We start from the raw sequence: 72,089 nt of genomic DNA on the forward strand, positions 1-72,089 counted from the left end.
TTTATTTGAATACAGACATTGCATTATAACATAGTTTTCTAATAATCTGGTTTCATGTAATCTCTTTCTGTCCAATGTACCCGCAGAATCAGAAATGACATTCCTAGGCTTTGCAAAGCTCCCTTGATACACATACCCAGTTGTATCAATGAGCAAAAGAGAATATCTATCCTTAGAGATTCTCAAGTTCAAATAGTGAGAGTAAGAAGAAAATTTGGTTGTGAAACCTCAGAAAGAGTTCAGAGGCTAAAATTACTACATCATTGCAATTGAATATAGAAGCCCAGTCTGCAATACATATTGCAACAATGATTTCTTGGACACTGGCTTTTGGCTTGTTTTTAATTATCACTTTTATTCCATAGGAATATCTATAACAGTAAAGAAAGAGTTTTTGGAACTGGGTCAATCATATTTCTATAAAAGACTACTAAAGTACCTGTATGGTTTTAGAAATGCTGCTCTAATAATATTTATAAAAATGGACCAAATTTAATAAGCAAATTGTATTATGGGGCTATAGATGGGGTCACAAAATGCAGAAGTAAACAGAGGAAAGGAAAAAAAATGTGAACTGAAGCTTAGGTAGAGTAGATGTATGGAGAGTGAACTTACCCAAGAGCAAGTTTTTTGATAAATTACATAAATGGAAGGAAGTGATAGAATCTCACTTCAGGTTATAATCAGGTTGTTTTGATGATATTCTGCTAAGGTCAATATTACCAATTGTGTGGACTGAGGAGAGTCATAAAATACAATGATTTGTTAATTTCTTGGAATATTGTGTCAACTTACTCTTCTTATCATTCTTAATAAGTCTCATGAGGTTGCCAGTAAACCTCCTTGTGATCATTCCACAATTGACAAATTTCCTATAGCTGATTGTCTTGTTTCAAAGCCACATCCTGTTGATTGGCATGTCCCTAAACTACCATGACTAAAACCTAAACATAATAGTAAGGCATCATCTTTTTCCAATAAGAAAACTTTTAAATCTCTGGTTAAGCCTCCTCCCTCACTCTTACATTACAATTGTACTATTTCTTATCCTTCCAAATGCAAAACTGCTAATCATTATCTAATTCTCAATTGGAATCATTTTTAATAGAAATGATAGATTTTTCATATATTTAACTGTGAAATTAGGTACTTCAATATTTTACCTCATTTACACTTGTACATCAGTTGCATAACAAATGAAAATTTCATGTATCAATGAAAACATCAATAACAACATATTGGTAAAAATGATAAAGCTACTTTGTGAATGGTTAGGAAGATTCACAGGATCCAGTTTATCTCATTAAGAAGAATTAAATATTTCTTGCAGTTCTCAGTATAGATATCATATGTATTGTTATTTAGGTGGTATACTTTTCAAGGCAGAGTAACTGTAATAATGCCTGACTCTGAAGATGATGAAATAATTTCTATCTAGAAATTCACAAGTATGGTAGTTAAAACATGGCCTAAAGTTATTTGCAATTTGGCTTTCTTTGTGGAGATTAGAAACTTTAAAAATTATTATTTTCCTTGTTTAGAGGAACTAAACCATGAAGAGCAAGCTAAAACGTCCAACCCTTTTGATGTCAACATACAATAAGACCAATGTCCATCCATCAACCTTCGTTCTCATTGGCATTCCTGGGTTGGAGGCTGCTCACATCTGGATCTCCATTCCTTTTTGTTTGGTTTACCTTTTGGCCCTCCTGGGAAACTCTTCACTTCTGTTTATCATCAAGACAGATCCCAGCCTCCATGAGCCAATGTATCTCTTTCTTTGCATGTTGGCTGTCGCTGACCTTGTTGTGTGCACTACAGCTGTACCCAAACTTCTCAGCCTCTTTTGGTTCCATGATGGAGAGATTCCCTTTGAAGCCTGTCTCACTCAAGTATTCCTGATTCACTCTTGCTCCACCATGGAGTCTGGCTTTTTCCTGGCTATGGCTTTTGACCGCTATGTAGCCATTTGTAATCCACTAAGACACTCAGCTATTCTGACACACAGTGTAATAGGAGGAATAGGTCTAGCTATTGTCCTCCGGGGTACAACACTTCTCAGTCCTCACCCTTTTTTGCTTCGTTGGCTTCCCTACTGTAGAACCAACATAATTTCCCACACCTACTGTGAGTTCATGGCCCTCATCAAGATTGCCTGTGCTGAGACACGAATCCGCAGAGCCTACAGCCTCATTGTTGCCTTCCTTACTGGAGGAGTGGACTTCATACTGATCATTTGTTCTTATGTGCTCATCCTCCACACTGTCTTCCACCTCCCATCCAAGGATGCCAGACTCAAGACCCTGGGCACCTGTGTCTCCCATGTCTGTGTCATCTTAGTATCCTATACTCCAGCCTTCTTCTCTTTTCTCACCCACAGGTTTGGGCACCAGGTGGCTCCCCATGTCCACATATTTGTGGCTAATATCTATCTTCTCATCCCACCCATGGTGAACCCCATTATTTATGGAGTAAGGACCAAGAGAATACGAGACAGGTTCCTTAAATTGTTCAGTTTTCGAAAACAACTGAGTTGAATCCCTTTGTTGGTGGGAAAAATCTGAATAAAACATATTATCTAACTTGCAATGTGTGGTTTCTTCATTGAGATCCTATTTTTATGACCAGATGATTTTCTGTGGGAAGTAACTTATTCAAAGACAACTAATGTTTAACAAATAAAATTGCTGGTTTCTATTCATTGCAGTAAAATTTTTCAAACTATTATTGACTTTACTTTAAATTGAGAAGCTTATTATTCTACTCAAAGTTATCATTTTAATCTTTTCACTGTGACTGTCTTATATGTACACAATAGTCTTTATTATCATAAATACCTGAATATGGTCATTATGGAAAACATGAATTTTAACATGTTTGAAAATCATATTTATAAAAAATCAGGAAGCCATGAGAAAATATCACTTTGAACTGTCTTTTTCTGAGGCATTTTAACAATACTGTGTAGTTCTTTATGGGGTACTATGATTATTTTTCTGTTTATCTACATTATTGTCCCCTCCCACTTAAAAAAAATCTTTATGAAACTTTGTTGGTATTAATTAGTTATAAATGACAGTGGAATGCATTTATATACTTTGATATACATAAAATGAATAAAATTTCACATTTTTTTCTGATTGTACATGTTATAGAATCACCTCAGTCATGCAGTCATATATGTACATAAGGTAATAATGTCTGTTTCATTCTACTATCCTTGCTATCCCCATATTCCCTTCCTTCCTTTCACTCCCTTCTACCAAATCTAACATAACTCTATTCTTCCTTAGTGTCCCCACTTTTTATTGTGAATTAGCATCCACATATCAGAGCCTCCCACTTTTTTGAGAGAATCTTAATTATCATTTATTCTTTCTGATATATGAAGACAAACCAAATTTGCTTTATTTAGCTTTCATGTGAAAAAGCAAATGTTGTAATTTTTAACTGGTAATAAATATTACAGTATGCATCTCTAAATTCTCATGTTTGTAAAACATTTGAGGTCATTCAACTTTCCTGTAATGAAAAATATTCAAACAGATCTTATGTCCAATGGTATTTGTCCACTTAAATCCCGGTGTTTTCTTGAGATTTTCGAAAATGCATGTAGTATTTTGAGTACAGATGAATAAGAGATTATCAAAGTAAGAAATACTTTAACATATCTCCAGTTATCATTTATGCTGTTCATAATGTTCATTTCAATTTTCACAGCCTCTTTAGCTAAGGTGCATAAAAGCTGTTACAATCATTGCATTGAGACAGAAATATTACCAAGCAAAACTCTTTATCAAATGGTATTTCCTTAAAAACAAAGTAAACCAAACAAACAAACAGCTCATGGAAAATCACCTGAAACATAAAAAGAAAAAAAAATATTCTAAAACAACATGATACGTGGTAGCAGCTCTTTGCTGACCATTTAGAAAGTACCACCATATTTAAAAATTTCCTTTTGTTCACCACACTCCTTCCTTCTTGAGTAAATATCCTTTATCATCAGGTTTATAATTTATCACTTAATGAGAATTTATAAGTGTAACTTCTCTTTATTTATTTCTCTGAAGTTTTCTTTATTTTATCCTTATCCTTTAACAATAAATTTGTAGCTAAAAAATTCAATTTTCTAGTTATTACATTCCTTTAGATTTTGAAGTCATTATATTTCTTCTCTGAAATATATGATTTCTTTGAAGAAATCTGTTATTAGGCAAATTGTCATTAATTTTTAGGTGGTTTTTTTCCCCTGATTTTTATGAAACCCTTTACTTCTCTTTGGTGTTCTGTTGTGTCAGGTGGATAAACCTCATAGGTATTGTGTTAATGGATGAATGACACACACAAAAACCTACATTCTCCTTGATTTTGTACAAATTTTAACTCTGGAGAAGACACAGTAGTGAAAATAGGCTTCTATCACTCATGTTGTCAAATTTCCCAGGAGATTATAATAGACAGTTACAAATTGAGCTGCAGCTGTGAAAGTTGTGGACATTGTGAAAGCTAAACCAAAAGATCCAAGCATCTTAGGGATGGTCACTGTGGAGAGCCCCAAGTCAATGGTGGTCAACATGGCCAGGAAGTAGAACATGGGCTGGTGAAGGCTGCTCTCATCCCTGATCCCCAACAGGGTGGGGAAGTTCTCTATGAGTGCACTCAGTCACACAGCACAGAAAGGAAAACTGACCCAGATGTGAAGAGCACATAGGACTGAGATCACCAGAAAAAGGAAGGAGGAGTGGGACTGGTCACTGTGAAGGAACAGCCTGCTGAGAATCATTAAGTCTTTGGTATTTGTATGCCCATCCGTCTGCAGGGAACTGGAAAAGCTCTGCAGTGTTGAAAAATAAGAGCATCATACAATAATATGTATTATCAACTCCCTTCTGCAGTTGATTCCCATAATCACAAAATAAAGAAAAAATTTAAGAAGTAGATACTGAATGAGAAGGATGTGAAAGAAGTGCTATGCTGGACAGTAATAAAAAAAACCCTACAGGATATATTTTTCATCATTATTGCCTTTCTTCCCTATTAATTTGCAATGGTTTCCTCCTTCATATCATGCTCAGCTTTTGCCTGAACATCAACACCAGTAATTATGTAATCAGAACTAACACAATTTACTTTCAACTTTCACATACAGAGGGATCTTCCAGGACACATATGGTGAGATCTATTATTTCTTAAGGCTAAACATTAACATAGATGCATAGATGCTTCAACAAGCAGAAATTAAGTTGCCCAAGACCACTATTTAGTGACATATAACCTATAATATGAAAGCGGTATTATAGGACTTAAATTGACTCATTTATTAATAATTCATCATGGTAACTACAAAACAATTAGACAAATGTAGGGAAAAATAGCATCATTGAAAATTTATTTGGGTTCTGCCTACTGATTGATATGCTATATCATAATCTGTGCAAATCATATGTAATCTGTATAAACATCTGCTGGAGGACATAGTTAACTTTACAAATTAAATGAAACTCAAGTACTTTCAAAAGCCTCATCAGATTTTTAAAGCACATATAGTTATCAACATAAAAACCATGTAGAAAGAAAAGTAATAGAGATAATGCAAATAAGGAAAAGATAATTTATGTCTTAATTATAATATGTATAAAAGGTCCTATTCCCAAGCACAATATTCAAATACATAATCTCTTTAAAACTTGCCTCTATATGATTACAAGAATGCACCATCTCTATTTTAATTAAGAGGCAAATATGTTTTTAAGAGTATAAGAAGCATGGCAAATAAGTTGAAGAAAATATCAGGCAAAAAAAAACACAACATATTGTATGTGCTTAATTCCTAGAAGCCAAAAGAAATTGATCATTTGAAAAATCAACACTTCTAATAACATTTCTTGCACCTTATTTACAGCATTGTTAAGGGAGAATTTTCAAAGCACACATTCACTTATTATGCACAGTTGCTTTATGGTAAAAGTGCTCCCTTGATCATGCTGGGTCATTAGAGGATTCATAAGGGGCAATACTAATCATGACTATCTTTTCAGAAAGGCAATAGGGTGCTATCTTGGCAATAAGCTGAGATAGAAGCAATGTCAAGAAAAGGAGATCCATGGAAAACTTAGAATCTCCCAGGAGGAAACTGCAAGCACTTAAAAAGAAGCAGAGCCAAGAGCAAGAGAGATTATATATAGAATGTGCACTGTGAATTGCCCATAAGAATACATTTCATCTTATAAAATATCTTTGCTTTATAATGGAACAGTGAGTACTTTTAAAAAGTGTTGTGTGATGGGCAATTTAAAAAGTGAACATATGATTAAATCAGAGATACAAGAATTTTGGGATGTATCAGTGGAAGTGCCAATGGTGAGTTTATTATTAAATAAAATATTCTGTGTTTCAGAGTAACACCAGTGAGGTACAGAAACATAGGAGAAATTCTCTGAAAGCCATTGAATATTGTTTATTCTTGTTCAGCACATTCATATACAATAGATAGTCCATACATGAGGACATTTTTCAGGTGAAATGTGACCATATGATTGTTAAAGAAAAAAAAATAGGCATAGTTTCTTTTAATCGTGTGAGAAGAAAATATGAAATTACATTTAGTGTTTGCAAATAACAATTTTATTTGTGCATTTTAGCTCAAATAACTATTAAGTGCATGAATAGATATGAATACCAAGTAGAAATAAAGAAGGACATATACCACACAGTGAAATTGGATAGCTCTCTATCTTATGACACTGCCATTCAGTGCACTGAATAGCCAGAAATCTAAATCTCCTTCCCTTCCGCACCAATTAAATACTATTTACACTTCTCTAATATCATTAAATTCATTTCATTTTCTTCCATCCTAATGAAATATGAATCCTGATCATACCTTTGTTAATTACAGCACAATATTTTACAGTACTTAAAAGCATGAGCTCTTCAGTCATACTCATGTGCTGAAACCCTGCTGAGAGCCATAGCCGAGTCCCAATGATGCATGGCATTTTTGCCAGAATGGAGTGGTTGAGAGGTGATGCCAGCAAGCCATTGAGATGATAATGGTTATGTTAAGTTGTGTATATTAGACCCCTGCTGTCCGCCTCGGCCTGCTACTTTGGAGTTCTCGCGGGGATTCCCAGAGAATTCCCATTGGTTGGGGAAGTGCCGGAGGAGGGATTTCCGGTTGGTGGTTCCTGGAGGAGCCGCATGTGTGGCATTTGGGAGAGTTCCTGGGGAGCGTGTGTGGCGTGTGCTGGTTTTTGTTCTGTTTTTGTTTCATTCTGTTTTGGTTTTGTTTTGTGTTATCTTGTTGGGTTGCATTATCTTTATAGTAGATTAGAAATTAGTAAAAAACAAACTAAAAGAGTGTTAAGTAAATTGTTACAGGTTCAGACCATGGAGAAAGACATTTTAGATCAAGTAAAAGAGAAGGTCTCTCAAGCTAGTCAGATAGAGGAAGAAAATTTAAAGGAGGAAGAACTATCAGGGAAAAAGTTACAATAAGAGGCTGCTACTAACACCTTTCATCACCAGAGGGCGTAAGTGTCCAACCAACTGCTCCACGTATAGAGACAGCATATGCTATGGTGCCCCCAATCCCCGTAGATAGATAGGATCCTGAGACAGGATCTCAAAGATTAGCATGCCCTGTACTTGAGCAGGAAGGAGGGCAGCGAATTCACTGTGCTTTAGATTTCAAAACAGTGAAGCAGTTAAAGGAGGCTGTAACAACCTATGGTCCCCAAGCACCCTTCACTGTAAGCATGGTCAAATCCATTACCAACTGGGACATGACCCCAGCAGATTGGGCTAGCATGTGTAAAGCTGTGCTAAATGGAGGGCAATATTTGCTATGGAACGTAGCCAATGAGGAATTTTGCACGGAGACAGCTAGGCGATATGCAGCAGCTGGTTATCCTCAGAGAAATCTAGATATGTTGTTAGGAAAAGGACCTTATGAGGATCAGCAGCAACAAATTAGATATGATCCTGCTATATACTCACAAATTGCTACAGATGCAGTTAGGGCATGGAAGACTTTACAAGGACATGGAGATTTACAAGGTCAATTATCTAAGGTAATAAAGGGAGCTAATGAACCTTACGCTGAATTTGTAGATAGGCTTATTCAGACAGGTACCAGAGTTTTGGGGGATACAGAACAAGCAATGCCATTAATAAAACAACTGGCTTATGAGCAAGCAAATCGTTGGTGCAGAGAGGTCATTAGACCATGGAAACATGGAGATTTAAACACATATATTAAATTATGTAGAGACATTAATGAACAAGGGCAAGTCTTGGCAGCTGCAGTACAATAGGCTTTAGATGCCAGGCCAAAAACATGCTACAATTGTGAACAAACAGGACATTTTAAAAGGAATTGCCCCATAGGAAGAGGGTTTAACAAAGCTAGGTATCAAAGGAGTAGAATACCGGGTATTTGCCCACGATGCTGTAGAGGGAGACATTGGGCTAATGAATGCCATTCTGAAACCACCATAGAGGGTACTAGATTATCAAAAAACAGACAAGGACCAGGTGTTTACCCATGATATCGTGGAGAAAGGCATCGGGCTCCATTGCCAAAATACTGGCAGGGGGGCCCAATGCTCCGGGTCCATGACCACAAATATACGGGGCACTGGTGGAACCCAGAAACACCATGGAGGAACCCAGCAACACCATCAGGGTAGTGCCCAGGACACATTATCCATCAGATCTCTCATCAGGCGAACCAGAGGGAGCGCAGAGTTGGACATCTGCGCCTCCACCAGAGTAGTACTAACTCCAGAGATGGGAGTTCAAATTATTCCCACAGGAGTAAAAGGACCTCTTCCCCAAGGAACAGTAGGCTTATTGTTAGGAAGTAGTTCTTCTACTCTAAAAGGACTTATGATAAGTTCCGGGGTAATTGATTCCGATTATGAAGGTGAAATAAAAATTATAGCTAGTTCTCCAAAAGGTATATCAGTAATTTCACCAGGAGATAGAATAGCACAGTTATTAATAATACCCAGCCTACATGATAAATTTTCCAGTAGTACTATAGAAAGAGGTTCCAGGGGATTAGGCTCCACAGGTGTAGATTGGGCTATGCTGTCTTTAAATTTAGATTCTTGCCCAATGCTAAAACTAAATATTCAAGGACATGAATTTAATGGGCTACTGTATACAGGTGCAGACCTTAGCATCATCTCTCATCAAGAACGGCACAAACATTGGCCATTACAGCAAGCCACTCAAATGCTTCGAGGCCTAGGAGTGGCAACTAATCCCCATAGAAGTGCAATGGTATTAGATTGGAAGGATCCTGAAGGATGTGAAGGAACTATACAGCCATATGTATTGGATCATCTTCCCGTAAATTTATGGGGACGAGATGTCTTAGATCAATTGGGTTTGACATTAACAAATAACATCAACCAAAATGCACCTACTATTATGACTAGACAAGGTGTCAGGAAAGGAAAAAATTAGAAAAACAAGAACAAGGTATAGCAGCACTAATACAAATAGATCAAGGAACGGACAGACATGGGTTGGATTTTCAGAAAGGGCCACTGAGACAAGAAAAATTACTTGGAAATCAGAAAGACCAGTATGGGTTCCTCTGTGGCCCCTGACTAAAGAAAAGATACAAGCAGCCCATGACCTGGTCAAACAACAATTAGCGGAAGGACATATACAACCTTCTGTATCTCCCCATAATACTCCCATTTTTGTCATCAAAATGGAGATTATTGCAAGATTTAAGAGCCATTAATAATGAGATGGTTATTATGGGACCTGCTCAATCTGGGATTCCTCAATTGTCGGTTTTGCCAAAAACTTGGTATGTTTTAGTTATAGATATTAAGGATTGTTGTTTTTTTTTTCAATTCCAATTCATCCTGAGGATAGTCCAGGTTTTGCATTTACTATCCCTGCACTGAATCATGAAGGTCCTGATCAGAAATATGAATGGAAAGTACTCCCTCAAAGGATGGCTAACAGCCCAACTATGTGTCAAATTTATGTTAACAAAGTAATCCAGCCACTTAGAAATCAAAATCCTGAACTACAAATATTTCACTATATGGGTGATGTATTATTAGCAAAAAAAGATAAAAATACATTGCTAGAATGTTATGCCACACTTACAAACTTATTAAAAAATTATAATCTAGAGATAGCAATAGATAAAATACAATTAATTTTTCCAATTAATTATTTAGGAGTTCTATTATACTCAACTATGGTCCGTCCACCAAAAATTCAAATACGAGTAGATCAACTCAAATCACTTAATAACTGTCAAGTTATTAGGAGACATAAATTGGATAAGGCCTTATCTAGGCATACCAACAGGAGAGTTGGGACCTTTATTTGATATCCTAAAAGGTCCATCAGATCCAAATTCACCCCGAATGTTAACGCCTGAAACAAGAAAGGCATTAAAAATCATTGAAACATATATGGAAAATATGCATTTGATGTAAGTTTGCCTTTATTATTTATTGTACTACCAACAAAAAATATTCTTACAGGAGTATTTTGGCAAGAAGCTCCATTATTATGGATACATTTATCTTATTCTCCTAATACTATTCTTACTAGGTATCCTGAGGCTGTAGGACAATTAATACTCAAAGGAATAAAAGCAGCAAAGGGAGTGTTTGGAATTTCTCCCAATAAAATTATTACTCCATATACTATGGATCAAATTGATGAGTTAGCTAATGAGTTAAATACTTGGGCAATAATTATGTGTAAAGCTAATGTTTCATTTGATAACCACTTACCATCTAATCCTTTATTGTCATTTTGGTCTTCGCATCCTGTAGTATTTCCAAAAATGACAAGAAAAACACCTATCATAAATGCTCCAAATATATTCACTGATGGGTCAAATAATGGTACAGCAGCAGTAGTATACCCCTGATCAAAATTTTACATTTTTAGTACCCAAACAATCAGCTCAAATGGTAGAGCTTAATGCAGTCTTACAAGTTTTATGATGTTTAAAGATTCTGTACTTAATTTATTTTCTGATAGTCAGTATGTAGTTAATGCTATAGTATCCCTTGAAGATGCTGGTAGGATTTCCCCTTCCTCTACTGTTTTCTCTTTGTTTTCCACTATACAAAGTCTAATCTGGGACAGAAAAGATCCATTCTTTATAGGACATATCAGAGCACATATAGGATTGCCTGGAGCCCTTAGTTTGGGCAATGATTTAGCAGATAAAACTACACATGACATACATATTTTCTCTACACTACAAGAAGCTACAAATTTTCATAAAAGATTCCATGTCAGTGCTAATACTTTACAAAAGCATTTTAAAATAACTAAGGAACAAGCTAAACAAATAATAAAACAATGTCAAATTGTGTGACCTTTTTACCTCAAGTTAATCTTGGAGTCAATCCTAGAGGACTGATACCTGATCATATTTGGCAGATGGACGTCACACACTTGCCACAATTTGGAAAATTAAAATATTTGCATGTTATAGTTAATACTTCTTCTGGATTTTTGATGGGCTCCCTTCATGCCGGAGAAAAAACTAAAGATATTATAGCTCATTGCTTACAAAATTTTGCCACTGTGGGCATTCCAAAACAGTTAAAAACAGATAATCATCCTGGTTATACTTCTACCTCTTTTAAACAATTTTGCTCATCATTTGGCATTACTCACATAACAGGAATTCCGTACAATCCACAGGGATATGTCATAGTTGAAAGAGCTCATCAAACTATTAAAATGTACTTATTACAGCAAAAAGAGGGAATCGGAAAGGGGTATATATCCCCCAAAGATAAACTTAAAACAACCCTTTTTACTCTAAACTTTTTAAATTTGGATTCATCAGGGCTTAGTGCTGCGGAAAGGCATATGTATCCAAAAAATGTACATAAGCCTAAGGTACTTTGGAAGGATATTCTAACAGGACAATGGAAAGGTCCTGACCCAGTGATTGTCTAGAGTCGGGGTTCTGTTTGTGTGTTTCCACAGGGAGAACAGCAGCCGATTTGGATTCCAGAGAGACTAACCAAAGCGATTTCTACAGACCAAAAAGAAGATGATTTGACTCAAATCCATAACAGCTGATATTCAGAGCTCCAGCTTGGCTATTCTTACATCTGCGACAGTGATTAACCAGGATGCTTTTTTCAATATCTATTTTATTATTGCCTTTTCCCACATCATAGAGTTCTATTTTATTTTTTGAGCTCATTCAGACCTAGGTTAATGATTTTCTGATCAGGTTAATTTTTTGACTGTGGAGTTTTTAAACATTGCAATGGAGATTTCACCTGTGTAAAGCTACAAGGCCTTTACTATTGTCTTATGTGTTGTACATTTGTGTGCACATTTGTGTTTTGTGTTGTATGTCTGTATGTGCGTATTCCATATATCATATATGAGGAGCGCTCATGAAAAAATGGATCCGAATTTTTTTTATTCACGTGATTTAAATGGTAAAATTTAAATTAGTTAAACAGCTGTTGAAGATTGTTTTTAAAGGTGGTTAACAGATCTGTTTGTTTACTTTCACCTTTCCTTTTCATTATATTTAATAATTCTGTTCAGGATAATGTAAATTGTTCATAAGTTTGTTTTCTTAGTACCTGTTGGAATGTTGCATAATTTTTTTTTAGCCATCATTGCCAGAATTCCTATCTTCATCCCAGTGCCGGTAAAGACAAAGATAAAACCAAACTACAGCTTCTGCGATAGCTATTACAACAAACTGTATAAACTGATGCATCAATGAATAATAACTCAACAAGTAATGCTCAGTCAAGGAGTCGATTTACTTTGGGAGGAAATGGACATATTGATAGATTCCTCTGCTTTGAACTGCTTGCAGAACTTGCCTGGACTAAGTATCACTTGTATGCATTGTGAACTATGTGTTGGTGCAGTGAACTGTGGTAGTGTTGGTGTATCTTTGCTGATGGTGTCACCGGTGGTACAATTTTTTCATAGGAGCCATCAATTGGCTTGGTGTCGTGGCATTTCCGTATCCTCCTCCCTTCTGCTAGTGATGGTCTAAAATTTGGGTGACAACAGAGGTGAGGCAAAGAACCTCACCCCCCCACTGGCAAAGGCCAAATTTGGGGGCCAACAGAAGTGAGGCAAAGAACCTCACCCCCCCCCCCCAATGTTGCAAAGGCCTATCCATAAGTATGGCTGTATGCTGGATCGTAGTCAGTGACGGGTTAGATCCAATTGCAGTGGTACCAACCTAAGACAGGAGGCTTGGCAGCTATTAAGAATATAAACAAAAATAAGTGTTGGCAAGGATGTGGACCAAAAGGTACACTCATACATTGCTGGTGAGATTGCAAATTGTTGAAGACAATATGGAAAGCAGTATGGAGAATCCTTGGAAAACTGGGAATGGAACCACCATTTGACCCAGCTATCCCACTCTGCAGTCTATACTCAAAGGACTTAAAAAGAGCCTACTACAGGGACACAGCCACATCAATGTTTATAGCAACATAAGTCACAATAGCTAAACTGTGGAACCAACCTAGATGCCCTTCAGTAGAAGAATGGATAAAGAAAATATGGTATATATACACAATGGAATATTACTCAACAATAAAAGAGAATAAAATCATGGCATTTGCAGGTAAATGGATGGAGTTGGAGAATATAATATTAGGTGAAGTTAGTCAATCGCATAAAACCAAATGCCGAATGTTTTCTCTGATACAAGGAGTCTGATTCATGTGTAGGGTTGGGAGGGGGAGCATGGGAGGATTAGATGAGGGTGGGAGGGGAAGACAGGGCGCATGGATGTAAGAAAGACAGGGGAATGAGATGGACATTTTACCCTAAGTTCATGTATGAAGACATGAATGGTGTGAATATATTTATGTATACAACCAGAGATATGGAAAATTGTGCTCTCTATGTGTAACATGAATTGTAATGCATTCTGCTGTCATGTATAACAAATTAGAATAAAAAAATTTTTTAAAAATTTGAAAAGATCACAATACAACCCTTGGATAATGCTGTAAAATTGTGATTTAAATATTCAAAAGTATCTGAATACAAAGATGATATGAATTATTTTAATAAATTCTTTATATTTTTTCCTATTAAAAATAAAAAGACATTTTAAGAAAAACTTTGCATCAGACTTTTCTTTTTTTATACCTATATGTAGTATTTTTAAGAACTAACAATTCTGAGTCTATGCAATTCTGCTGATAGTAAGTTTTCAGAGACAAATGGGGAAAACTCACTCTCTCCCCCTTCCTGGATTCACCAGTTATTAGATGTTGACTTGAAACATAAAAGCTGCATTCAGATCTCAGATCTGCAACTCTCAATGGGGTTTTCTCTGACACCTTGGGGGAGCCTTTCACCTCCTGGCCCATGGGAGCCTTAGGCACCTGGAAACTATCTATGACTGAGCCCATTCAGAAAAAAACTGCAACTCCTGGGAGAACAGAAGATTTGCTCAAATCACGTGGGAGCTCTTTTGATCCACAAAGATCCCTAGTGACGTGAGGCAGGACACAGTGCTCTTCATTGCAGTCTGAGCTAGTTGGACAATAGTCAGGTAGTTGGAAAGCAGGCGGCTCTGAAAAACAGATATATGTAAGATTTCTAGGAATAACAAATACCATTGGTTTGGGGATACCTTGAACAAGCTGCCTGTATTATACAGTCAATGGTGTCTGTTATAGGTTGAGACTGGACTGCACCTTTTATAAAGAATAAATTTGTACATGGATTTTCTAAATACTTGAGTATACTAGAGAAAGACTGATGAGAGAAATGATGGGAAGGGGATGGATCAGAGAATATGCTGAGCAAACCTTAGAAATTCAGGCTTTTTCTTCAATATTTCATTCTGCTGAAAGCAGTGAGCAATGCTTTATATCATTTTACATTTACAAAACCTTCTGGGGTACATATATTTGAGGTTTTAATGAAAGCATTAAAACTTCATAATTACTTTGATTTTAATGTCAGAGCCAATAATTGATAGTAGAACAGCTATGGGAAAACAATTGGATAATCTTAGATGCTTTCTTATCTATGCCATAAGTAGGATTATCTACTCTAAAACTCCTTGAAGACAAAATGGGTTACAGCCAACAGTACAAATTGCTTAGTATCTAATCGATGCTCAATGCATATTGGTTTATATTATTTTGTTTTCTTAAAGACATGGATAATGGATGCAGGATGGATATAAAAACATTATAGACAATTTGTATTATTAATCTCCAAAAACATTGGTAAGTTTCTTCTCCTCCATTCCCAACCAATTTCTTCAGGATGGAGCCAGCAAAAAATAAGTGCTAAATGAATTTTATATTGTTGGAGAGGATTCCAGATATATCTCAGATTTTAACATTAGCATCAGGAAACTATTAGTGCATACAGTGTTTGAGGATTTTTGCAGACTATAAAATGTTTACACTAAAAGTTGTTGTGATTGTAGAATGATTACCTTAAATTTATTTTAAAATTATTTTTTACAATAATAAAATATTTTAGTGTGTTCTCTCTTTATTATTTATTAACTCATTGGAATGAAAAACAAGTGTATGGAAAAAACATCATTTGTATTCTGTAAGAATAAACAATATAAAAAGGAGATAGACATGAAGAGATATAAAATACAATATGAGAAAAAAATAAAAGACAGGTAAGTATACCTACTACAGGGACATCAAGGAGGGTTTCCATGATCATCCAAAGTATCTAGGAAAATAATCCAGAGGAATTTGATATGTGAATAGAATCTTCATTTCTAGTAAATAATTATTATATGTTTTTACGTTTGAAAGTACCAGGTGGAACAAAGACACAAGGTAACTGATACAATTAGTCAGAAAGTGACCAGCTTGCTATGGACAGAAGTGGAGAAAAGTGTTTCAATGTTTATTTAAATTTATTAATATTTTATAAAAGCATGAGAGGCCACATCTTATCCTAATGCTTTGGTTTGCATTTTTTTTAATTTATACAATTTATTTCTGCATTATTTATTTTGTTATCTTAAACACCACGGGTAATCATGAAAACATGTTGACAATTAAGAAAAGCCTAATAATGGTAAAGGTAAATTATATGTTGTCTATGATCTTTTCTACCTATCACATATTTTAGACTTTTTCTATGTTGGGTGTGTATTCATTTAGATTTCTTTTTGTGTCTAAAAGAATTCAGTTTAACTGCATTTATATTATCCTAAATATTCATTTTTATGTTTCATATGTATATTCTGAGAATGAAAAATATCAAATTAATGTTTACTTTGATTTTGCTATCTTCCATATCAGTTCAGATAAATATGCCTTTTTATTTTCAGTATACTTAGTGCACCATAACATAAAGGTAGCACAAATTTTTAACTTAACTACTACTTTTATGAAGGATGGTGGCTCTTAATCATTTTGAATGATTAAATTATGGTTTGATAAAAGTAAGAGCATTTTAATAACTAAGAGTTAAAATTCTTTGTCCCTTAAAAAATGGTAAACAAACATGAGGGAAGAGATTTTGTTGCTGTTGTTATGAATGTTCCAAAAACATTTCCCTTTTCAATTATTCCTGTAATTCTTTGATGAAAAAACTAAAAGAATAAATTTACTCTGAAAAATACTATTTGATTATAATTATTGTATCATTACAAAATTCCAGTAATCTGATTTCCCAGTATTCTTGTTCTCTCTAATATAGCCTGGATCAGAAGTGACATCCCCAGACTTTCCAAAGCTCCATGGACACTGTTTCCATGGGAGAAAGAGACTCTGAAGTTCAAACAGTGAGAGTAAGCCAAAACTGTGTTTGTGAAACTTTAAAAGCAGTAGCTAAAATTATCAAATCATTGCAATTCAGTACAACCCCGTCTGCCGTACATATTCCAACAATGACTTCCTTGGACACTGACTTAAAAGAGTTGTGTTTCATGATCATCAGTACTCCAAAACTATAAATATCTATAATAGTGATGAAAGAGTTTGTGGAACAGTACTGACCATACTTCTCGAAAATAAAAGTTAAAAATAAAGACTATCTACTAAGGGGCCTACATGATTTTTAAAAAATGTAGTTCTAAAATTAATTTCTGAGAAATGGAATTAGTGCAATAAGCAGATTGCATTATGGGGCTGAAGTGTTGTCACAAAATGCAGAAGTGTGTGTAGGAGAGAAAATTGTGAATTGACGCTTAAGTGGATGCTTAAGTACATGCTTAAGCTTAGTAGGTGCATAGGTGCAGAGTGCACTTACCCAAGAGCAAGATTTTTAACCAACTACATAAATTAAGGAAATGATAGAAACTTATGTCAAGAGTAACAAACAACTGTGTGGCCTGAGGAGAGTCATTAATGTACAATGATTTGTTTATTTCCTGAAAAACTGTGTCAGACTTCTCCTGTTATCATTCTGATGAGTCTCATGCAGTTGTGAGTAAACCTCCCTGGTGATCATTCTATAAATGACACATCTGCTCAGTGTTGGTTGTCCTGTCTCAAAGCCACACACTGTTACTTGGAATGTGTATAAACTATCATTTCACCCCAGGCCAAAAAAAAAAAAAATCTTTATTTGCAACTTTCCTCCTGTCTTACTATTATAACTGCACTCTCTCTTACTCCTCCAAATGTAAGATTCTTAAACATTCTGTAGTGCTCAATTGGTTTGATGCAACATGATAATTTAATTCTCCTGGAACATGGTAAAATTTTCATATATGTATTTATCTCTGTTTTTTGGTACTTAAAGATTTTTCTGCATTTAGCATTTGTATATCAGTGCTTGCAAATTCCAAATTCATATATCAGTGAAAATATCAACATTTATGTATTTGTAAAAATGATTAAAGTTAATCTGGGAAAGGTAAAAAAGATTCCCATGATTTGGTACATGTCAATAAGAATGAGTGGTTCTTCCATCCTCATCCTCAGTGTAGACAGCACTTTCAGGCACTATTTTCATCCTTTCCTGCTACTTTCTTTTCAAGGCAGATTGACTGTAATTGAACCTGACTCTACAGGTGATAGAACAATTTCTATCTCAATATTCACAGGTATGGTAATTACTCCATGACCCACATTGCTTTATAATTTGCTTTCTTTGAAAGTCTGTAAAATTTATAAATTATTGAAAAATGTATAAATTGTTATTTTTTCAGTTTAGAGGAAACATCCATGAGAAGAACTGTAATATCGGATCCTTGTGATGTCAGCATACAATAAAACCAATGTCCATCCATCAGCCTTCATTCTCATTGGCATTCCTGGGTTGGAGGCCGCTCACATCTGGATCTCCATTCCTTTTTGTTTGGTTTACCTTTTGGATCTACTGGGAAACTCTTCACTTCTGTTTATCATCAAGACAGATCCCAGCCTCCATGAGCCAATGTACCTCTTCCTCTGCATGTTGGCTACTGCTGACTTTGTTGTGTGCACTACAGTTGTCCCCAAACTTCTCAGCCTCTTTTGGTTCCATGATGGAGAGATTCCCTTTGAAGCCTGTCTTACTCAAATGTTTCTGATTCACTCTTGCTCCACCATGGAGTCTGGCTTCCTCCTGGCCATGGCTTTTGACCGCTATGTAGCCATTTGTAATCCACTAAGACACTCAGCTATTCTGACACACCGTGTAATAGGAGGAATAGGTCTAGCTATTGTCCTCCGGGGTACAACACTTCTCAGTCTTCATCCCTTCCTGCTTCGTTGGCTTCCCTACTGCAGAACCAACATAATTTCCCACACCTACTGTGAGTTCATGGCCCTCATCAAGATTGCCTGTGCTGAGACACGAATCCACAGAGCCTACAGCCTCATTGTTGCCTTCCTTACTGGAGGAGTGGACTTCATACTGATCATTTGTTCTTATGTGCTCATACTCCATACTGTCTTCTGCCTTCCATCCAAGGATGCCAGACTAAAGACCCTGGGCACTTGTGTCTCCCATGTCTGTATCATCTTAGTGTTCTATACCCCAGCCTTCTTCTCTTTTCTCACCCACAGATTTGGGCACCAAGTAGCTCCTCATGTCCACATATTTGTGGCTAACATCTATCTTCTTGTCCCACCCATGGTGAATCCCATTATTTATGGAGTAAGGACTAAGAGAATACGAGACAGATTTCTTAAATTGTTTAGTTTTTGAAAGCCTCTCTATTGAAGAATTTTAATTTTGATCAATATCTGAATAAAACACTCTGTTAGCTGGGCATGGTGGTGCCCACCTATAATCCCAGTGCCTTGGGAGTTGAGACAGGAGGATTGTGAGCTCAAAGTCATGATCAATAAAATAAGACCTAAGCAGCTCAGCCAGACCCTGTTTCTAAATAAAATATAAAATAGGGCTGGGGATGTGGCTCAGTGGTCGAGTGCCCCTGAGTTCAATCCCTGGTATCCAAAAACAAACAAAAACAAAAACAAAAAAAAGAAATTCTATGTTATCTGTCTTAGAATGTGTGGTTATTCCTTAAGCTACTCTTTTCACATTCAGATGACTATAAATTTTCTGTGGGAAATGATTTATCCAAAGACAATGTGTTTTGTCACAGATGTTTCAATTATGGAAGCATACCAGTAATGTTCTCCAATTAAATTGTGGCCTTACTCTAAAATGAGAATTGCATCATTCTCCTTAATAATAATTATTTTAATATAATGACTATGGCTGGCATGCAGTGTTTATGATATTATCAATTAACATTAATAGCTATGTACTCTAATTGTAGAAACCATTGTCTGAACATATTTAGGGATCAAGTTTTTAGAAAAAAAAGCCAGGAGTCTGCAAGAATATATAATTGTCTTTTTCTCAGTGTTTTTAAATTTTAATTTAATTTTGTTTTATTTTTTGAAGGTATGGTCTCCCTATGATGCCTAGCCAGTAATTGACACTGCTGGTGTATATCACCATTCTTAGCTCGTGAAACATTCTGACAACCCTCTTAGTATACTTCCTAGGATGTTATGTTTAGATTTCTGCTTATTCCTATGTTATTTTTCCATAACTATTTTGAGAGATCTTACTTAATCAATAATTTTTTTCTATATTTAAAGACCAATTGCATTTGACCCATTTATGTTTCATATGTCCAGGAAAATATGCTAATTTCTTCAATGATAACAAAAATTCTTTTGACTCTCTCTCTCTGAAATTTTAAATTTTGAGATGATCATATTTATTTTTCTGTAATGTAAATTATTTAATAGGAACAAATATATAATGATATTTGACTATTTGAATTATATGACTCTGAATATTTTATATTCTCATGGTTTTCCTGAATATCTAAACTTTTTGAAATCTCTTCAGCATTCTGGAGAGTGATATATCAAAAATTACTAAGACAAAGAAAATATTTTAATATGTTGTCTGCTATTCTTTTTAGGATTCTTGCAGTTCATTTTAACTTTAAGTTCCTCTTTAGCTAATGTGCATAAAAATTGTAGCAAACATTGTGCTGAGACAGGTGTATTCCAAGTACAACTCTTTATCAAACTGCTCTTTTCTCAAATTCTAAACAAAAAAAAAATTGTGTGGGAAATAATCAGAAACAAGAGAGATAGAGATAGGAAGGATTACATCTAAATCAACATCACACAGGACAGTAGGTCATTGTTAGACCTTTGTGACATACTGCCATATTTACACACTTCTTTTTCTTCACCTTTTAACTAACCTCCTTTCTTCAGTATGTAATTTGACATTCAACATACACTGTTACTAAATAAAGATTACCTTCTCTCTTATCAGTTCCTCTAAGATATCAGTATTTCACCCTCCTTCTTGAACTATGCTTTTGTAGCTTCCCAATTTGTTTTTCCAGTTATAATATTCTGTTAATCTTTTCAAGTCACTACCCTACTCCTCTTTAAAATGTTATTACTGTAAAACATCTATTGGCCAAATTGTCATTAATTAATAGATAATTATTCTTTCTCACTGACTTCTATTAAGTCGTGCATTTCTTTGTTTTCTGTTGTTTCACATGGATAAATCTCACAGGCATTTTTTTAAGTGATGAAACTCAGACACATAAAAACTACATGCTACATGAATGTGTTCCAATGAAACTAAAGAAAAGACAAAACTGCAGTGGGAATAGTGTCCTATCACTCATGCTTTATGGTTCTCCATGCAATTTTTATAAGCAAACTAAAATAAATAAATACTGTCATGGCAACAACATGCATAAACCTAAAGGATATTATGTTAATTAATCAAGGCACAGAAAAACTATACTGCTTGTTCTCATATAACAAATCTGGAGAAGCATAGCTCATAGAAACAGGAAAACAGGGTAACAAGAGACTAGAGACCTGGGGCCAAGCATACATGATGAAATAAATGTAATATTTAAGTGAGAGGAATGAGCTGAAGAAATCCTGTGTACGCCATGAGGAGGATCGTTAGCAACAATATATTGATACTAGAATATAGTTAAGGGAACTGATCAGAAGTGTTTCAACTTCCAAAAGTAATAAGTACAATGCAATTTACATATTAAATAGCTTGAATTAGCTATTCTAAAATGTATACACAGGTCAACACATCATATTGTACCCTGTAACTATGCACAATTTTTCTTTGAAATTAGAAGTATGAGCAATTCTGCCCATAAACATATACCTATTTGTATATTTACAATTTCAGAGTCAATAAAATCACTTGAATTTTTAATTAGAAAATATATGGAACTAGTCATTACAGTGTTTGGTTCATATGAGCCTCAGATGCTACAAGTGATCAAGTATAACTTTATATTAGGGGTATGTTTTATGAAGAATATCTCATTTAGTATATTATTCTTACAAACAAATCACACAATCTGATTTTTTGCCAGGCACTCAAGGGAGCACTTGTATTATATACGAACTTATGCTAACATTCTGGTATGATCCACCAATCTTCTCATTATTGAAACTTGCTCTTCCACATAAGTTTTTGCCTGTGAAAAAAATAGCAGTCATTTTATAAATCCTTCTGATGTGTTCTTATAAGCAGAAGCTGCCTGTGTTAGAATGTTGTCATTTTTCATGCCTTATGACCTCTTCAAACCTGCAGTCACATACATCAGCCAAAAAAAAAAAAAAATTAGCCACATTACAACCCTGGTTAACTTGAATATAAATGACTTCGTCTTCCGACCTCACAACAAAGCTGTACTCTACACCAATTTTTAGTGGTTGATATCTCAAGAAAACACAAATATGCCATATTCTTCATCCATTAGGAATGCAAATTTCAAAAATGTAGTTTAAATATAACTGACTTTTATTAGTGATCCAATAATTGGGCACCATCCTGTCTCAAAACAGAAGGAGCTCTGTTGGGCAGGTCTCAACAGTTGGGTTTGTAGAGCAGATTGAGCAGGAACAAGAACATGGAATAAGACAAAGAACTGAGTTAGTTAAGACCATTTTACTTTCCTTGTAAGGGTCCAAAGAATGGGACTTCTTTATGCTGATGGGCCAGGTAAACTGGTCCCTTTCTTATTGGTTTCTATGAATGTCCCATTTGTGGGAGAAACTGATCTGCTTGGGGATTTCCTATTAGCATTTCATTTAATTATATTACACTTAACACAATTGATGCCTTGCTATTTTGTTCTGCCTCGTGCTGGGTCTCAGTCCAAAATAATGACTGCCAGAAAATTTTATGTAACATACCTTTCCCACAACTCTACCACACATAATAGATGTTGCTCTAATATGTCCCAGATAGGCCTCATATACAAGTATGTGAACTCCTTTTTTTTCTGGGATAACAATTTGGATTCATAATTATTTGAATTAATAATCTAAAGAACTGTAACCCATTTAAGGATGAAAAATTATCTAACAAAGTTATTTTCTCCATAAGGCACATGAGAAATTTCTGGCACCTAGGAACAATGCATAGAACTTCAGCACTATTATTACAGGCTACTTTAAAGATTAGAATTCATAAAAAAAATAGAAAAGAGAGAGAGAATGTATGATTATGACAGATAGCATAAAGGACATTCATTTATATTATGAGCTGAAACTAGATCTCAGATTCTTGGTCAACTTCAGCTTGGACCATTCATGTCAGGAATTGAAAGTTTGACAGATACTTGCATGTTGAAAATTACTTTGATCATCAAAGTTTATTAGGGTTTCAAGTGCATTTTAAGGACTAGACAAATTTTCAATTCTCAGTCTCAATAATATATATATAATTTATATTAAATGCATGCTTAAGATGTACATGAAGAATAAAAAGAATCAATATAAAATGACAAAATCTCAAGTTTTACAATTAACAAAATTGGGGTCAAATTTTCCATATTAATGTTTAGATAAAATTTATTTCTCATAATTTTGCTTATTTAATTTAATCAAATTATTTTATATGAGATTTATTCTGATTGTTTATGAAATCTATATGGTTAATATTACAACACACAAATTGGAGTATGGTATAAATTTTTGAAATCTAATGTGATGTAAATATTCAAAATTACATAAACAGAAAGCTATGAAATAAAATTATCCCTGATAGCCAGATTGTATAGCCTATGTTTGTATATTTTTATACTTTCTTATTAAAAATAAAAAGACATTTTAAACAAAACTTTGAGTCAGAATTTTCTTATTTTATACTTAAATATCAAAATCAGTAATGCTGATTTTCTGCTGTCCTGCTGAGATACTGAGATAAAGGCTCCCTAGACAGATGGTGAGGACTCCCTCCCTCCCACTTCTTAGATTATCCATTCACTAGATGTTGACTTGAAACATATAGAAGCTGCATTCTGAACTCAAATATGCAACTCCCAATGGCTTCTTTCCCTGACACAGTGTGGAAGCCATCCACCTCCCTGTTCATGGGAGTTTAGGAACCTAGAATCTGTCTATGACTGGGCTCATTCAGAAAGGGAGTACACAAGATGTGCTCAAGTCAGGTGGTTGTTCTTTTTGATTCACACAGAGCCCTACTACAGTAACAGTTACTCTCACTACATCCCAAACTAGTTGGACAATAGGTAGTTTCCAGGGCTCTACTGAGAATAGCCATGCACTGAAAAAGTGATGTGTGTAATATTTCTAGGGAGAACAGATGCCATTGGTTTGGGGGTACCCTGAACAGGCTGCATTTGTTGTGCAATCAATGCCATCTCTACTCTTTTATATCTTGGGAGTGGGCTGCAACTTTCTTTAAAAATACATGTGTATATGGGTTTTACTGTGTAATTCAGTACATCAGTGTAAGACTGATTAATGAAATGATTGGGAGGATATGTATCAGAAGATATGCTGAGAAAAATCTTTTAAATCTATGCATTTTCAGCAATGCTTCATCCTACTCAAAGTAGTCAGAAATGCATCATGCCATTTTCCATTTATAAAGACTTATGGGGTACATATATTTGAGTATTTAATGGAAGCATAAAAACTTTATAATATCTGAGGTTCAAATGACAGTAGAATAGGTCTGGGAAACCAATTGGTCAGTCTCAGCTACTTTTCTTTCCTATTTCATAATAGTATCATGTACCCTAAAACACCCTTGAGGACAAAATGGGAAAAAGTCAACAGTACAACTAACATAGTATCTAATAGATGCTCAATTAAAGTCAGTTTATATTATTTTATTTTGTGAAGAGATGGATATGGGCCACAGGATTTCCCCAAAAGTCATTATAAACCATTCATTTATTCTTCTCCAAAAGTATGCATATGCTTTTTTCCCCTCCAAATTTCCTTATCATGTAGTCAGAAACAAATACATGTTGACTAGATTTAATATTGCTTGAAACTTATCCCTGGATATGTCTCAACATTTAATATTATAATCAGGAGATTGTTAGTACAGCACAGGGTTTGAGGATTTTTATTGACTATAGTATGTTAATATTGTTGTTTAACTTAAAATTATACTGAAATTACTTTCCAGAAAAAAATAAAAATACCACCTCACCTTCTCCCTTTTATTCTGCATTAACTCAATAGAGTGCAAAGAAAATATATAGAAAAATACAATTTCTATTTAGTAATAATCTGCAATATAATAAAAAGAAAGACATGATAAAATATAAAATGCAATATGAAAAAATATGATTAAGTGTCAAGTGTTCATACCATAGGGACAACAAAGAAGTTGTGATTGTTCAAATGTCTAGAAAAATAATCTTAGAGCAGTTGATATGTGAATAGAGACTTCACCTCTAGACAAATCTATTAAATGGTTTTTATCTCTGAAAAAAAACACATTGAAGAATGACACAGCATGATTGCTATCATTGGTGGAGAAAGTTATCATTTTCCATTGGAGATAGGTGTGGAGAAATGTATTTCAATGGTTAGAAAAATCAGTAATACAAGACGTTGGAGATAACACATCTTATTTTTATGTCCCTGGTATTTATTTTTATGCAATTAATATAATTTCAGCTTTGAATTATTTATTTTATTACCTTAAACACTAGAGGGGACCATAAACATGTTGAATACATTGTGGCTATTAAAAAAAAGCACACCATAGTTGGGCTGGTTGTAATTTAGCGGTAAAGTGATTCTCTAGCACAGGTGAGGCCCTAGGTTCAATTCTCAGGACTCTATAAAAACAAATAAATAACAGAAAAGTTAAATTATTTAAAAAAATCACACCAGAGTGACAAAGGTAAATTATACTCTGTCTGTGCTCCATTTTTTTCATCACACATTTGAGACTACTCCTAATTTGGGTATGCATTCATTTAGGTTTCTTTCTTTGTCTAAAAATTTCAGCTTATGTGGATTTATATTATATCCATGCATATATGTTTTTATGTATATTCCAAATAATAGTGGAAAATATCACATCAATATACATTTTATTTGAAAATCTTTGATATCCATCCATAGCAATATGCCTTCTTGTTTTCAGGATACTGAGTAAACCAGAATCTAAATGTGTCGCAAATTTTTAAATTTAACTATTACTTTTATGAAGGATGGCTACTATTAATAATTTGAATTATGAAATTATTATTGGATTATAGAGATTGTCTTAGTAAACAACTTTCCAATAATCTGGTTTCCTCCGTTCTTGTTCTGTCCAATATATACCCTGGGATAGAAATGGCATTTCCCGGCTTTCCAAAGTGCCCTTGATGCGATATGCAGCTGTTACCATGGGCAAAAGAGAATCTCTATTCCTACAGAATTTGAAGTTCAAATAGTGAAAGCAAGCAGAAGCTTTGGTAGGAACTTTTTGAAGACTGGCTGAAGGGTTGCATTTTACAATCACTAGTACTCCATAACTGTGAATATCTCTAATAATATAAAAAGAGTTTCTGCCATGGTGACAATCACATTTCTAAAAAGGAAAATAAGAAAAGAATGTCTACTAAGGGACTTCTATGGTTTTCAGAATGCTGTTCTAACAATCATTCATGAGAAAAGGAACATGTGCAATAAGCCGATTGCAGTATGATGTTACAGGTGGGGGTTACAAAATGCAGAAGTGTGAAGAAGAAAGGGAAAATCATAAACTGAGGCTTAGAGAAAATGCATGGGGAATGAACTTACCCAAGAGCAAGTTTTTCTGTTGTTGTTGTTTTTGTTGTTGTTTTGTTTGTACTAATTACAGAAATAAAAGAAAGTCATGAAACCTCAGACTTCAGGTTATAATCAAGTTGTTTCAGTGATATTCTGCTAAGGTAAACAGTAATTACACACAGCTGTGTGACCTGAAGAGAGTCATGAAAGTACAATGATTTGTTAATTTCCTAACACACTGTGTTAACCTCCTGTTTTCATCTTAATGAGTCTCATGCAGGTGTGAGTAAAACTCCTTGTGATCATTCCATAAATGACACATCTGCTATATTCTGGTTTTTCAGCATTATATCAAAGCTGATCGTTGTTGCTTGGCATATGTATAAACTACCATAACTATGGAGAGCAGTAACAGTGATTGGAAAAGCAGGGTCTAAAATTGGGGTCCCTGATGACTTCATGGCTGTGGCCTGCTTGGTGTCTGGGAAAGTTTCTGTGCAGAGGTGCAGGAAGCCTAGTTGCTATGGTAATGCCCTCCATGAGGAGGCTCTGTGCTAGAGTCTTATCATCCTGGACCTTGATCTCAAGCACACAGCTCCTGGGAATAAAGAAACTCTTTTGCTAGATAACCACAATGTTTCCCCAGCTTTGCTGCTCCTGAACCTACTGGCATAACAGTAACTTTGAACAATGGACTTTGTTGAGAGCTACACAAAGCTCCTAACATTGCACATTGCAACTGAAGTAAGTAACTAAGGAATAAACTGCATAATGTTGCTAACTCTATAACTTTCATGAACACAAAGAATAATGCTTGCATAGCCTTTAATCTTATTAATGAGACATATATAATAAAGATTTCTGGAGTAATTCTTCAGACCTACTTCTCCATCAGAGAGCAGCATGCCACCCAATATTGCTATTATCTTCAACAATCTGCATAAATGAGTCTTTATTTTTCTAATCTCCCATCGCCTCTCACCAGAACCTGCTAGTTTGCCTGTGCTGGTCACGGCATATCCTAAATCCTTAAAAAAAAAAAAAAAAAAAAGATTTCTCAGTTTAAAACTTTCCTTCTGTCTCACACTTATACTGCCCTATTTCTTACTCCTCCAAACACAAACTTTAAAACATTCTTTAATTCTCAATTGTTAGCCACATGATAGGATTGTGACATATTTAACTCTGAATTTTTACATTTATTTTTCCTCATTTATTATCCATAAATCACTCATATTACAAATTAAAATTCATAAACCAATGACAATATATTGCTAGAATTATTAAAATCATTTCATGCCTACTTTAGAAGATTCACAGTATTCAATATATCTTAGAAAAATGAAATACTTCTTGAAGATCTCAGTGTACACACGCATACACACACACACACACACACACACATACACATACACCATCATTATCTATATTTAAGTGTTAATAACTCCTGACTCTGTAGATAATGAAAAAATTTCTATCTAAAACTTCAAAGGTATGGTAATTACTCAATGACCCACACAGTTTCCTACAATGTGGCTTTCTTTGACAGTCTGTAAAATATACAAATTATTATTTTGTCAGTTCAGAGAAAACATCCATGAAGAGTAAACTGGAATAACTGACCCTTGTGATGTCAGCATACAATTAGACTGATGTCCATCCATCAACCTTCATTCTCTGGGTTGGAGGTTGCTCACATTTGGATCTCCATTGTGTGGTCCACCTTTTGGCCCTCCTGGGAAACTCTTTTCTTCTGTTTATCATCAAGTCAGATCCCAGCCTCCACGAGCCAATGTATTTCTTCCTCTTCATGTTGGTTGCCGCTGACCTTGTTGTGTGCGCTATAGTTATCCCCAAACTTCTGTTCCATGATTTGCTTTGAAGCCTGCCTCACTCAAGTATTCCTGATTCATTTTTGCTCTATTGTGGAGTCTGGCTTCCTCCTGGCCATGGTTTTTGACCATTATGTACGACATTGGTAATCCACTGAGACACTCAGCTATTCTGACACACAGTATAACTGGGGAAATAGATCTAGCTATTGCACTCTGGAGCACAGCACTTCTCATTTCTCACCCTTCCCTGCTCTGTTGGCTTCCCTACTGCAGAACCAACATAATTTCCCACATCTACTGTGAGTTCCTGACCCTCATCAAGATTGCCTGTGCTGAGGCATGAATCCGCAGAGCCTACAGCCTCATTGTTGCCTTCCTTACTGGAGGAGTGGACTTTGTACTGATCATTTGTTCTTTTTTTAAATTTTATTTTGATTTGTTATATACGACAATAGAATGCATTACAATTCATAGTACACATATAGAGCACAATTTGTCATATCTCTAGTTGTAAACAAAGTAGAGTCACTTTGTTCATATCTTTTTACATGAACTTAGAATAATGATTACCATCACATTCCACCAAGTTTCCTACCCTTATGCCCCCTCCCTTCCTTTTTCCCCTTTGCCCTATCTAGACTTCATTTAATCTTCCCATCCCACCCCCCACAGCATATTATGTATCAGCATCCTTAAATCAGAACAATTATTTGGCATTTGTTTCCTGGGATTGGCTAATTTCACTTAGCATTATATTCTCCAGCTTCACCCTTTTACCTGCAAATGTCATGATTTTATTCTCTTTTAATGCTGAATAATATCCCATTGTGTGTGTGTGTGTGTGTGTGTGTGTGTGTATCCCACATTCTTTTTGTAGATTCAATTCTCTTTATTCTCAGAGCACTTGCACACACAGTTTAAAACTTACAGTACCATCATATATTATGGCAATGTATTGTTTTATATGCCTGTCTTCCCATACTTTCAATTCTGTAAGGGCCATAACGTATTTATCTCACCAAACTAGGGCCTAACAATGCCTGAGAGAGAATAAATGCTCAGTACCTCGTTAATAAATCTTTAACATGAATGGATGTCATAGAAGGAAAATATTCAGCAGTAAAACTCAATGAGAGTTAATATAAATGTTGTATTACAATAGGTTTTGGAGTCAGGGCTGAGAGAAAACATGGGTTTGATTAAACAGTGATTGCTAATGGTTTTGGATTTGTAAATATGGTGTTTAATTATACCAGTATTTAGCAGGATGTTTTTGGTATAAGAGAGAAACCTTGTTTCAAGTTGGCTTAAGTAACAAGAGAATTTGTTATCCTACCCCAAGAAATTATAGAGAAACAGCAGTCTTCATGTAGTAAAATGGGGCCTTCACCTTTTTTTAATTGTTTTTATTTTTTAAATACATGACAGTGGAATGCATCACAATTCTTATTACACATATAGAACAATTTTTCATACCTCTGTTTGTATATAAAGTATGTTCACACCAACTCACGTCTTCATACGTGTACTTTGGATAATGATGTCTATCACATTCCACCATCCTTGCTAATCCCCTTCCCCCTTGTCTTCCCTCCTACCCCTCTTCCCTATCTAGAATTCATCTATTACTCCTATGCTCCCCCTCCCTCCCCACTATGAGTCAGCCTCCTTATATCAGAAAAAACTTTTGGCATTTGTTTGGTTTTTTTTGGATTGGCTAACTTAGCATTATCTTCTCCAATGCCATCCATTTACCTGCAAATGCCATGATTTTATTCTCTTTTATTGCTGAGTAAAATTCCATTGTGTATATATGCCACTTTTTTTAATCCATTCATCCACTGAAGGGCATCTGGGTTGGCTCCACAGTTTAGTTATTGTGAATTGTGCTGCTATAAACATTGATGTGACTGTGTTCCTATAGTATGCTGTTTTTAAGTTCTTTGGATATAGACCAAGGAGGGGGATAGCTGGGTCAAATGGTGGTTCCATTCCCAGATTTCCAAGGAATCTCCATACTGCTTTCCATATTGACTGTGCCAATTTGCAGTCCCACCAGCAATGTATGAGTGTTCCTTTTTCCCTCACATCCTCACCAACACTTATTGTTGTTTGTATTCTTAATACTTGCCATTCTGACTGGAGATGAAATCTTGGAGTGGTTTTGATTTGCATTTCTCTAATTGCTAGAAATCATGAACATTTTTTATATATTTGTTGATTAATTGTATATTCTCTTCTGAGAAGTGTCTGTTCAGGTCCTTGGCCCATTTATTGATTGGGTTATCTGCTTTTGGGTGTTAAGATTTTTTTCTTAGTTCTTTATATATTCTAGAGATTAGTGCTCCATCTGACATACATGCAGTAAGAATTTGTTCACAATTAGTAGGCTCTCCATTCACCTCACTGATTATTTCCTTTGCTGAGAAGAAGCTATTTAGTTTGAATCCATTCAATTTATTGATTCTTGATATTAATTCTTGTGTTATAGGAGTCTTATTAAGGAAGTTGGGGCCAAATCCAACATGATGAAGATTTGGGCCTATTTTTCTTCTATTGGACGCAGGGTCTTTGGTTTAATTCCTAGGTCCTTGGTCCATTTTGAGTTGAGTTTTGCATAGAGAGAAATAGGGATTTAATTTCATTTTGTTGCATCTGAATTTCCAATTTTCCAGCACCATTTGTTGAAGAGGCTATCTTTTCTCCAATGTAGGTTTTTGGCACCTTTGTCAAATATAAGAGAACTGTAATTATGTGGGTTAGACTCTGTATCCTCTCTTCTGTACCATTGCTCTACAAGACTATTTTGGTGCTAATACTATGCTGTTTATGTTACTGTTGTTCTGCAGTGTAGTTTAAGGTCTGGTATAGTGATGAAAACTGCTTCCCTATTCTTGCTAAGGATTGTTTTAGTTATTCTGGAACTCTTATTTTTCCAAATAAATTTTATGACTGCTTTTTCTATTTCTAGGAGGAATGTCATTGGTATTTTGATTAGAATTGTATTAAATCTATATAGTGCCTTTGGTATTATGGTAATTTTGATAATATTAATTCTTCCTATTCAATAGTAAGGTAGTGGGAATGCTTTCAATTTTTCTCCATTTAGAATGATGTTTGCCTGGGGCTTAGCATAGATAGCTTTGACAATGCTGAGATAAGCTCCTGTTATCCCTAGTTTTTCTAGTGTTTTGGACATAATAGGGTGCTATATTTAGCTAAATGATTTTTCTGCATCTATTGAGATGATCATATGATTCTCATCTTTAAGTCTATTGATGCCTTGAATTACATTTATTGATTTCCGCATGTTGAACCAACCTTGCATTCCTGGAATGAACCCAACTTGATCATGGTTTACAATCTTTTTCATATGTTTTTGTATTCAATTTGCCAGAAATTTATAGAGAATTTTTGCATTTATGTTCATTAGAGATATTGGTTTGAAGTTTTCTTTCTTTGATGTGTCTTTGCCTGGCTTTGCAATCAGGGTGATATTGGCCTCATAGAAAGAGAGCACTTCCCTCTTTTTCTATTTCCTGAAATAAATTGAAGAGTGTTAGTATTAGTTCTTCTTTAAAGGTCTTGTAGAACTCAGATGTGCATCCATCTGGTACTGGGCTTTTCTTTGTTGGTAGGCTGCTGATGGTGTCTTCTATTTCATTGCTTGAAATTGATCTGTTTAAATTGACTATATCATCTTGATTCAATTGGGACAAATCATATGACTTTAGAAATTTGTCAATGCCTCCAATATTTTCTATTTTATTGGAGTACAAATCTTCAAAATAATTTCTAATTATCTTCTGTATTTCTGTAGTGTCTGTTGTGATATTTCCTTTTTCATCACATATGTTAGTAATTTGAGTTTTCTCTTTTCTACTCTTCATCAGCATGGCTAAGGGTCTGTCAATTTTATTTATTTTTCAAAGAACCAACTTTGTGTTCTGTCAATTTTTTCAATTGTGTCTTTTGTTTCAATTTCATTGATTTCAGCTCTGATTTTAATTATTTACTGTCTTCTGCTTTTGGTGTTGATTTGTTCTTCTTTTTCTAGGGCTTTGAGATGTAATGTTAAGTCATTTATTTGTTGACCTTTTTTTTCTTTTAAAGAATGAACTCCATGCCATGAACTTTCCTCTTAGAACTGCCTTCATAGTGTCCCAGAGATTCCGATATGCTGTATCTGTATTCTCATTCACCTCTAAAATTTTTAAATCTCCTCTTTAATGTCTTCTGCAACCCATTTTTTATTCAGGAGCATTTTATTTAGTCTTCAGGTGTTGGAGTAGTTTTATGTCTTATTTTATTGTTAATTTCTAATTTTATTCCATTTTGATATGATAAAATATCATATCGCTACTTTTTTATATTTGCTAAGACTTGTTTTGTGGCATAATATTCAGTCTATTTTAGAGAAGAATCCATAGACAGCTGAGAAAAAAGCATATTCTCTTATTGAGAATGAAATATTCTAAATATGTCAGTTAAGTCTAAGTTATTGATTGTGTTATTGAGTTCTATTAGTTTCTTTGTTCAGCTGTTGTATGGAAGATCCCATCTACTGATGAAAGAGGTGTGTTAAAGTCACCCAAAATTACTGTGTTGTGGTCTATTTGACTCTTGAACTTGAGAAGAATTTGTTTGACAAATGTAGATGCTCCATTTTTGGGGGATGTGTGTGTGTGTGTGTGTGTGTGTGTGTGTGTGTGTATGTGTTAAGACTTGGTGTATGGTTCCCTTGAGCAATACATATTGCTACATAGTATCCTTCTTTATCCCTTTTGATTGACTTTAGCTTGAAGTCTACTTTATTTGGTATGAGAATGGAAACCCCTACTTGCTTTTGCAGTTTATGTGAGTGGTATGATTTTTCCCAACCTTTCACCTTTAGTCTGTGCATGTCTTTTCCTATGAGATGAGTCTCTTGGAGGCAACACATTATTTGGGTCTTTTTTTTATCCCATCTGCTAGTCTACATCTTTTGTTGGGTAAGTTTAAGCCATTAACATTCAGGGTTATTATTAAGACATAATTTGTATTCCCAGACATTTTCGTTTATTTTTGGTGTTTAACATGACTTGGTTTCTCCTCTGGTTAGTTTTTCCTTTAATGAAATATCTCCCTCTGCTGATTTTCATCATTGTTTTTTATTTCCTCTTCATGGAATATTTTGCCAAGGATGTTCTGTAGTGAAAGCTTTCTAGTTGTAAATTGATTTAACTTTTGTTTATCATGGAAGGTTTTTATTTCATCATCAAATATAAAGCTTAATTTTGCTGGACACAAGATTCTTGGTTGGCATCCATTTTATATTTTTCTTTTAAATATTTATTTTTTTATTTGTGGTTGGACACAACACCTTTATTTCACTTGTTTATTTATTTTTTATGTGGTGCTGAGGCTCCAACCCAGGGTCTCGCATATGCGAGGTGAGTGCTCTACCGTTGAGCCACAACCCCAGCCCGGCATCCAGTTTCTTTCAGAGCTTTGTATATGTTGTTCCATGATCTCCTGGCTTTGAGGGTCTGGGTTGAAAAATCTGTTGAGATACAAATTGGTCTCCCTCTATACGTGATCTTACGGCTTTTAAGATTCTATCCTTATTCCGTATGCTAGGCATTTTCATTATAAGGTGCTTTGGTGTGTAAATGTTTTAATTTTGTACATCTGGTGTCCTGCAAGTCTCTTGTATTTGGTTTCCCACTTTGTTCTTAACGCTTGGGAAATTTTCTGATATTATCTCATTGAAGAGATTCTGCATTCCTTTGGTTTGAAACTGTGCCTTTCTCTATCCCAGTAACTCTTAGACTTGGTCTTTTAATGTTGTCCCATAATTCTTGGATGTTCTGTTCATGGTTTCTTACTATCTTCACTGTGTGGTCAACTTTATTTTCCAGATTGTATACTTTGTCTTCATTATCTGACATTCTTTCTTCCAAGTGAACTAGTCTGATGGTTATGCTTTCTTTTGAGGTTTTTATTCAGTTTATTGTTTCCTTCATTTCAAGGATTTCTGACTTTTTTTTCCAGAGTCTCCATCTATTTTTTGAAGTAATCTTTTTGCTACCTATATTTGCTCTTTTATCTCTTTGTTTGAGTGATCAATTCTTGCCTGTATTTGCTCATTTAGGTCATTCTTTAAATCACAGATTATTTTGTTTATGAAAATTCTCTACTCCTTCCCTAACATTTTATCCACTTCACTTTCCATGGGTTCTGTTATTGTAGTATCCTGGTTTGTTTGTGACACTTTCTTCCCTTGTTTTTTCATGTTGTCTATGTGTCTTCCTTTCTTGCAGTGTGGATCTGAGATATTACAGTTTCTATCCTATATTCTTGTAGTATCCATGCAAATTGTCTGTATCTCACCTTGATATTGGGCTTCCAGACCCTGCTGATATTCCTCAATGAATGCTACTGCAACTAAAGGTGTTGTGGTAATAGCAGAGGTAACTTGAGATAATAGTGGAGGTGCCCCAAGATGGATGCAGTGTCTTACAGAGATGAGTTTGAAAGGGTGGACCTAACACTGTCTTTGGGATGCCTGCTCTGAGATTCAGTTGCTTCTAGGCCCTGTCTGTTGTCAAAAAGTTAGGGGCTACTGCATGCAGAAGGCTATGGCAATGTCTGCAGTGTCTCAAGATGAAAGTGAGTTTGGCTTGGGCTCCCAGATTGGGAGCGGGGAGTGAACTCAGATCTACCCTGCACCTGAGTCCTGTGCATATGTCGGTGTGGACAGATTGGGGGCTGGGATTGGGCTCCCGCAGTGGTCTCTTGCCTGAAGAGGTGGTCCTGTGCCAGAGCCTGAGCTTGGGTGGGTGTCTGGTAGTTGAGGGATGGGCCCGGCACTGATCATTTGTTTTTATGTGCTCATACTCCACACTGTTTTCTGCGTCCCATCCAAGGATGCCAGACTCAAGACCCTGGGACCTGTGCCCCCCATCTCCTTTGTCTGTGTCACCTTAGTGTTCTATACCCCAGACTTCTTCTCCTTTCTCACCCATAGGTTTGGGCACCAAGTGACTTCCCATGTCCACATATTTGTGGCTAACATCTATCTTCTTGTCCCACCCATGGTGAACCTGATTAGTACAAGAGGATATGAAACAGTTTCCCTAAATCATTCAGTTTTTGAAAGCCTCTGTATTGAAGTATTCTCATTTTTGATCAATATCTGAATAAAACACAATGTTGTCTATCTTAAAATCTGTGGTTTCTTCTTAAGGTCCTCTTTTCATGACCAGATGGCTAAGAATTGTGTCTGTGAAGTAACCTATCTAAAGACAATGTGTCATCACAGATGTAAGTGCTGATTATGAAAGCACAGCAGCAGTATTTTCCAAATAAGTGGTGCACTTACTCTAAAATGAGAAATCATTGTTCTGCTCAATAATAATTATTATGTAGTCACTATGACTGACATTCTGTGTATATGAGAGTACCAATTAACAGAAATACTTCTATAATATCAGTATAAGAAACATATGTCTGAATTCATTTAGGAATTGGGTTTATAGAAAAGCAGGAGTCTATGCAAAACAAAAACAAAAAACAAAACAAAAAACCCACTAACCTCTCTTTTTCTGCACCTTCTTTGATTTGCTTGATTTTGAGATGCAGTCATACTATGTTGCCCAGCCTGATGTTGAAGCATCTTGAGTCATGGGAAGTTTGCATGAGTGTCATCAGTCTAACCTCTTAAGCTTTTATCACAACCCTCTTACTTCTTCCTAGGATAGGATTTCTGTTTATTCCTATATTATTTCTGCTTACCTATCTTTTGAGAGACTTTACTTTGTCATCCATTCTTTCTCATATAAGAAATGAAGACTAGTTATATTTGCCCTATTTGTTTCTCATGTCAAGAGATAATGTGCTGATATTTTTAATGATAATAAAAATATTGTTTTCTAAAATCCTTACTTTGGAGACTATTAAGGTAATGTTTTTTTTCTGTAATGATAAATACTCAATAGAACTGTATTTTTGCATAGAAAAATTGACCTGTAGCTATTTAAATTGAGGCACAGAGAAATTAGTAAGTCACTAGAAAAATGTTTTAACCAAATACTTCACCCCTCAATCCAAAAAAAATGTGAAGACAATCAACATTTATTAACCACTTGCTGGATTCCAAGTTCTCTGCTGTGTATTTTGTGTGCATAATTACTTAACAATATTTTTATATTTGATTATCAAGATACCTAATGACAAACACCTCAGCATACTCATATATTTAACTGACTAGTAAGTCAAGAATGAAAATTTGAAGTCCTTCTACCTGAGAAGTCACAATTTTTCTAGAATTTCACAATAGTATTATATATATACCAAATATCACTGAATAAGGTTTTCAGATACAGCATTCTACAAACCATGTGCTGAAACTGCTCTTTTCATACTTCATAACAGCCCTTGGTTTAGATGTAGTTCACAAATGTTTATTGATCAGAATTCACTGGGGAGACTCATATGCCTAAGGTTGGGTTTGTGATCAAGTAAGGGTTTCTGTGGCACACTCAATAAATAGATCTTTTCTTTCCATTGTGATTCCTGAAAAGATGGAGGTAAAATAGAAACGGAGAGGTGTGCTTTCCAAATAGTATCTTTCATATTGATGAAGACTGTTGTGGACATTTTTGTTTGATTTTGACAGTATACATATCATTAAATCCTAGAGTTAGGCATGTATTTCTAAATGGAACATCAAGATTCACTGCTTGGAGGAACACCGGGAAACAGAACTTCTATAGAAAGATAACTTACTGAGGAGTGAAGGGGAAGCTTCTTAAATAAACTCACTCAGTTTATTTTCCCCTTATTTTTATTGGTGCTTTACAGTTATACATAATGGTGGAATTCATTATTATATATTCATATGTACACAAAATATAACAATAGAGTTTGGCCAATATCATTACCCAATATTTCCCCTCTCCCTCTTCTCTTTTTACCCCTGATCCCTTTTCTCTACTCTACTGATCACCTTCACTTTTCATGAGCACCCCCACCCCAACTTTGTTTTACTTTTCCTCTTTAGTTTCCACATATGACAGGAAACATAAGACCCTGGAATTTCTGAGCCTGGCTTGTTTCTCTTAACTCTGTTTTAGTCAGCTTTATCATCACTGTGACCAAAAGACAAGAACAACTTAAAGGAGGAAAACTTTATTTTGGCTCATAATTTCAGAGGTCTCAGTCCATGGATAGCTGACTCCATAGCTAATAGTCCCAAAGTGAGGCAGAACATATGGCAGAAGGGCATGGCAGAGGACAGCAGCTCAGGACATGACAACAGGAAGCAGAGAGAGAGCTCCACTCATCAGGGACAAAATATAAACCCCAAAGCCATGCCTATAGTGGCCCATCTCCAGTGGCCATACCCTGCATGCCTATAGTCACCACTCAGTTAATTCATATGAGCAGATTAAGTCACAAATTAGGTTAAAACTCCCAGAATCTAATAATTTTACCTCTGAACATTTTTGCCTGTCTCACACATGAGCCTTCAGGGTAGAACATATATCCATAACATAACATAATGTTCTCAAGTTCCATTCATTTTACTGCAAATAACATAGTTTTGTTCTTCTTAATAGTTAAATAAAACTCCATTGTGTATACATATCACATTTTCTTTATCCATTTTTCCATTGACTGACATCTAGACTCATTCCATAGTTTGACTATTATGAATTGTGCTGCTATAAACATGAGTATGTATCACTATAGTATGATGACATTAATATTTTTAGCATAAATTCCAAGGTAGTCAGTTTAGTCTTACCAAATTTTTCAAGTTCATCAACTTAGCAAGATCGTAAGCAACCTGTGAGATTCTGTCTCAAAGTTTTAAAAACGAGCTGGAGATGTGGCTCAGTGGTTGAGTAGTTTGAAAAAAATTGATTCAAGTAGTGCTGGGGTTTTAGCTTAGTGGTAGATAGCTTGCCTAGCATGCACAAGGCCTTGGATTTGATTCTCAGTGCCACATAAAAAAATTGATTCAAGTATGTAAATATTCTTTTTTAGATTAAGGACATGATATTGGAATAACAACATCTAGTAATGATACAGTCTCTCCTCAATTCTTTATGTATCTAACCCAACAATTTTTCAACCAAACTTTACAAGATTTGTAGCTTTAATATGCTTATTTTACTAGGTGCAGTTGTGCATGGCTGCAATCCCAATGGCTCATGCCTGTAATCACAGTGGCTCAGGAGGCTCAGGCAGGAGGATCACAAATTCAGAGCCAGCCTCAGCGAAAGTGAAGTGCTAAGCAATTCAGTCTATAAATAAAATACAAAATAGGGTTGGGGATAAGGCTCAATGGTTGAATGCCCCTGAGTTCAAGTCCCATAACTCCCCTCAAAATATGCTTATTTTATATTTAAGAAAAATGAGGCACAGAGAAAGTAGTTAACTTTCTATAGTCAAAGTCGTAATTAAGATGAAGGCTGTATTTAAAAGTAGGAAAACCCAATCAGGTTTTTCTCCCTAGAATTCTACCAGGTAATCATCAGAAAAACTGGCAACAAGTCTAGACACCTGATAAAGTACTCATCATGGGTCTGACATAGTAGAGGGAAATATGTATATGGTGGGAACTACACCCACCTAGTTGCTTCTTCTTTCTCTCTCCAGAGGAGCAAGATTTTAAGTTCCTGGGGCATAGTACAAATGAAACCCATTGCTGCTAAGAGAAAGTAGCATCAACAATCCCTCTAACCATAGCATCTTGCAGGATCATCCAAAGTCTCCTACAGCCCAGCAAGGGGTACAATCACTGGGAAGCCTCCACCTCCAGGACCCAGAAATTACACCAGCCTAAGACTGAAGCTCACCCAGCACAGCAGATAATAAGATATCCCCCATCTCCCACCACCAGATAAGCAGGGGTGGAGAAGGAGCAATCAGCTAAGGGAGCCTCAAGAACTTGGGATCTGGGCAGATCTATGATTCAGGAGCAAAGGGAACACCTCAAGCTGCCAGCAGGGTAGACATTCAGAAAGGCCCTCTGTAGACTGTGCTGTAGTCACTACAGACTTTAATAGCAGCATGAAGAAATGGATGAATCAAACAGTTGTTTACTCATTAAATAAATTGTGTAGTTAGCAGCCTAACAGAAAACTCTAAGCTCCGATGGCTACACTGGGGAATTCAACCAAGTTTCAAGGACTATGTACCAATTATACACAAAATAGCCAATATTTAGAAGGAAAGTGAACACTTTAAAACTCACTCAGAATACAATGAGAGAATAAAATTTAAAGGCTATTTTCTAAGTAAATAAATAGAAAGATAAAAGATGAGTTCAGTCTCACTGAAAGAGTCCAGGAAAAACCACAGAGCATAACTGATGGATTTATTTCCAAAGGAATTCAAGTTGGGGATTCATTGTTGATACAAATTCCATCTAAGAATTTGTGACATCATATTTTCTAGTGTAATAAGTAAAAGTAAAGGTTTTTTTTTTTTTTTTAAGAGAGAGTGTGTGTGTGTGAGAGAAAGAGAGAGAATTTTTAATATTTATTTTTAGTTTTTGGCGGACACAACATCTTTGTTTGTATGTGGTGCTGAGGATCGAACCCGGGCCGCACGCGTGCCAGGCGAGCGCGCTACTGCTTGAGCCACATCCCCAGCCCCAAGGGTGTTTTTTTTTACAAGTGCATTCTATAGAATATGAGTGTCATGGGGTATTCTACATAAAGTACTCTAGCAATCACCCTTTAAAGTTTTAAATGATTATTTGTGATTAAAAAAAAAAAAAACAACAACAACTCAGAGGTTCTACAACTTAGGCTTTTCTAAGATTTCCCAAATTTTCCCTTGAATCTTTTCGTCACATAATGTCAACAATGTCACATGTACCTAGATAACCCTGAGGGATAATATATGGAACTAGAGTTACCTAAATTAAAATAAACAAAAATCCACTTAAGTGGTGCCAGACCTGGAACATCACAGGGACTTGAATATTCCATAAGAATGAAATTCCTCTAAGCATTCATTAAAAAAAGGACAATAGACAAAACTGGAAGAGAATAGATTATTTGAAAAGAGATCAGTAAGTTTGACTCTATAAACACATCCAACAAGTAAACAATAGATCTTTAAAAATAAAAGACAACAAATGGAACAAAATTTCCAATTTTCTCACATAATCATGATATTCACAGTTTACTTTCTTACCATCTGACATTAACATAGCAAAGTCAAGAAAACATTCTTTTTGACACTGAATCCCAGGCATATAGAAAATACTCCAGTATTTGCTATTTTCTATCAACACTAATCAAACAGATCTGGTACTTTTTTTAAAGGTAAAATATGAAAGTCTTTATGTTTGTCTTTAGTTTAAATATGAAAGTCTTAGGTTTTTTTGTTTTGATTCTTTGTTTGCTCACATGTGGATTTTGCTTGGTTTTGCTTTCAGCTTCCTGTAACTGCAACTTGCTCAGTCACAATGGAAGCAGGACAGTGTTGGTTTTCTTCCACAGTAGAAATCTGAATAATTTATAAACAATGGGAATTTATAAATAAAAGATGAGTATGCATAAGACTTAGGCTTTATTTTGGGGTTGAGGAAGGAGACCTAACAGGCCAAAGAATTGCTATTGGTAGCCTTCCCTGAGATAATCAATCTACCTTCCTAATGTTCTCCTTCCATTTTGAACATCAGAAATCATCGCCACTCCTTTCTTTCTCTTTTTCCTTCCACTTTTTTCTTGTGGGACTAGCAATTGAATCTATAAACATTCTGCTACTGAACTTCATCCCCAGACTTTTTCTTTTTCTTAAGAAGGGGTGTTGTAGGTTTCCAAAACTGGCTTTGAACTTGGCAGTCTTCCTGTCTCAGTCTCCTTAGGCCCCGGTATTTACCAGCATGTGCCACCATGCCCAATTCACTACTCCTTTCTTAAAACATTCTTTATAAACACTAGGGCTATTTTATTTCTTGGCAAACATTTTCAGCACCTGGTCTCTAATCTGTTTAGTTCTGACTCCATAAATTACAGGGTTGAGCGCAGGTGGGATGACTACATAGAAATTGGCTAGAAGGATGTGGATGTAGCTCGGTATGTTCCGGCCAAACCTATGGGTCATGAATGAAAAAAATGCAGGGGTGTAGAAAGTCAGCATGACACACACATGAGAGCCACAGGTGCTAAGTGCTTTGAGCCGGGCATCCTGAGAAGAGAGTCGAAATACAGCCTGAAGGATCTGGACATAGGAAATGACAATGGCTATGATGTCACACACCAGGATAGAAATGGCACACAAGCCATAGATGATATTGACCTTGATGCTGGCACAGGCCAGGCGGGCAATGCCCATGTGTTCACAATAAGTGTGTGGGATGACATGGTGTCCACAAAATGGTAACCGCAGGATGAGTAGAACAAAAGGAATGGCGAAAGACAAGGTTCTCAGGAGGATTACCCACGCAATGATGAACACCACTTTGTTAGTCAGCACTAATGTGTAGCGAAGAGGATTACAGATGGCCACATAACGGTCGTAGGCCATGGCCACAAGTACAGCTGACTCCATGCCAGTGTACAGGTGGATGAAGAACATCTGGATGAGACAGCCCTCAAACGTGATTTCTCTCAGGTTGAACCAGAAGATGCCAAGCATCTTGGGAATGGTGGATGTGGACAGGCCCAGGTCAATAGATGACAAAATGGCCAGAAAGTAGAACATGGGCTGATGGAGACTGTGTTCAGTCCGGATCATATAAAGGATGGTTATATTCCCAAGTACAGCAGTCAGGAACACAGCAAAGAAAGGAAGACCAATCCCGTGGTGCATATTTTTCAGTCCAGGGATCCCCAGAAGGAGGAAAGAGTGTGGATGAAATAGGGTGGTATTAAGTGAGGCCATTTTTCAGAGCTCTCTATATTAAAATACATTTAAGGCCAAATTCCTCTCATTCATTGAGTGAGTCTCATCCTTATTTAGTGCACACACAAAAAAAAGAAAGAGAAAAAGAAACTTCTATCATATTTACCCATATTTATGCATCATAGAGGGCTGAAAGTACATAAAGCTTAATGGTACAATGTGGTGTCACTTCATCACAACCATTCAATTTAATTCAACATTTCAGTTCAACAAACTTATTATCCAACATTTGCTTGCAGAATTGTATGCAAAGACTTATTGCAAATGATGAACAAGAGAAAGGTTCTTTTCCTCAAGAAACTCAAGTATTAGTGATTTAAAGTTAGTGTTAGTGGTTGTTATCAGTTACACAAGTCAGCAATTTAAATTAATAAAAATGTTATTAAGATAAAATTATACCCTTGCCACTTTAGATACACAGAGAAATATCCTGGAATTTTTATGCTATTCTTAGAAGAATTATTTCATTTATGAATATATATTTGTGAACAAAAAAGTAAAGATGGAGTTAGCATGATAAAAGTCATTATGATTGTAAATAGACCATGTTTTCGTGCTGTGCAAATCTAATTAGGTCTTCAAAGAAAACATCAATGCAGCAAAATAGAATCTTCTAAAACCATTTGAATATGTGTAGACATCCTATTATTTAAGCTTCTGAAACTATTTCTTATTCCATAGTTGTCTTCTGATCTCTCCAATACACTCTGCCTTGAGATAATACTATTGAAGCCACAGTAAATTATATATCAGGACAATTCTCGTTCTGTGGTCTGCTTCTAATAGAATACACATACACACTGTTCATTTCTGACGTGATGATAGGCTTTGCTGATTTTAGGTAGCTTCTGGTTGACACTATCAAGAAAGAAACATGGTTTTACATGCATGCACACACAAAAGCATTAATGTTCACGTTACAAATTATCAGGTATGTAAAGTAGTTTATATATAGCACCCCTTGACACTAATTTTATTATTTTCTTATTATTCCAAGTTTTTTTTCAGGATATATCCCGTTAATAAAGCATTACTAAGGAGCTCTCTTACACATACTTGTCAGCATATGTATTCATGTATGGGTGCATGTGTGTGTCTTGCAAAGATGCATAGCAGCTCTGGTCTTGAAAAAATTCCCTTAAAAGCCTTATAATGGTGGGGCTGGTGTTGTGGCTCAGAGGTAGAGCGCTCGCCTACCACATGCAGGGCACTGGGTTTGATCCTCAGCACCACATAAAAATAAAATAAAGGTATTGTGTCCAACTACAACTAAAACAAAACATTTTAAAGAAAAAAGCCTTATAACGGAGAATTTGATCACAGCTATTGGAAGAAGACAACAAATGGGGTTAAGATAATTAGTCAACAGCAAACAAACTGCTAGATTGAGAGACTATAAGAGGTTTTCCAAGAAAAAAAAAACTGTTTAGAAAAGTATCCCTAATTTTAACAGGGATGACTATATGAGAAAAGGAAACTAAGGGATTTGGGAAAGAGATGTAATTGATCTTTATCTATAATCACACTTTTTATCTTAACTTTGTTTCAGCTAATTTAACAGAGTTTATGCATGATTATGGTAGAATATTAAGAAATAGACATGGGGATTGTGTTCATGTTCTTCAGCTCATTGCTGTATAACTCCTTTTGGGGAAATTAGGGAAAATTATTTTTCTTATGTCCACAAGTTGGATCATCAAAAAGGGAGGGCGGGTAGTTAAGGTTTGGCTAAGTAGGATAGTTAAGGCTATTCTATTCTTAACAATATCACAAAGTAAAAAGCTATAGTGAGCTTAGTACTGACAGAGATTGTCATGGAATCCCTAGCAGTGGTTAGTAAATATTAAGTCTTGATCCTCTTTTTATCTGTGTATAAATATTTTAATAGAGTTAAAGGCAATTGATTTTACTTATCTTTAGTGATCTGCACATAAGAGTTACACATTTAGAGACTACATCATTGCAAATGATTAGAACTACCTGGGGGAAAGTAGCAAGTAGTTTAGTTGTGTTTTAAATGGCTGCAATGGGTGAGGGATAATTTTGAATGATCTCAGATAAATCAAATATAGTTCTCCCTTCTTGTCATACAGGCTTGGGCTAGGGTCTTTATCAGGCCTTTAAGTTATGTTACAAGGGATTAAAGAAAACATAACAAGGAGAAATAATTAGAAAATAGGAAGAGAAAGAACCTTCATAGATCAGTAAATAGATAGGATACACAGAAAAATTAGCAAAAATGTCAAATAATTCATGAACTGCATGTAAAGACTACATAGAAAGAATGAAAGCCATAGTTGCTCAAGTGTAGAAAAGATTGTGCCAACACATTCTTACCATCAGTTCTCTTACCATTTTCCTATGATCAGAGCCTTTAATTTCTTCCCACTACTATATCACTTACTGTTCTTCCTTTGTGCTCAGCTAGCCATAGATAAGAATCCATACTAAAATGTTACTTATCATCAGAGACACCTGAAGAAGTGATCATGTCTCCCTTAACATTCTTCTGTAGCTTAAGAGGTTGGTGTTTTATACTGTGTTCATAACCTCCAGAGTGAGACGTTAGGAGAATCCTGGGGACTCTGGAGACCACAAAGTTCTGAAATCAGAATTAACCCTTTCACATGAAGTTAAGAGATACAGAAATAGATAATCCATGTTTTGATTCTGGCACTGGATTCTGAAACCTAGGATTATCTTAATTCCAGGGAATAATAATAATAATAACTATTAATATTATTATTATTATAAATTTCTTAAACTTTTTTTTCCCAATAGGGGGCCTGGATTTTGTTCTAAGGTCTTTATCCTGACCTCACCAAGCAGTGTGGGGCCCTTCCATGGCCCTTAATATGTTGGCTAATGACTGTAATACTGCTGGGTTTATCTTCTTAATAGTGTACAACTACCACATTAACTCATATTTCTTATAATTGTGCTACTACAAAAAAATAAGCAAGCACACTATGACCATTACCATGACTCAATAACTAGCATTTATCTCAAAGTTAGAAATTCATAGAGTTTTGCATACACTAGCATCTATCATGCCATTCCAGTAGAGATTTTTCTGTCAGTAATGGAAGCCAGAAACAAAAATGCAGAAGGCAGAAACCAGTCATATTGTTATCACTTTCCCACTAATTGTGTACAAATTTCATTATTCTCTTAACCTCAGTTTTGAAGCTTATAAAAGGAGGAAAATTGTCAACAAAGATCAATTTATTTTATATTAACAAGTGTTTATTATCCTTAACTGATATGGAGACAGAAGTAGAGAAGGTCAGAGAAATTCTATAGAACTGAATTTTCAGTCTTCCATTCTAGAAGGCTTGCCCTTGAGTGACAGGGACTGATGTTAGACTCTCAGAAGATTAAGTTTCATGGTTCACTCTCTTATGATTCAACAAATATGAAGCAATTATGAACTTTGCATTTGACACTGTTTCAGGCACTTTTTTAGTATTAAACAGAACCTACGAAATGTTTTTTCTTTAGTAAGAGAAGAGCAACAGATAGAATAAATGAGGTTAGTATAGGGATGATAATATGAGTTATATGGAAACATAAAATGCAGAGCAGTGTGGGGATGGTGATGGTAAAGATTGGCAGTTCTAAGGTCATCAGAAAACTGACATTAAGAATATGGCACTTAACCAAAGGTTTGAAGGAGGTGAGGAAGTAAGTCGTGTAAAATCTAGGGGAGGTGAAGAGAAACATTCTAGGCAGAGAGATCAGAAAATGTAAAGAAAGCTGTAGTATCTTGGCATGGCACAGGACAACACATTCCACAGAATCAAAGTCTCTATGATACAACAAAATTAGGAACCCACAGACCTCCACTATGACACATTTCATAGGCTGTCTCTGAATAGGATAGTGCCTAAGGAGACCTTCATAATGTCTAGCAATCAGGGTAGATCATGAAGGTTATTTAGGTAAACCCAATTACTTGTTATTTTTTTATTCTTAAAGATAATTTTAAGGGCATGGTAGCAGAAGAAATAAACATATTGTCAGGTTATCAATAGCTACTCTTTAAAAAGTTGAATGATAATACATAAGGGTATTTACATGCCTTCTCATTCTTGGTGTTAAGTTATGATAACCTCTATTAAAAATGATACCAAATCCACAAATGAAACAGAGAGCCCTATATAAAGGACATTGCAAGAAAACTCCAAGTCAATGTTTCTGATGAACATGGCTGCAAAATCCTCAACAAAATATTAGCAAACTTAATTTGTTAGCATATAATATTCACATATCATGACCAAGTAGAATTTACACCTGGGATACAAGTACAAGGTTGTGTCAACATATCTAAAAATTTTGTAAGTAAGCATAATTAAGGATCAAATCATCATCTTGATAGATATAGAGAAGGTGTTTTCTTAGAACTTCAATAAAGTCAAAGTCTTTTATATTGAAAAGTATAAAACACTGTCAAAAGAAGTCAAAGCAGGCATAAATAAATAAAAACACCTTCCACGTTAATGGATTGGAAGACTTCCTATCCTTAAAATGTCCATATTAACTAACGCTAACTACAAATTCAATGTGAACCCCATAAAAATCCAAATACTATTTTTTTACAGAAATAAGAAACAATTCTTCATAATGAATCACAAATTAAAAGTCAAAAAACCATAAATGTTCAGCAAGAACAAAATTAGAGACCTCACACTTCCTGATGTAAAAATATTTGCATATTCTATAGTAATCAGAAGAGTATGGCACAGGCACAAAAAACAGAAATACAATCTAATGGAACAGACCAGGAGTCCAGAAATAAATCCATCCACATATGGCAACTGATTTTCTTAAAGAGTTCCAAGGATACACATAAGGTAAAGATAATCCCTTTAATAAAGTGAATATCCAGATGCAAAATAAAACTGTACCCTTATGATATATAATAAACAACATTCATTCAAAACTTAAGACACGACAGCATAAAACTCCTATAAAAAGACCTATGTGGAAACCTCTCTGGCATTTTATAGGCAAGGATTTCCTGATTATGACATAGAAAACACAAAATCTTTGAAGGAAACATTGAAAGTTAATGGACCATTGAAGACACAGATTGTGGTTTCATGGATGCATATCTACCTCCAAATTCATTCAACAGTATACATTGAATATGCTTTTGCTGGTGCATGAATTAAACCCCAGTGGTATAGTTTAAAAAGGAAGAAGTTATAGAAACATTTACTGGTAGTATGAAGCTGAGAATAAAATGCAAAACTTAAAAATAAATGTGAAATTTAATAATTACCTTGTGAATCTACATGAACCCTTAATTTACTCACTCTGTGTTGGAGTGCAGTAACTGATGCTCCATGTTCTTTCATAATCCCTGACTTTATTTTAAAAACAAAGCATACTTGCTTATTCAAGGATAAACATTCTTGGGAAGAGCAACTCTGTTCTAGTTGTAGCTATTTCAATCAACTAAAACATTGCATTGGTTAAGTTCTTAAACCACATGTCTTTTTTCCTTTATCTTTTATTTTTTTCAGTTGCTCCTTCTATTTTCCTGTCCTATTCCATTTTCCATTTCTTACTCATGGTTAATCTCATAAACAATAACTTTTTCCTTCAAACATTTTGTTGACTTCAATGTGATTATATTTAGGGTATATTCAATATTCAAAGATAGAATAAAATTAGGCTGAGGCAGGAGAAGCACAAGTTCAAAGCCAATCTCAGCAACATAGCAAGGCCTTAAGCAGCTTAATAAGCTCCTGTTTCAAAATTTAAAAAAATAAAATAAAAAGAACTGGAGATGTTACTCAGTGGTTAAATACCCCTGGTTTCAATCCCTGGCATAAAAAAATAAATAAAATGATATGTTAGATTCCTAAATACTTACCACTAATTTTAATTTTAATTTCCTATTGGCACATTTATTCCTTAATTAGAACATTTCTCTCTGTCTGGATTATTATCTTCTCACAATTGTCCACCATAGACCTCCTTCATGTTGCACTTAAACATCAGTTTCTCATCTACTCTCACTGGCCTTCAATCTTGGTCAAATCTTTACATTTATTTGCATTTAGAGGGGAGACATTTCTTTATTTACTTCCATTTGTTGCTAATACCTCTCTTGTCTTTCTACTTATGGATTCTAACAAAATAAGGGAAAAATCAAACCAAAAAATCAAATATAAGTATACTAGATCAAGGATTCTTGCTTATATACATAAATGCCTCAAAAACCTGACTATTTTACTCAACTCTAAATTGATATTGGGCAGACCATACAAAGGAGACTAAATGTATTGATCCCTGTTCTATATTTTGTAAGACCATAGATAAAAGATTTAGCTGGTCTAGAAAGATGGAATTCATTCACATTTGTAAGTTTATTTTATAAATGATTGAAAAGTATGAGTTTTCAAGAGATATACAAGAAACACATGTCTAACACAGATTTTATAGGAATAAAAAAAAAGTGTGTGACAGGGGACTTCTGTTTTGTTGTTTAGGCTTAGAAAATGAAGAAATAATGAAAAGAGCACTGAATCATAGCAAAATGATGCCCACAACCAGATGAAAAAGATTGCCTGATTTCTGGGGGATTATTCTAAAATTTTTTCTCAGGTTCATACAAATGGGAAAAGGGAATGAGAAAAAAGCTGTTTGTGATTTAATCAGAGATGCTTGTCTCTGGTTAGCCAAACATTAGACCCAGAGGTATTAAAGCTGTCATGGAGCACATTCAGAGCTGGTTGCTGAATTATGGATGAGCCAAGAGAATGATAAGATAAAGACTCATACAAACAGGAAACGCTAAGGTTGTATATACATGAACAGGAGCATATGTGCTCTGGTCACAGGTGTGGATAGGATCAGGGTCAGGCACCTGCCAAGGCCAAAGGACAGCAACAGTCTCTGGGCAGGGATAGAGTAACAAATTCCTAAGAAATCCTGAGGAGATGCAGAGGTTGCAAAAGACATGAGTGTATCTGAGCTGAGCTCCAACTCTCCAGCACCTGCTCCATGATCATATGAGGCTTCAGTTGTAGAAGATAAACTCAAAGACACAATTTTAAATATTCAAGATTGCATCACAACAGATGCTACAGAAATACAGAAGACAATTAGAAATTATTTTGAAAACCTATATTCCAATAAAATAGAAGATAGTGAAGACATCGATAAATTTCTTAAGTCATATGATTTGCCCAGACTGAGTCAGGAGGATACACAGAATTTAAACAGACCAATTTCAATGGATGAAATAGAAGAAGCAATCAAAAGACTACCAACCAAGAAAAGCCCAGGACCGGATGGGTATACAGCGGAGTTTTACAAAACCTTTAAAGAAGAATTAATACCAATACTTTTCAAGTTATTTCAGGAAATAGAAAAAGAGGGAGCTCTGCAAAATTCATTCTATGAGGCCAACATCACCCTGATTCCAAACCAGACAAAGACACCTCAAAGAAAGAAAACTACAGACCAATATCTCTGATGAACCTAGATGCAAAATTCCTCAATAAAATTCTAGCAAATCGGATACAAAGGCACATCAAAAAAATTGTACTCTTGTACATTCCTGGTGGAACTGCAAACTGGTGCAGCCAATTTGGAAAGCAGCATGAAGATTCCTGGGAAAGCTTGGAATGGAACCACCATTTGACCCAGCCATTGCCCTTCTCAGACTATTCCCTGAAGACCTTAAAAGAGCGTACTACAGAGATACTGCCATATCGATGTTCATAGCAGCACAATTAACAATTGCTAGACTGTGGAACCAAGCCAGATGCCCTTCAATAGATGAATGGATAAAAAAAAAAAAATGTGGCATTTATATACCATGGAGTATTACGAAGCACTAAAAAATGACAAAATCATGGAATTTGCAGGGAAATGGATGGCACTAGAGCAGATTATGCTTAGTGAAGCTAGCCAATCCCTAAAAAACAAATACCAAATGTCTTCTTTGATATAATGAGAGCAACTAAGAACAGAGCAGGGAGAAAGAGCAGGAAGAAAAGATTAACATTAAATAGAGACATGAGGTGGGAGGGAAAGGGAGAGAAAGGGGAAATTGCATGGAAATGGAGGGAGACCCTCAATGTTATACAAAATTACATATAAGAGGTTGTGAGGGGAAGGGGAAAATAAACAAGGAGGGAAATGAATTACAGTAGATGGGGTAGAGAGAGAAGATGGGAAGGGAGGGGAGGGGAGGGAGGATAGTAGAGGATAGGAAAGGTAGCAGAATACAACAGTTACTAATAGGGCATTATGTAAAATTGTGGATGTGTAACTGATGTGATTCTGCAATCTGTATTTGGGGTAAAAATGGGAGTTCATAATCCACTTGAATCTAATGTATGAAATATGATATGTCAAGAGATTTGTAATATTTTGAACAACCAATAAAAAAAAGATATAAAAAAATAAATATTCAAGATTGCAATCACAGGGCATTTAACCCCAAACAAGCATTGAGCCCTGTTTTAGAGTAGAGTGCTATGCATTGCCTCGGGCTCACACACTCATTAAGCCCTCTGTGGCATTAGCTAAGCTCTGTGAGTTCAGCTTTGAAGATATATAGGTTAGTTATTATTTCAGGGTAGAAAAAGGGGAAATGACTTTGTAGGAACATACCTATGCCAGTAACTATGAATGAGAAATAGATTGGTATTTTTTTTAAAAAAAGGAGCAACTGAAGAAATAAAAAAGAAAATGAAGTGGATGATCTGTCCAATATCAATTTACTTAGAAAATTTATAATATAATATGTAGAGCAGAGGCATTGACTGGAAAGCCCTTGTCTTTTGACACAAAAGCATATTTTCTCCATAAATTATGGTCCAGAATAATGAAGGCATGAGCTCCATCTGCTATTGTTTTGCAGTACAGAATGAGTTAATGAAAGGTTCATAGGAATTTGCGGTAATTAAGAAATCTGTTTCTCCTGACTTTATTTTCTTGTAAGTCATGGTGCATTTCCTGACCCAGAGTAGAAACCAGAATCCCCAGAGACCTGTGTACTTTTAAAAAACTGGCTCTAGGGAATTTTCTAATGAAAGTTCCTCCTAGGCAAAAAGCAATGCCCTCATAAAAACTGAGCAGGTTTTGACAATGCAGAGATAGGAATCTGTTTAGATGCTCAGCCTGGTGAGTCTTCTCTGTCTCTCAACTTAGAGATGAACAGGGGAAAGAAGAGGCATAGAAGAGATGACAGGAGACAAGGGTTATGTTTGGGGAAAACAGACTAAGGATGAAGCTTTGGGAAAGTTTAGGTTCATGGCAAGTAAAGGCTATGTAATATTAATAAAAGCATTTAGATTTCATTCTGAATCTAATAGGTGTGCCTTTTGGAAAAAAATTTGATACCTGATGCATGAGGGAAAATATGATCTCTTTGGAACATGGTTCAATGTTTTGAAGGAATTATCTGCTATAAAACATAACAGATTTAAGTTATTTATCTTTACTATCTCTGTTTCCTAGATTAAGAAACTGAGTTGTAGATATATTACATTACTTATGCAAAGTTACACAACTAATAAACAATACTTACTATTTACTTCCATTTAAATCCAGAGTGACTCAGTCATAAAGCTAGGTTTCAACTCAATCAGTCCAGTGCAGAGCTCAAGTTCTTGAGCCTTGGGAAGCACTGAACTGTAATGACTTCAAGAAATGGTGATTTGAATTATTCCAATTAGAATATAGACAGAGTACTGGTTTTGATAGTTTTTTAAAAGAGGAATTGATAGTATTTTTCTTTAAAGAGATGAAAAAGGAAAAGGATGATGCTTATATTTTTTTAATTGACTAAATTGCTGAATGATAATGGTATTCATAGAATTAGACAGGAGCAAAGGTACGAATAAGTGACAATTGGCATTTGGTGGAATCAGTGTTGGGAAAAATTTTAGAAATATTTAATTTGTACTATTTTTGAAAAAAAAAGTAAAAATAATTAGGAGAATTTAGTCATGTAAATCTCAGTTTTAGTTGAATAAATATTATGGTCACATTTATTTAGGAGTCTTTATTAGAAATATAGCTATCAAAACAGTGAATGTGAATGGGATTTTCCATATTGACTACATTGAATGAAAATGAAGTACCTCACAATAACAAAGAGGGTGTTTGTAGATAAAACTTTTAAATTAAAAGCAATAGAGTAAACTGTTATTTTATGTAGAATATAGATATAAACCTATACAAGATAAGATATAAACTATACTATCAGGGTACAAATAAGTTTCTTTGACATAAGATACAATTTTCAGAAATCCTAAAACATGTAAACTTTGAAATCACTGGTTTTTTGAAGAGGTTGTATAAATCTGCTTATTAAATATAGAACTACAACAGGTACTATTATCAATTAATGTATTCCTTATATTGTACATATTTGGAATATTTATTTTAACCAGTTTTATGTATTAAATTCCATACGCTGATCTTTAACTATTCCATCTATATTGGAAATGTTTTTGTATTCAAGTTGTTAGCCAATACATATATTAATGGTTCTTTGCAAAAATCAGGGCTGCCTTATATACGGATGTATATACCATGCCTATATGATTGTAGTATTGGTCAGAAGCCATGTGAAAATTACTTAAAAAAGAGGAAAGAAGTAAACAAAAAAATAGGCAAGTGTATTATGCTTAAAGATAAAGCAACAAAATGGGAACATCCTAGATATTCTGTTTGACTAAAGATATCATATTTAGTAAATTCTTAAATGTTAAATTTGGCTTTATGAAGGTTAAAACTATCAAGCAAAATGATCTTGATCTCTAGATATTTAATCATAATAAACAAGAAAAATTATCTTTTTGTTCAAATGATACATAGTGCTTAAATGCTACTTATTCCAATTTTCCCAAGTTGTACTATGTATATGTGTTTTATAGACATACAAAACCATCTTTTAGTGTATATGTATGTATAGTACATACAGTATATAGTATTTGTAGTATACTAGATAGTATGTAACTGCATATGTACTACACACACACACACACACACACGGAAAAATAATGAGTGAATCTGTGCTTCAATTCTTCGTTTTCCATTGTAAAAACTATTTCAGCCTGATGATCTCCTTAATTACTCCCAATTTACATGGATTTGGGTATGCCTTTCTTGAAATAGACATTGATGTTCACAATAAAATAATTCATAAAGAACTATGTAATTCTACAGAGTTTGAACAAGTCATATAGATGTAACTTTCTCAAAGGTGAGTCTCAGAAGAAAGTTGTTCCCCAAAACTGGAACTATTTTATATTTCATTGACAATTTAGTTTAGTGACCTTATACTTACAATTTCATTCAGAATAGATTTTAATAAATGAAGAATGCTTGATGTAATGTGTGAAACTGGATAGGTAGACCTTATTTCTCAGAAAAAGTAGTGCCTGATTATCTCTTAGCAACATTTTATGTGGTGTCATATATTCAGAAAAATGATGCCTAGACTTGTTTTGTACATTTATACATTTTTCATGAAGATGATTTTCGTATGCAGATACATTTTCCAGTAGTCATTTACTCTCTTTTATCTATTAAATATGCTAGATTTTTAAAGTTAGAATATAATCTTTTATTTTTTTAGTTGTTTATTTATTCTAATTTATTATACATAATGGCAAAATGCAATTCATTTTATATTATACATATAGAGCACAATTTTTCAAGTCACTGATTGTTCACAAAGTATTTTCACATCATTCGTGTCTTCCTACATGTACTTAGGGTAGTGATGTCTAATTCATTCCACCATCATTCCTACCCTCTTGCCCCCTCCCTTCCCCTCTTTCTCCTTTGCCTTATATAAAGTTCCTCCTCCCATGCTCTGCCCCCCACATCACCATTATGAGTCAGCATCCTCATATTAAAGAAAACATTCAGCCTTTGGTTTTGGGGGATTGGCTTGCTTCACTTAGCATTATTTTCTCCAACTCCATACATTTACCTACAAATGCCATGATTTTATTCTCTTTAAATGCTGAGTAATGTTCCATTATGTATATAAGCCAAAGTTTCTCTGTCCATTCATCTACTGAAGGGTATCTGTGTTGGTTCGATAATTTAGCTATTGTGAATTGGGCTTCCATAAATATTGATATGGCTGTGTCCCTGTAGAATGCTGTTTTTAAGTCCTTTGGGTATAATCCAAGGAGTAGAATAGCTGGGTCAAATTGTGGTTCCATTCCAAGTTTTCCAAGGAATCTTGGAAATTCAATATGAATTGATTTCCATATTGGCTGCACCAATTTGCAGTCCCACCAGCAGTGAGTGTGCCTTTTTCCCCACACCCTCACCAACATTTATTGTTATTTGTATTCTTGATAGCTGCCATTCTGACTGGAGTGAGATGAAATCTTAGAGTAGTTTTGATTTGCACTTCTCTAATTGCTAGAGATGTTGAACATTTTTTCATAAGTTTGTTGATTGATTGCATATTCTTTGCATATTCTTTAAAAATGTGGAACACTCAAAAAGATAGCCTCTTCAACAAATGGTGCTGAGAAAACTGTAAATCTATAGGTAGAAAAATGAAATTAAAGCTCTAACTCTCACCATGCACAAAACTCAACTAAAAATAGATCAAGGACCTAGGAATTAAACCAGAAACCTTGTGCCTAACAGAATAAAAGGTAGGCCGAAATTTCAATCATGTAGGATTAAATCCCAATTTCCTTAATAAGATTCCTATAGCACAAAATTAAAACTAAGAATCAATACATAGGTTGGATTCAAACTAAAAAGCTTCTTCTCAGCAAAAGAAACAATCAGTGAGGTGAATAGACGGCCTACAGAATGGGAGCAAATCTTTACCACAAGCACATCAGATAGAGCACTAATCTCTAGGATATATAAAGCACTCAAAAACCTTAACAACAACAACAACAACAAAAACCAATAACCCAATCAATAAATGGGCCAGGGAACTGAGGTATAATCTTTTAAGACATTATTTACATTTTTATCACTATCCCTAGGTTAGTGTACTTGCAAAATCCATGTGGATTTTTTTTTTCATGTTTCCAAGTTTTGTTATCTCCTTTAATTTTGTGTGTGACAATTTTCTTTGGAACAATCAAAGCACTGAAGGAAAGAGATAACAAAGGAGGGAGGGAAAATTGGACGTAAGGCCAAAGATTAAGAATTACGTATATTTAATAAATGTTCAGAGGGACAAATATCTTTAAGGAAGACTGAAAGCATAAAAAAGATGAAACTAAGAGAGGTAGAAAGAAAATTGGAAAAGTATATGGCTTATCTTTCTAGAGCCTACAAATTACATTATATAATTCTATAGTTATAAATGTCATCATGTGTTAATAATGACAATCATGGGGAAGCACTTGGTCATGTTATTGAGGATTTCTATGTGTGGATGTATCAGAAGGTCTTACTTTTGAGAACATCCACTTTATTAATTTTAGAGCAGATTATGATAAAATATTGCTGTGGAACTTATTTCACTAATGGAAGAAAATTATCAAAATCAGATACTAAGAAATACTTTCTATAAATATTCCTGTTTATAGACACTGAGTTATTTTTATAAACACTAATATATACATATAGGGAAGGGTGTCATATTGCATGGACTTCAATGTCTATTTAAAATTGCCTCAAAATAGTTGCAAATAACAAAAAAATTTAAAGTATTTACTTAATGGACACATGCATAAAGCTGTTAACAATAAGATTAGAGTACAAGTTGTAATTGGCCTATTCAGTTTTTATAGTAATTCATCATTTTCATATTAACTTCTGAATTAAAACAATGAATTCTAATAAGTGATCCTGAGCTATAAAAATAAATGAATATATCCCATCTGCCATTAAGTGATTCATATTTCATGAACTTTTTATTGAATTTTCACATCTACAAAGCACACATGGTATATGTGCAGCTTGATTAATGATCACACCTGTATAACCAGTATATAAATCTCCTTTAAAATGTTATAAGCAAGGCAAATGTAGACAGCTAATGGGGATTTAGCTAATTTTTGAAATGATTGAATTATCATGAATCTAACTTTCCATTGTCCCTTTTGCTTCTTTCTCTGGTGTTTACTTCAACATTTCATCAATATCCATCATTGTCTGAGCAATTAACTGTAGATACAAATTTATGTTAATCAGATTCTCTGAGCTTTAAACACAATTGTGTATTTGCATACTTCATGTGGAGGGTTATTTGTGTGTCATATATAGTATACATAAGGTCTACATTGTCCTTTTATTTCTTTCCATTCTCTTTCCATTTCCATTCACCACTTTCCTCCCTAGTTTAATTTCCATTAGATCATTGTAAACTTCTGGAAGTCTCTTAAAGTCTTAGATTGCTCACATAATTATGGAAAATTGATATTCTTCATGTTTGTTGTAAGGACTAGAAGTGATTTTTCCCAAGTTAAAAAAAAGTTTTATAAATAGTGGACATTTGGTGGCTTGTGTTGCTCTTTTACTATTGTTATCTATCTCACTTTGTAATTATATGACTGAAAATTAATGAATGACCAAATTTTAATCCTTTAGAGTAATTTTTAATATTTTGCTATATATTTTAGCAAATTTATGTGTTTATTGAGTATATGTTACCAATTTTCTATTTAACCTTGTATGTTATAATCCAATCAACTGGGATTAATTTCCAGTACTGTATTTAAAGGCTAGCAGACACCTAAGTTGATCAAAATTCAGGAGGGTTCTGGTACTGATGATACTGATGATAAGAAAAAGTAGCTGATGAATAGAGAGGTAAAATTATTTCATAATATTGGTGATATTGATAATGTATCAAAGAGGAGAAGGCTAGCAAAGTTTAAAGTCACATGCAGAACATTTCATTTTAATTTAATATATAATCATTTTTAGGGACTTATCCTTGGATGTCACTTATCGGAAGTTCTCTGTAGAAAGTGTATTTCAATTTGTCAGATTTGCAGAAGAACCTGTATTGAAAGGTATAATATTCCTTATATTATCTTTAGGTCTCAAAGGCTGCAGAAAACTGGTGACTTGCAGTTTTGATGTAAATACCAATTAAAAAAATATGAACTCATGCATTCCCAAACAGGATGTACCTTTCCAATGATAGTCAGTCTCACCCCTCTACCTTCTTGTTGCTGGGGATCCCCGGACTAGAGGCTCTTCACATCTGGATCGGCTTTCCCTTCTGTGCTGTATACCTGATTGCACTCATAGGGAACCTTACCATCCTTTTGGTGATCAGGACTGAGAGCAGTCTTCATCAGCCCATGTTCTACTTCCTGGCCATGTTGGCTACCATTGACTTGGGGCTCTCCACTGCGACCATCCCTAAGATGCTTGGAATCTTCTGGTTTAGCTTTCAGGAGATCAAATTTGATGCCTGCCTCACCCAGATGTTCTTCATCCACAACTTCACTGGCATGGAGTCAGCAGTCCTCCTGGCAATGGCTTATGACCGCTATGTGGCCATCTGCAACCCTCTCCGATATAGCACCATCCTCACCAACAAGATTGTTTCTGTGATTGGTCTTGGCGTGTTAGTGAGGTCATTTGTTTCTGTCATTCCATTTGTATTTCTCATACTACGACTGCCCTTCTGTGGGAACCATGTCATCCCCCACACCTACTGTGAGCACATGGGTCTTGCTCGTCTGTCTTGTGCCAGCATCAAGATCAATATCATCTATGGCCTGGGTGCTATTTCAATCCTTGTTTTTGACATTATCGCCATAACCCTGTCTTACATTCAGATTCTTCGTGCTGTTTTCCGTCTCCCTTCCCGGGAAGCCCGACTCAAGTCCCTCAGCACGTGTGGTTCTCATGTTTGTGTCATCCTGGCCTTTTATACACCTGCCCTCTTTTCCTTCATGACACATCGCTTTGGTCGAAATGTCCCCCGCTATATCCATATACTCCTGGCCAATCTGTATGTTGTAGTGCCACCAATGCTCAACCCTGTCATCTATGGGGTCAGAACCAAGCAGATCAATAATCATGTAAAGAAAATATTATTACAAAAATAAAGAATTAGGAATAGTACCCAATGCATATCAAATGAAATTATTGAGCATAAAAACACCTCATAATGTTATTTAAATTTAAATATTTTTATATAAAGCTTTAATCATCTTTGTTTCCTCTTATAAGTAGCATTATTGAATTTAGAAGGAATACTAATCTAAATTTTGGTTATCTGATTATTATGGTAAATCACAACCCATAAAAATCTTGCATGTTATTTTTTATCATTGATGCTATGATAAAAAGTATGATTTAGAGTCGTGCATAATTTTTTGGGCACCATGCATTATCATTCTTGTGGGTATTTTCACATTTTGCTCTCCCTGTTTAATATCTAAGCCTCCCGGTATATTTTTATCTTATTTTCCATTTCACATCTCTCCTTCATTTCATTTTTCCTCTATTTCCAGAAATATTAGTCATTTGTATTCCATCACAATTACTATAAAGTTCCATCAAGAGTGTCTTGAGCTTGCTGCATTGTGCCATCAAGTTCTGATGTAGTTCATGGGAGAAAGTAAGTCATGGGACACACAACCTTTATTACACACTTAGTCTAACATTTGTCACCAATACATTTAGGTTTGTGATGTCCAAACTATGCTTTAAATGTAAGTAAAGGAGACCCTTACAACCTAGGGATGTTGCTTTCTTTTTGCTCCATAGTTCTATTTATTTTCGAACCAATAAAATAAAAAAAAATTTAAAAATAAACATTATGCTGTTACTAAAAGCAAAAAAAAGATTCATTATAATCTGGCAAATGCCATGCAATAATTATCTCCTGACATTTCTGTCCCCTTTTGTGTCATTCTGATTATTTTCTTATTTACAAATGCCATTAATTCCTTGACTTAATATTCGTCTCATGCTTTCTCATTCCTAACTTCTGATTCTTGCAGAGACAGTCTTGTTCTCTCTTGCTCTTGTCTTCAAGATTTCATATGAAATCAATCCAGTGCAAAAATCTGAAATGCACATTTTGATGTGTGTCTGGTTATGTTTTGCTCAATAATATTTGTTAGATTGATCCATTTTGTGTGTAATGTCAGTTCACTTGTGTTTGCTCTTTTTGTTTGTTATCATTCTATAATGTTTTGCCTTGTAGCTTCATATATAATATGTAATTAATACACTACATTAATGAACAAATAAAATTAACATATATGTTTTACTGAAGTAGGATATTTAAGTTAGTATTTCTCTATTATTATTAAAAGCACCTTGGATATTTTTGTAAGTGTATTCTTTTGAACACAATCACTCATTTCTTTTGGATATTTTCATCAGATTAATTACTGGTCCATAGGGGACACTCACCTTTAAAAGCCTCTTCCTGTTTCCAAACTCAACAGTGATTGCTTCATGTCTTTATGAGCAGTTAAGATGAGTGCTCTACTTTGGAGCCACACTGGGTGGGGTATGGGAGTGTCACACTGTTATTTACATTAGCATTTTCTTGATCGGAAATGGTGGTGAAAACATTTTCTTGTATTCATTGGATATACTTCTCCTTTAAAGTACTAGGTTTATTTTTGTTCTTATTTTTTATATTAAGTTGTTTGTGATATATTTAGAGACTTGTAGTAAGTTCAATATACTATTTTTATGCATGATTCATCCAAAAAAATTAACATATCAATATACATTAATTATGTCAATGAAATATATGATTATTTTAATGGGTTATGAACATAAGATATATTTAAAGTACAATTAAAACTCCTGTATTTAATGCATATATTGTATCACAGTCTGAACCTATTTGTGCTCTTAATGGGAACTTTGGTGAGTATTATTCTTGTATTTAATTAAAAACAAGATATCAATATTTTAATTTGACATTATTTATTTTATAACAACTTAAAATGTTTGTCCAAAGGTTAGGAATATTTTATACTGGAGTCCATTTTGTACTATTTTATATTAATCCCATATTTTAAAATAATAAATATCAAAGTCCAAAGAAATTTTAATTTTGTACCATTTTCATGATCAATTGGGTGATTTTGTATTTTGTAACTCAGGGAAGAAATAAAAATATAAACCATGGAATATACAATAGAAACTTGGGTTTTGAAACCCTAGCATGGGAAAACACGTTAAAGTATGTTTCTAATATTAGATAAAAGTTCTTTATAAATTTGATATCACCTAATGGTTACTTGGAGTAGGCTGGTTGTGTGGGGGAATAATATTTAGAAGAATCATGAAGAGAATTTAAATTATAATGTAATCTTCATTATTAAAAAGTATTTTATGTCCAGTCTTTCAGACCATGCCCTTAGGAACGGATATGTTTTGAGTTTTATTTTCACTTCTTAGGAAGAAAGGAGATCAGATTTCTATTTCTATAAAGATTGGAAAAATAATAAAACTCCTGTGCTGGCACCACTGCTTCTCTGTAAACACAAGGTCCAAAATAACTTTACAGAGTTTAATCTGGTACCTCCATGACATAATGCTAAGATTCTGGGGCAACATGATGTGAAAGAATGGAATTTGTGAACTTTTGAAACATTGGAATTAAACTCTGTGTCTTAGATCTCAAAATCACAATAAAAAATACATAATATCAAATGGGTTTAGAAATGGAATAGGGGAAATATAGACTGAAGAGATTATTTCCATGGGAATAAGCCAACAAGCTCAGCAAAACTCAGACCAATGAGGGGGGAATAAACTGGCTAATGGGCACTTTTAAAAATGTCAACATTATGGATGAGTTCAGAAACAATATCAAGAAATAAAAGAATAACTAAAATGGCTGATAATATTTCTGTTATACCAGTAGATTGTAGATTTGAAATATAAAAAATTTCATGATCTCATTCATACGTGGAATCTAAAAATATTTATCACATAGAAGTTGAGAGCAGAATGATGTTATCATACAGTAGGGAAAGTAGTGGGGAGGCAGATAGGGAAAGTTTATTATAGAAACTAAGTTACAGTTAGGAGAAAAAAGCTTCTTATAGTCTATTGCATCAACAATAGATTATGATAATGTACTCCTTGCTTTATTTAAAGTTCCAAGAAAAGATTTTGAAAGTTTTCACCTTAAGAAATGATAAATGGGTTTGTAGGTTTACTGTGAATTGAACATCATACAATGTATACAAATATCAAAACATCACATTATTTTATTAATGTGCATTATTCTTATGTTCTAATAAAAAGTAAGATGGCTTGAATTTTTTCCTTGTGAAACAACAACAAAATTCTACATTCACTTAGTACTTTATTTTGCTTTAGAAATGCATATTGCTTGAATACATCAGAACGCCTTTAACTTTTCAATTTTAACAATATTAATATCACATAAATGTTAATAGAAAATATCACACTATTAAAAGGATACAGTGGTATTAACCTTCCCTAATCCCAACACTAGATTATAGGTTCATTTAAGTGTCTAGTTATTCATTCATTACAGACTGGATTTACTGATTTGTTGCTCTATAGATAAAGATTTAGATTAATTATATTAACTCAGCCTCCACTACTCTCCTCTTCTTTTTCTTCTCTCTCTTTAAGATTATTGCCTTATTTCTATAAGTAAAAGCATTTTATGTTAATTTTAATCTGGATGTTGAAACATATTTGTTTAATGTAAGGTTTGACAATCACACACCTTTCCTTTCATTGTAAATATATTTCACATTAAATTAATTTTTAAAAAACTTTGTGTGGGGAGAGTTCTGGGGATCAAACCCAGGGTCTTACACTACTAAGTAAGTTTTCTACCACTGAGATACATTGCTAGCCCTAAATTAGCTTTTATTAACTTAAATTTGAATCCAGTAATTGGAACACTGCATAGGAAAGAGAGACTTTATCTTACTCGACACTTAAAATAGAATTATTATATATAATATAATTACTATAGTATAATGTAATAGTATAATTATATATAATAATTATTATATATAGTAATATGTTATGTAATGCAATTTTATATGTAATTACATATACATGTAATTAATTTTCTAAGTCTCCATTATTATAGAGATTTGGAAAATCAAGATGAAAAATTTACCCAAGAAGAGATTCTGTTCACATCATATAAAACTATTTTGGAAGTATTATTTTTGTTATCACTGACTTTGTATTGACAATGTCCATGTCCGGGTCAGTGGGTGGAAGGCGTGTCTGTGCATCACTTCCTGGTGCAGAAAATAGGATCTTTCCCAAGACACTATGATGTGTCTGTCTTGGTTCATAGAACGAATTGGAGTTAGTTTTAATTTCAGACAGGCCCCAAGGGCTGTAAGTATGGATATTATAAAACTGTGTTTTCTCTAGTAGGTATAAGGGTTTCTAGCCCTGTCTCTGGTAAAGGTGAGATTCCTATTTAATTTGCAGTGAAGATGAATGATGATCAAAGATTCCTTTTCACCAGTTATGGATCAGATTACAGCTGAATTTACTAAGTGACATTTTGTACAAATATTTTCAGATGAAAAAAAAAAGTCTTCTCTACAAAAGCAGGGACACTTACTTTTTTCTCCTTATTTATTTGTGCATTTTAGTTACACATGACAGTAGAGTATATTTTGACATATTTATACAAACATGGAGTTTATCTTATTCTAATTTGGATCACAGTCTTGTGGTTGTACATGATGTGGAGATTCACTCTGGTGTATTCATATACATATATAGGAAAGTATTGTCAGATTCATTCACTGTCTTTCCTATTCCTGCAGAGGAAAATTAAGCTTGTGGCATAAACAGTAATCTCCACTCCCAAGAACAAGTGTGCATTAGAGTATTGATCTCTATAATAAAGTAAATAAATAAGACTATCAGAGGAAAAGAGTTAAGTATGAACTCTTGATTCCAGAGAGGGAGGCAGAGAAATAAAGAAGATTGGACAAGGACTTTACATATAGTCTCACAGGATTTACTGCCTGGGGTAATCACTATTTTTAAAATAGCTTTAATAAAAAACTTCTTGAAATTTAGACGTTGTCCTATAACTTTTTTCTGGACTTCTTTAGACCTGAAACTTTATATTATTTATGCCTTCCTCCAATATTCTCCTTCCTTTCTTTCTTCTCTTTGCACATATTTTCTTTCCTACTTCCCCTTCTGCCTATATTTCTAGTCTCTTTGTTTTATATATATATACTCCTACCAATCTCTTCTTTCTGAAAGAATAAAAGAGAGAGGGATAGACAGACAAATGAAGGGAGGAAGAAAAGAAAGAAAGGAGGGAGGGAGTAAAGATCACACTGACATAAGGTAAGTCAGTAGCACATATTTCTTCACCTGATATTGACCACCTTTATTTCTTTCAAATGTCCTTTCAACAAATACTACTTCTCTCATGTTGAGAAGGGCAATGTGTATTACTGGATATTTTGTGGAATTTAGAAACCAATAGAATTCTTGGTGTCTTTATTAAGTGTAATTTCTACCAGGATATGAGTAACAAAGAGATGTATTTCTCTGCTGAAGGTGAGTTAGCAACAGGGTTCCACATATTTGTGCAATAACTTTCATATCTGAGATGAAACACAATGTGTCTGTGGGGATACATAAGTAAACATGGGCAACATGAGTTATTGAGGAATTATTCTAAATATAGACTATTTAAAAGATTGACACTAAACAAATTAATTTAAGCTATTCTGATAGATTAATCAGCCCCTCATCTGGGAACGTCTGTATCATTGCATATACTGTCATCTTCTGCATGTAGGTATTAGTTTGCCTTTCTATGATTTTATATGTTGATACACATAAATAAGGTGTGCTTTGTCTCTGAAGACTGAGATCATCACATAAGCATCAATCTAGATTTGAGTGAATGAGTATAAAATATTATTGGACAAAGCCTCAGAGGGAGACCCACTATACAGTCCATGTCCCTTCTGCCTGAAGTGTACTTAGTCTGTCCCTATATCTGACTTTGGACTCAACTATTAGCATTTGATTTTCTGAAAAAGAATCCAGATACAAATTAAGCTTATTGGAGAGGTTTTGAGCTAAGCATTTCTAAATCTTAATTTTCTTTCTAGGAGTAGTCAACTACTTCTATTTTCATTGATGGCAAGATGCTCCAAACCAACATTACGATTTTCGACCCAGACACCTTTTTTCTTGTAGGCATCCCAGGACTTGAGGCTTTCCACGCATGGATTTCCCTACCTTTTTGCTCTGTTTACTTAATGGCTCTGCTGGGCAATGCTACAATTCTGCTGATCATCTGGTCTGACCATACTCTGCGGGATCCCATGTTCTACTTTCTAGCTATCTTATCAGCCATAGATCTAGCTCTCTCCACATCTTCAGTGCCTCGGATGTTAGGTATCTTCTGGTTTGATGCACATGAAATTGGTTTTGGAGCCTGTGTGGTCCAGATGTTTCTGATACACACCTTCACAGGAATGGAGTCAGCAGTACTTCTGGCCATGGCCTTTGACCGCTATGTAGCCATCTGTGTTCCACTTCACTATACAACCATTCTGACACCTCGGGTGCTGGCAGGCATTACTGTGGGAATCATAATGTGCCCAGTCCTGTTCATGCTGCCCATTCTGTACCTAACCTATCGCCTGCCCTTCTGTGAAGCTCGGATTATTGCCCACTCTTACTGTGAGCATATGGGCATTGCCAAGTTGGCCTGTGCGAGCATTCGCATCAACGCCATCTATGGCCTGTTTGTGGCTTCTTTCCTCGTCTTGGATTTGGCACTGATTGGGATCTCCTATGCCCACATTCTCCATGCTGTTTTCCGCCTCCCATCGCGAGATACCCGCCACAAAGCACTGAGCACTTGTGGCTCACATGTTGGGATCATGTGTGTTTTCTACACTCCGTCCCTCTTCTCCTTTCTCACCCACCGATTTGGCAAAAAAATTCCCCGTTATGTCCACATCCTTGTTGCCAACCTGTATGTGGTTATCCCACCTGCCTTCAACCCCGTTATCTACGGTGTGCGGACCAAGCAGATTCGTGAGCACGTAGTCCATGTTTTCACTTCAAAGTAGAGGTTCTCCTTTTTGTAGTTCTTGAGAGTGTGACTATAACCCAAGATGCATATTTTGGCTCTTTTCTAATGATCCTTAAAGCATACAACCAAAAAATCCACCTGATACTAAAGAAGCAAACTTTGGAGCATGCTTTTTTGTGTTTAATCTCCATATCGGCATTTGAGTGTTTATTCTTTTGAATATAGGCTTCCATAACAGTGCAGTAATGGAATAGGGATTCCCAGTAAGCACTTTCTATTTTTTTTTAATTGGTTATTCAAAACATTACAAAGATTGCAGAATCACATCGGTTACACATCCACATTTTTACTTTGACTATTGAGATCAAGTGAATTCATATGTCTTTCCATTTGAAAATAAGATGATATCCCAGCTTGGCACAATCAGTTGATTGCAATTTTCTTGAATTTCTGTGACGAGAGAAATATGTTCAAATGAAATATAAGATCTTAATACATTGCTCAATTTCAATCTAAATGCATTTGATTTTTCTGAGACCCTAATGGCATTTTTAAGTCAAGGTTTTTAAAATGTATAGTGTTTCTCTTCAATTTTAATGCCTTTGTCTTCACTTTTCATAAAAATCTGTATGCACCATGTGCCCTCACTCTGCCACTGCCTCCCTTTCTGGAGAAGCATGTAGTGAAAGTACCAGAAAATGGTATGTTTTAGGGAATAAAAACATTGTTTATATGAGAAGCTTGGATGTATAGAATTCTAAGAAGCAGGATTTCAATTTATGCTTAATCATTTTCATATGTTTGTGTGTTTTCAATATATTTAACAAACCTTCTGTCTAACTATGTGGGCAATACTTCCTCTTTGAAGGCTTCTTATTTGTGGAATGCAACATCCATCCATCCTGTTTGGCTTGATATTTTGTGAAAGTAGAACACTCCCAAACATCTTCAGGTAGAAAGTAAAATTTTGAAGTCAGGCATGTAACAGGAATATCCTGGTGTTCTTCCAAATGTTTTTTGGAGTCGTATCAAGAGAACTCTTAACTCAAAGATATCATTTTATTGCTTTGTCTGAATTTGGTATTGAAAAAAATGATATGCATAGAACAATGAAGAAATATTAGATAAGGGTGACTTCTCAGGATGCTATGAACTAATTTTTGAGTGGCATATTCATCATCTGATGGTTTTAAAATTTTGTGACTTTACTGAATGGACTAGTAAAATAAAACATCTCAGGGATTCAAGGTGTGGAAAATGGATTAATTCACTTTGCAACAATGATCATAAACTAGAGACTCCAGTAAAATATTTCTGGAAGGAATCAATGGCAGGAAATATAATAATTATCTATATACGGTTATCTGAAAGATACATTTCCTATGTTTTTAGGATGTACTTCTTTTTTATTAGAGATAGCAACATTCATAGATTTCCCCTGGGCCTTTTTTTTTTTTTTATCATAGAATAACCACAAAATGTGGGAAACGAACAAAATTGAGAATTCTCACTTCTCAGTTTCAAAATTTACTACACTAAGAAGACAGTAGGGTGATGAATAAGGCTGGATATATATATTCATGGGAAATAATTGAGTGTCTAGGGTTCCCAGCATGCTTAGGGTGCTAAGAAGCTAGATGGAAAAGTTTTAACAACAAACAGTGGTAAGCCAATTGAATGTTCACACTCAAAGAACTGTAACCCCAACTGTCACCATAGGCAGAAAAACAAACAATAAAAAAACAAATTCAAAGTTGGAGAGAACCATAGAATTATGTATAAAAGATAAAAGCTTAAAACTCTCAATAGGAAATATAGGTATAAATCTTTGTGTCTTTGTACTGTGATGTTTTTAAATATGAAATAAAAAGCAAAATCAATGAAAAAACAAATACATAAAGTGGCATCCATTTAAATTTAAACCTTTTGCTGTATCATCAAGACATAGTACAATGTCCTGAATGGGAGAAAATATTTGCAAATCATAGATCTGAAAGGGCAAGTATAAATTTAGAATACACAGAAATGGTGAGTTAAAATAAAGAACTCTTGTGGCAAATAATGAAAACTCAATTAATCCAATTAACAGTGGGCAAAGGAAGATAAGTACATGAAACTTTTCTCAACATCATTAGTCATCATGGAAATACAAATCGAAACTACAGTGATACCATGTTGCATCCATCAAAATGACCATAATAAAAATTCTTTAAAAAGAAAAAAGTCATAAGCAGTGATGTTGAGACTGTGAAAGAATCAAATCCCTCAGGCCTCTCTTGTGTGAATGTAAAATGAAACCACAATTTTGGAAAACAGATTGAATTGTGAATAGAGTCCAAAAGATATGTTGGTGAGTAAAGCACATGTTTTATTTCATTGAACAGATTGCTCATTCCTTTGGTTTAAAACTCTATGCCTTCCTCTATCCCAATTACTCTTAGATTTGGTCTTTTTATGTTATCCGATATTTCTTGAATATTCTGCTCATAGTTTCTTACCATCTTCACTGTGTGATCTACATTCTTTTCGAGATTATATATTTTGTCTTCATTGTCTACGGTCCTGTTTTCCAAGTGGTGTAATCTGTTGATGATGCTTTCTATTGAACTTTTAATTTGGTTTATTGTTTCTTTTAACAAGGATTTCTGGTTTTGTTTTGTTTTTTCAGAACCTCCATCATCTTATTGAAGTAATCTTTTACTTCCTGTATTTGCTTATGTAGGTCTTTATTAAAATCATAATTTGCTCCCTGAATTTGTTCTCTTATATTATTTTTTAATTCACAGAACATTTTAATTATGTACATCCTGGACTCCTTCTCTGTCATTTCTTCTGTTGTGCTAGTCATGGATTCTAATAATGTGGTATCTTGATTTGTTTGGGGCAGTGCTTTCCCTTGTTTTTTTCATATTGTTTGCGTGTCTTTCCTCTAGCACTGAGGTTCTGCAGCATTACCATTTTTTACACTTTAAGCTTATAGTGCCCCTGCAGAGTTCCAATACCTTTCCTCTGAGGGGAAGAACAATGTTAGCAGATCCCAATACATAACCTTAAACTAAATGGTTGCTATTAAGGCATTTACAGTTTTGTCACAATACACAGAAATGGTGAGTTAAATTAATTTCTACAATAAACAGTAGGTTTGCAAAAAGGTTTACAGTTTCTGATGGTGGACAAAGAACCGGGGGTGAGGTGAAGATGAGATGTTGAGGGATAAGGGGTGAGGATATAGAGTTATTAGATCTTAGGAAGTGTGAAAAGGGAATCTAAAGACAATGCTTAGTAACAGAGGAAGACAGAGGAAATGATTTTGAGGAGACAAATAAGTGGGAAGACAGTAGAGTATTAAAACAAACACACATAAATACTAAATACTAAGAAAAATAAAAAGCAAAAAAATGGGAAATAAAAGAATATACAGCACAACTGTAATATACTATTCAGACATCCCAGTCCTCAGTATCCTAATTCATGCAAAGTACTTGGTTTCACAAACATTGAGGATGTGAAGGTGGGAGAATAGAGAGGAAGGAGGAGGGGGTAAAAGTCTGGAAAGAAGAAACAGGATTGTTTTGGTTGGAGATCAGTATCTTTCCTCCTTCCCTTCTCATCCAATAGGTGGGGTTGTGTGTTGTTAGCTGGTATCTCCACCCTCAAGATGTTGAAGGTTACCAGGGTGGGAGGGTTGGTCTTGGGTGCAGAGCACCTGGAAGTGGGATTTGGCACCAGAGGGTCCCTGATACGAGACTACACCCAAAGGATCTCCTTTGGGACCTGCTTGTGTGGTGTGGGTGCATGGTCTTGAAAGACCCCAGCCCAGAAACCCCAGGCCCCATTGTGAAACCATCAGGGCGTGTTGCTAACCCACGTAAACACCGGAGAGGTCTATCTGTTAATCAGTTAAGGGTAGTCTATTGTGAGAGGACAGGATGGTTGAGGAAGAACAGAAAAGCAGATCCCAAGGCATGCCTGAACAAACAGGAACTGATAATGGTAAGCAGGAACAGAAAAACCAGAGTGTTAATATGTAACTGTCATGAGGTTTATCCAGGAACATAAAGTGAAAAACAACTTTGCCCTTTAGATAATCTATATGTTGGATTCAAAATAACCAATAAGAAACCTGTCACTTCCCATGCGCGCGAAACCTGCCCCATTATCCTATAAAAGACCTGTACCCCAAAGCCCGGTGTGCCAGTTCACCAAAGCTCCGGCTGAGGTTTTGCTGAGCACCCGCAGGCATCTGTGTCTGAATAAACCTCTTGCGTTTGCAGCCAGTGCCTCGTGCGTCTTTCTTGGACAGGGAATCGGTGGGTCTTTCAGTCTTATCTCCTTATATTACCTGTAGACATCACAGTTCCTGATCTCTAATTTAGCTCTAAACCCCATCTCTACTTCCTAGTTGGGGGTCTTTCTCTTGGGAGGTATTATTTGTTGCTCTCCAGGGTTTTCAAACCTGTCTTGAAGAGCTGGTTTTGTATTGGGCAGTCAGTGTTGGGGTAGCCGCTTCTGGGAAGAGGGGGGATCTGGGGATTATGGATACCTGCCCAACCAGTGTTCCAAACTGGGAATTGCTACAACTAAAGATGTACCAAGATGAAGGCAGCCGCTTTCAGGGATGGAGTGTCAGGTCGGGTTGGGGGGATCCCCGGGCAGTGGCATTGGATGATGTGTTCAAAGATGCAGTTCGGACCCAGTGCTGGCTCCACAGGCATTAGTGAAGCTCTCTTGGGGCTACCTGTGCACTGTGTGGGGTCAGCAGGGCTGACCTGGGCCTGCCTGTGCTCTGTGGGTCAGAGTACATGTTTTAAACAAATCCAAAGGGGAAGCACAAAAGATGAGTTAAAAGAGAATATTAAAATGTTGCTCACAGAACTGGGTGTAAAATGGTGCATGCCTATAACCCAGTGAATGAGGAGCCTGAGGCAAGAGGATCACAAGTCCAAGCCCAACCTCAGCAATGTAGTGAGACCCTGTCTCTAAATAAAATAAAAAGGTCTAGTGTGGCTCAGTGTAGAAGGTCATTTGGTTCAAACCCCTAGTACCACATACACACAAAAAAATGTTGTTCATTAAAACAGGAAAAATATGACATTATAAATATTATCTTGACAATGCACATAAAATGTGCATCCTGAAACTGCAGTGTGACCAATCACTTGCAAACATGTTTCTGCTCAAAAAGTGTCAGTTCTATTTATGGTCTAACATATCAGTTATGGGTGACGAGTCCTGCTTCCCCACATGTTGAAGTTTGAACATAAGAGAAACACGCCAAGGCAAGGATATGAAGCAGGGTTTATTTAAAAAGGGGTAACGTAGACTTCTCCTGAGAGGGAGAAGGGGGCCATAGTTGATATCCTAGTATCCCAAGAAGCAGGGTGTTCTGCCCTTTTTATATGTCCTAGGCTTCCTTTGTTCTCTTTTTCCCCCTTTTCTTTCTCCTTCCTGCATTTGTGACTAGGCCTAGGAATGCTCGGTGGGATGGCCAAAAGGTAGGAAACAGGTGGGAGAAAGGCGGAAGGGCAGGATAGAGCAGTCAAGGACACTACTATATATAGTAGTGTGTGTGTGTGTGTACACCTTATAGTTCCCCGTAGGGAAGGGCAGTTCCGCAGATAGGTTACCTTGGCAACAGATTGGAGCAGGTTAGAGAAAAGGCTCTGAAGAAATTAACATTTCAGTCCCTCAGGGGATAGTCTCCAACTTCCCAGACTCACTCAAAGTTGGCCTCCTTGATCTGACTTGACTCTATTTACCTATCTACACTGACTGCCTGTCTAATTCTGGTTACAATTACATACTTTTGGCTGGACATTAAGTGTCTTGTAATAACCATCTCTCTTTCTCTCTTATTATATTTATCACACTCATACATTCCTATGTATAATAAAATAGGTAACCTGGCTCATTCCTAATTCTGAAGAAAATAATTCTAAGCTTTTAAGATTATGACTTTTGTGTATTAAATACATATATATATATATATGTGTGTGTGTGTGTGTGTGTGTCAATATATAGACATACATATATGTGTATACATAAAGACATATATATGTATGTGTATATGTAAGTGTATATAGATTCACATACATACATATACACATTCATCACTATATTAAACTGAAGCAAAGACAAAATAATGAAGAAAATAAATACTTTTTATAGAGGAAGAAAGAAAATCTGTACACAATTCATTATACAAAATTTGTAAATAAAAATCTGCAGTTAAAGCATACGCAATTGTGAGAAACTCAACACTAGTTCTCACTTGCAACAATTCTCTCTATTTGTATTTTACATCATGTTGGAAGCCCTCGATAATGCACCAAGATGAGAAAGAAAACAAAAATCAGAAAAGAAGAAATCAAATTGTCTTTATTTACAGATAGTATGATTGTGTATATGCAAAATAGCAACCAATTGACAAAGAAAATAAAAACATCTATAATTAACGTTTGAGTTCCTTGTATATTTTATGTATTTACAATGATTATTTGTAAATATTTACTTCTTATCTTTAAATTGTCTTTTTACTATGTTGATCATTTCCTTTGTTATGCAGAAGCATTTTAGGCTAATACAATCCCATGTATCTATTTTTCCTTGTTTTGCAATTGTTTTGGGTCATTTCTAAGACCAATATCATAAATGTTTCCCTTGTTTTCATCTACTACTTTCAAAGATTTAGGTCTTAAATGTAAATCTTCTATCACTTTTAATTCATTCTTTAATACAAGGTGATATAAGGATTAATTTTCTTTCTTCTGCATGTAGATATACAGTTTTTCCAATATCATTTGTTAAAAGACTGTCCTTTCCTCATTGTGTATTCTTGGCACCTTT

At 35.0% G+C, this 72,089-nt stretch overlaps 5 protein-coding genes and 1 pseudogene across 5 annotated transcripts; 5 read left to right on the plus strand and 1 right to left on the minus strand.

Moving 5' to 3' along the window:
• Nucleotides 1-1,553: 1,553 nt before the first annotated feature.
• LOC143388534 (olfactory receptor 52D1-like) lies at nucleotides 1,554-2,537 on the plus strand. The gene has a single exon (XM_076842242.2). The coding sequence runs from the start codon at nucleotides 1,554-1,556 to the stop codon at nucleotides 2,535-2,537; it is 984 nt and encodes a 327-aa protein (XP_076698357.2).
• A 15,673-nt stretch (nucleotides 2,538-18,210) lies between these two features.
• Nucleotides 18,211-19,146, plus strand: LOC143388546 (olfactory receptor 52D1-like). Its single transcript, XM_077108370.1, has one exon. It carries the CDS (start codon nucleotides 18,211-18,213, stop codon nucleotides 19,144-19,146), a length of 936 nt encoding a protein of 311 aa, XP_076964485.1.
• Nucleotides 19,147-27,194: 8,048 nt separating this feature from the next.
• LOC143388558 (olfactory receptor 52L1-like) lies at nucleotides 27,195-35,520 on the plus strand (annotated as a pseudogene).
• A 5,773-nt stretch (nucleotides 35,521-41,293) lies between these two features.
• LOC143391361 (olfactory receptor 52E1-like) lies at nucleotides 41,294-42,229 on the minus strand. The gene has a single exon (XM_076844060.2). It carries the CDS (start codon nucleotides 42,227-42,229, stop codon nucleotides 41,294-41,296), a length of 936 nt encoding a protein of 311 aa, XP_076700175.2.
• A 15,119-nt stretch (nucleotides 42,230-57,348) lies between these two features.
• Nucleotides 57,349-58,284, plus strand: LOC143641392 (olfactory receptor 52E2-like). The gene has a single exon (XM_077108696.1). It carries the CDS (start codon nucleotides 57,349-57,351, stop codon nucleotides 58,282-58,284), a length of 936 nt encoding a protein of 311 aa, XP_076964811.1.
• Nucleotides 58,285-64,338: 6,054 nt separating this feature from the next.
• LOC143391362 (olfactory receptor 52J3-like) lies at nucleotides 64,339-65,280 on the plus strand. Its single transcript, XM_076844061.2, has one exon. The coding sequence runs from the start codon at nucleotides 64,345-64,347 to the stop codon at nucleotides 65,278-65,280; it is 936 nt and encodes a 311-aa protein (XP_076700176.2). The 5' UTR covers nucleotides 64,339-64,344.
• The last annotated feature ends 6,809 nt before the right edge of the window (nucleotides 65,281-72,089 follow it).

Source organism: Callospermophilus lateralis, chromosome 2 (assembly GCF_048772815.1).
Source record: "Callospermophilus lateralis isolate mCalLat2 chromosome 2, mCalLat2.hap1, whole genome shotgun sequence".
NCBI lineage: Eukaryota > Metazoa > Chordata > Mammalia > Rodentia > Sciuridae > Callospermophilus > Callospermophilus lateralis.

Coding starts and splice junctions, on each gene's coding strand:
- LOC143388534 (XM_076842242.2), top strand. CDS start 1,554: ATGAAGAGCAAGCTAAAACGTCCAACCCTTTTGATGTCAACATACAAT.
- LOC143388546 (XM_077108370.1), top strand. CDS start 18,211: ATGTCAGCATACAATAAAACCAATGTCCATCCATCAGCCTTCATTCTC.
- LOC143391361 (XM_076844060.2), bottom strand. CDS start 42,229: ATGGCCTCACTTAATACCACCCTATTTCATCCACACTCTTTCCTCCTT.
- LOC143641392 (XM_077108696.1), top strand. CDS start 57,349: ATGTACCTTTCCAATGATAGTCAGTCTCACCCCTCTACCTTCTTGTTG.
- LOC143391362 (XM_076844061.2), top strand. CDS start 64,345: ATGCTCCAAACCAACATTACGATTTTCGACCCAGACACCTTTTTTCTT.